Source organism: Peromyscus eremicus, chromosome X (assembly GCF_949786415.1).
Source record: "Peromyscus eremicus chromosome X, PerEre_H2_v1, whole genome shotgun sequence".
In the NCBI taxonomy this organism is placed as follows: domain Eukaryota; kingdom Metazoa; phylum Chordata; class Mammalia; order Rodentia; family Cricetidae; genus Peromyscus; species Peromyscus eremicus.
In genome coordinates this window covers 125,860,045-125,932,133 of record NC_081439.1, presented here as the reverse complement: position 1 = coordinate 125,932,133, position 72,089 = coordinate 125,860,045, and the positions used below count along the sequence as shown (strand labels likewise).

The window sequence follows — 72,089 nt, the reverse complement described above, 5'->3', positions numbered from 1 at the left end:
GTTTAGAATCCTCTGGGACTGGAGAAGTTACAGATGGTTGGGAGCCACCATGTAGATGCTGGGAATCAAGCCTCTGTCCCCTGCAAAAGCAACAAGTGCTCTTAGCCTCTGGCCCCTCTCTCCAGCCCAAAAGAAGTTCCTTGGTAAGGACATAGCCATTTTGCTGTTCAGCCTCTCAGCTCTTTTTTTTCCTTTTTATTATTGTTATTAAGAAATTTTCTATTCATTTTACATACCAACCACAGATTCCCCTGTCCTCCCGCCCTCCAGCCTTTCCCCTCAACCCACCCACCCCCATTCCCACCTCCTCCAAGGCAAGGTCTCCCATGAGGAGTCAGCAGAGCCTGGTACATTCAGTTGAGGCAGGTCCAAGCCCCTCCTCCCTGCACCAAGGCTGTGCAAAGTGTCTCACCATAGGCACTAGACTCCAAAAAGCTGGCTCATGCACTAGGGACAAGTCCTATTCCCACTGCCTGGGGCCCCCCTAAACAGTTCAAGCTAAACAACTGTTTCGCCTATCCAGAGGGCCTAGTCCAGTACCCTGGGGGCTCCTCAGCTATTGGTTCACAGTTCATGTGTTTCCACTAGTTTGGCTAGTCATCTCTGTATTTTTTCCCATCATGGTCTGAATGTCCCTTGCTCATAGAATCCCTCCTCTCTCTCATTGATTGAACTCCTGGAGCTTGGCCTGGCACCTGGCCATGGATCTCTGCATCTGCTTCCATCAGTCACTGGATGAGGGCTCTATGATGACAGTTAGGGTATTCAGCCATCTGATCACCAGAGTACAGCTTCTCAGGTCTAATCACAGTATTCACTGCATGGAGTCCATGGTTCTCGATAAGGAAAATGTTAGTATTTGTAAAGATGAGAGAATAAATGATATTTCAAGCCAACCACAGTGACAAGTCTTGAATGAAATTTTTCTCTTTTCTTTGGTTCTAATGCAAGTCATGCTTTTTAAACTCCCTGATTCTCAGATAACAAGATCAAGATGCTTAGATCTTTCTATACAAACAAGTCAATAGGCAAATTGATAACAGCTACCAGCTGAGTTGTTCCCAGTTCTATAGTAAACAAAGGTATCTTTCTGTTTAGTGAATTCATAATGGTATATAGAGGCTAGAGAGATGGCTCAGCAGTTAAGAACACTTGCTGTTCTTGCAGAGGACACAGATTTGGTTCCCAGCACCCACATGAAGGCTCACAATCTTCTGTAACTCCAATTATAGGAGATCTGAAGTTCCCTTTTGGTTTCCATGGGCACCAGGTACATAAATGGTGAACAGACATATAGTTTTATTCTGAGCATGAAGGCATTGGTTTGTTTTGGCTATGAACTCAGCCTGAACTTAGTCTACTGGTTTAAATGCTAATCTCCTTCTGGGGGATTCTCACAGACACAGCCATAATCACATTTCAGCAGCTATCCAAGCATCCCTGTGCCCCTACAACACATAAAATTAGCCATTATAACTCATTTTCATTTATTCTCACAAAACATTTGTTTATATGAGCTGAGGCCTTCCTTGAAGACTCCTGCCACTGCCAGAGAATGGAGTACTTCTTTTTCTTTCTTATTTTCTATTTCACAACATGCTGTATTTTTTTAAAAAAAAAATCTTTTGACAAATATTTATAAAGAGAAACTTTTATATGACTCATGTATCTAATAAACTAAACAATAAACTGTTTCCTTTGGAGAGTAAAAAATTAAACACAGACAAACCACTGATTCTATTCGTTATGGAATCGCTTTGGGCAACCATGAATATCCAGCTAAGTTCCTTTTCTTATATCTCGGGGTGTGTGTGTGTGTGTGTGTGTGTGTGTGTGTGTGTGTGTGTGTGTGTATTTGGAGGAAGATTAAAAGGGAGATTGCAGAACTGTAATTTCATATTCATTTGTTATTATTTTGATACACTTAACAACTCCTTGTTGCCAGGATGTTTCACTCATCTCAACTACTTTCAAGAATGCACTATAGGAAAAAGTACAAGCAACTCCAAATTGCCACTTCCTTGAGTACCCAAATGTACTAGTTAGTATCATGACAGACACCTTAAGGTGTGATAGAAACTGTGGAATTTTTTTCAGTAGAAAAGTGCTCAGAAGTACATTTTAGGTGTACTTCAGGATACACCAAATTGACCAAAATACTTATTTCAGTAAAAGCAATTCATAGACTCATATGACTAAATTGCAGTTGTGTGGTCATATAGTTGCATAACTGTTGACAGAAATGTGTTCAGAGAGTAAAAACAATCCTTTGTTTGATTTAAATTTTCTTTTCAACTCAGAAAATAAGATCACTTTATAAAAAAAAAGACCACAAAGAAACACATTCAAAGAATGTGCTTCTACTGCCATCTGGTGGATTTCAGGTAAAAAAAAAATTAGCACTCAAAGGCCACAAAGGACTTTCTTTTTTCAGTGTAAGCTCAGTAAGGATTCTTGGAAACCTGTTTCCAGAAATATTTTACTCAGTCATATTAGCATGCCCTCATCTTTAGATGAGTCAGCTATTACTTAGAAAGTTACAATACAGCACCTTCCTAGTATATTTTTCCTTTAACATTTAATAGATAGTATTCTTCCATTTAATTTTGAACAGCACTATGGATTCACGATTTATTTTCTTAAACTAATGTACTATAATTTTTGATGTTCAAATTACTCCTGTCTATTATGAATTGTTAATATCATTCTTTGATCAATTTCTTACTTTCCCGTATAGCAAAACATGCAAGTTTATCTTATGTTTGTTTTTTCTCTGAAATCAGTTATTTCTTCTAATAAATCTGAGTTATGTGTTATATGTAGATGTAGCCATAAGTTTCTCCAGTCCTATCCAGCCCCACGGTCCTGCAGCCGCTTATAAAATAATCATCCAGAAGCTTAATATTAGTTACGAAATATATGGCCTATGGCTCAGGCTTCTTGCTAGCTAGCTCATATAACTTAACCCTACCCATTACTATTATCTATGTATCACCATGTGTTCTGTGGCTTTACCTGTGCCCCATTACATGTTGCTCCTTGGACAGCTAGTTGGTGTCTCCTCTCACTCTCCTTTCTCCTCTCACTGTCTCTCTTGGATTTTCCCACCTGGCTCCATCCTGCCCTACCATAGGCCAATGCAGCTTTATTTATTAGCCAATGGGAGCAACACATATTCACAGCATACAGAAAGACATCCCACAGCGTCCAGGTGTTAGGTTTATCCCCTGCTACTGTGGCTTAAGTGTTTCTATATCCTTTTAATAAATGGACAGAGGTAAAGGGAAGATACACATACAATTTCACCCTGAATTGACAAGTAGCTTGATTCAGAGGAATACTCTAGCATGAAAAACTAGAAATTGGAAGTTTTCATAACTGGTTTTTTTTTTTTTTTCATAACTGGTTTTTTTTTGTGGCATAATCAGAGTACTACTAAGGTGCCTAACACTTGAGATCAGGAAAGGCAAATCTTACTTTGTTACATTTCTTCTCTTTTAGGATATTTATGATATACAAAGCATGAGAAAAGAGAGGCTAGCACAAAAACATTGGTCACTTCAAGGGGTTCAACAGACTAAAATTCTGAAACTGACAAGGCAGGTAGCTGGATGTCAAGGGAAAAATGTTAAAAAGAGATTAGACCCACACAGAACCAAGCCTAACCCTTGTAGCCAGTTTTCTTCAAGAGGTATTTGTGGTTAAGTTGTGCAGAACATAAGGCTGAGAAACCAAATCAAAAGCATCAGAAAATCAAAGAAAGTTTGTGGAAGGCTGAAAGTCCTAGAAGGAAAAATTTCATTTTGTTCATGATGTTCCATCATGACGGATCAAGTAGGTGGATCCCTAGCAAACAACAGTGATTCTTCTTTACAAGTCCTAGAGGGATGGATGCTACAAGTGGGAATGAACCAGAAACAAGCTAAAACATCAAATCCTATAGTTGAAGAGCTACTCAGGGAAGTTAGAACCTCATTCCTATTCCCATATACTATTCCTACCCACCTTCTTCATTTCATCATTTTCCTTCTATTTTAGTTTAATCTTCCTGAGTTCTGGGAATCCAATTGAAGAGAGGAGGGATTCTGCAGGCAAGGAACATTGAGATCATGATGGGAGGACATGCAGAGATGACCGGCCACACTAGTGGAAGCCCATGAACTGTGGACTGGTGGCTGTGGAGTCCCCATGGGACTGGCCTGGCACCTGGCCATGGATCTCTGCATCTGCCTTTATCAGTCACTGGACAAAGGCTCTATGATGACGGTTAGGTTATTCACTAGTCCAGTCACCAGAGTAGACCAGTCCAGGCACCCTCTAGACCACTGCCAGCACTCCAAGGTGGGGTCATCTTTGTGGATTCCTGGGAGCCTCCCTGGCACTCTGCTTCTTCCTATTCCCATGATGTCCTCATCTATCATTGTAACTCCCTCCCTGTCCTCCCACTCTGTCCCTGTTCCAGCTCGACCCTCCCATTTCCCTATTTACTCATGCCCCACACCTCTCCCTCTGCCAACCCCCGACTCCCAATTCACTCACGTACATCTCATCCACTTCTCCTTCACTGGGCCATCCATGTGTCCCTCTTAGAGTCTTTCCCTGTTAGCTAGCCTCTGTGGAGTTGTGCGTTGCAGTCTGGCCATCCCTCCCCTCATATCTAGTATCCACTTATGAGTGAGTACATACTATGTTTGTCCTTCTGAGTCTGGGTTACCTCACTCAGGATGATATTTTCTAGTTCCATCCATTTGCCTGCAAATTTCATGATGTCATTGTTGTTTTACTGCTGAGTAGTACTCCATTGTGTATATGTGCCACATTTTCTTTTTTTATTTTATTTTATAATTTAATTTAATTTTACATATCAGCCACAGATTCCCTTGTTCTCCCCCCTCCTGCCTCCCCGACACCTTCCCCCCAGCCCAACTCCATTCTCATCTTGCCACATTTTCTTTATCCATTCTTCATTTGAGGGGCATGTCGGTTGTTTCCAGGTTCTGGCTATTACAAATAATGCTGATATGAACATAGTTGAGCATGTGTCATTGTGGTAAGATTGAGAATTCCTTGGGTATATGCCCAAGAGTGGTATAACTGGATATTGAAGAAGAGTTATTCTCAATTTTCTGAGAAACCACCATTGATTTCCAGAGTGGCTGTACAAGTTTGCGTTCCCACCAACAGTGGAGGAGTGTTCCCCTTGCTCCACATCCTCTTCAACATAAGCTGTCTTCAGTGTTTTTGATCTTAGCCATTCTGACAGGTGTGAGATGGTATCTCAGAGCTGTTTTGATTTGCATTTCCCTGATGACTAAGGATGTTGAGCAATTCTTTAAATGTCTTTCAGCCATTTGAGATTCTTCTGTTGAGAATTGTCTGTTAAGCTCTGTAGCCCATTTTTAAATTGGATTATTCAGTAATTCTGAAGTCTAGCTTTTTGAGTTCTTTATATATTTTGGAGATCAGCCCTTGGTCAGATGTGGGGTTGGTGAAGATCTTTTCACATTCTGTAGGCTGTCATTTTGTCTTATTGACCATGTCCTTTACTGTACAAAAGCTTCTCAGTTTCAGGAGGTCCCATTTATTAATTGTTGCTCTCAGTGTCTGTGCTACTGGTGTTATATTTAGGAAGTGGTTTCCTATGCTGATGCATTCAAGACTACTTCCTACTTTCTCCTTTATCAAGTTCAGTGTAACTAGATTTATGTTGAGGTCTTTGATCCACTTGGACTTGAGTTTTGTGCATGGTGATAGATTGGATCAATTTGCAATCTTCTCCATGTTGACATCCAGATATGCCAGCACCATTTGTTGAAGATGCTATTTTCATGATACTGTTTTGGCTTCTTTGTCAAAAATCATATGTTCACAAGTATGTGGATTGATGTTAGGGTCTTCAATTCGATTCCATTGGTCCACATGTCGGTTTTTATGCTAGTACCAAGCTGTTTTTATTACTATACCTCTATAGTAGAACTTGAGGTCAGGGATCGTGATGCCTCCAGAGGCTGCTTTATTATACAGGATTCTTTTAGCTATCCTAGGTTTTTTGTTTTTCCATATAAAATTAAGTATTATTCTTTCCAAGTCTGTGAAGAATTGTGTTGGGATTTTGATGGGGATTGCATTGAATCTGTAGATTACTTTTGGTAAAATTACCACTTTTACTATGTTAATCCTGCCTATCCATGAGCATGGGAGATCTTTCCATTTTCTGATATCTTCTTCAATTTCATTCTTCAAAGACTTAAAGTTCTTATCATACAGCTCTTTCACTTGCTTAGTTAGAGTTACCTCAAGGTATTTTATATTATTTGTGGCTATTGTAAAGGGTGATTTTTCTCTGATTTCATTCTCAGTCCATTTATCATTGTATATAGGAGGGCTACTGATTTTTTGAGTTAATCTTGTATCCTGCCACCTTACTGAAGGAGCTTATCAGCTGTAGGAGTTTCCTGGTAAAATTTTAGGGGTCACTTATGTATACTATCATATCCTCTGCAAACAGTAAAAGTTTGACTTCTTACTTTCCAATTTGTATCCCCTTGATCTCCTTTTGTTGTCTTATTGCTCTAGCTAGAACTTCAAGTACTATGTTGAATAAGTATGGAGAGAGTGGATAGCCTTGTCTTGTTCCTGACTTTAGTGGAATCACTTTGAATTTCTGTTTCTCTCCATTTAAATTGATGTTGGCTGTCGGCTTGCTGTAAATTGCCTTTATTATATTTAGGTATATTCCTTGTATTTCTGATCTCTCTAGAACCTTTATCATGAAGGGGTTTTTGGATTTTCCCAAAGGCTTTTTCAGCATCCAATGAGATGATCATGTGTTTTTTTTTCCTTCAGTTTGTTTATATGGTGTATTACATTGACAGAATTTTGTATGTTGAACCATCCTTGCATCCCTGGTATGAAGCCTACTTGGTCATGGTGGATAATTTTTTTGATGTGTTCTTGGATTTGGTTAGACAATATTTTATTCAGTATTTTTGCATCAGTGTTCATGGGGGAGATTGGTCTGTAATTCTCTTTCTTTGTTGCATCCTTGTGTGGTTTGTAGCCTCATAAAAAAAAAGAGTTTGGTATTGGTATGGAGTACCTATCCAGAAAATCATCCATTTCTTTCAGATTTTCTAATTTTGTGGAGTACAGGTTTTTGAAGTATGACCTGATGATTCTCTGGATTTCCTCATTGTCTGTTATTATATCTCCCTTTTCATTTCTGATTTTGTTAATTTGGATGCTCTCTCTCTGCTTTTTGGTTAATTTGGATAAGGGCTTGTCTATCTTGTTTATTTTTTTCAAAGAACCAACTCTTTGTTTCATTGATTCTTTGTTTTGTTCTCTTTGTTTCTATTTTATTGATTTCAGCCCTCAATTTGATTATTTCCTGGTGTCTGTTTCTCCTGGGTGAGTTTGCTTCTTCTTGTTCTAGAGCTTTTAGGTGTGCTGTTAAGTCACTAGTGTGAGATTTCTCCAACTTCTTTATGTGGGTATTTAGTGCTATGAATTTCCCTCTTAGCACTCGTTTCATAGTGTCCCATAAGTTTGGGTATGTTGTACCTTGGTTTTTGTTGAATTCTAGGAAATCATTAATTTCTTTCTTTATTTCTTCCTTGACCCATTGGTGGTTCAATTGGGCATTATTCAGTTTCCATGGGATTGTAGGCTTTCTATAATTTTTGTTATTGTTGAAATGTAACTTTAGGCCATGTTAGTCCAATAAGATACAGGAGGTTATTTCAATTTTTTTCTATCCATTGAGATTTGCTTTGTGACCAAGCATGTGGTCAGTTTTTGAGAAGGCTCCATGGAGTGCTGAAAAGAAGGTATATTCTTTTTGTGTTAGGGTGGAATATTCTGTAGATATCTATTAAGTCTATTTGAGTCATAATGTCTGTTAGTTCCCTAATTTCTCTGTTAAGTTCTGTCTGGCAGACCTGTCCTTTGGGGATAGTGGGGTGTTGAAGTCTCCCACTACTAGTGTATGAGGATTTGATGTATGATTTAAGCTTTAGTAATGTTTCTTGTACAAATGTAGGTGCCCTTGTATTGGGGGCATAAATATTCAGAATTGAGACTTCATCTTGTCGGAGTTTCCCTGTGATAAATATGTAATGTTCTTCCCAATCTCTTTCGATTGATTTTAGTTTGAAGTCTATTTTACTAGATATTAGGATAACTACATCAGCTTGCTTCTTATTTGATTGGAAAGTCTTTTCCCAGCCTTTTATTCTGAGGTAGTATCTGTCTTTGAAGTTGAGGTATGTTTCTTGTATGCAACAGAAGAATAGATCTTGTTTTCGTATCCAATCTGTTATCCTGTGTCTTTTTATAGGTGAATTGAGACCATTGATGTTGATGGATATTAACACCAGTGGTTGTTAATTCCTGTTATTTTTTGGTGGTAGTGTTGTATATTTCCCTTCTTTGGTATTTGTTCATGTGGGACTATCTCTTGCCTGTGTTTTCGAGGGTGTATCTGACTTCCTTAGGTTGGATTTTTCCTTCTAGTGCTTTCTGTAGGGCTGGATTTGTGGAAAGATATTGTTTAAATCTGGTTTTATCATGGAATATTTTGTTTACTCCATCTATGTTGATTGAGAATTTTGCTGGGTATAATAGTCTGGGTTGGCATCCATGGTCTCTTAGTGTCTGCATAATGTCTGTCCAGGACCTTCTGGCTTTTAGGGTCTCCATTGATAAGTCAGGTGTTATTCTCACAGGTCTGCCTTTATATGTTACTTGGCCTTTTTCCTTGCAGCTCTTAATATTTTTTTATTCTGTATGTTTAGTGGTTTGATTATTATGTGGTAAGGGGACTTTTTTTTAATCCAGTCTATTTGGTGTTCTGTAACCTTGTTGTCTTTATAGGTATTTCCTTCTTTAGGTTGGGAAAGTTTTCTTTTATGATTTTGTTGAATATATTTTCTGTTCCTTTGAGTTGGTATTCTTCTCCTTGTTCTATCCCTATTATTCTTAGGTTTGGTCTTTTCATGGTGTCCCAAATTTCCTGGACATTTTGGGTCATGACTTTGTTGGCTTTAGTGTTTTCTTTGCCTGATGAATCTATTTCTTCTAATGTATTTTCAGTGCCAGAGATCCATCTCTTGCATTCTGTTGGTTATGCTTGCACCTGTAGTTCTTGTTTATTCAGATTTTCTATTTCCAGCATTCCCTCAGTTTGTGTCTTCTGTATTGTCTCGATTTCAGTTTTCAAATCTTGAACTGTTTCCCTCACTTGTTTAATTGTTTTCTCTTGGCTTTCCAGGGATTTACTGATTTCTTCCCATTTTTTGTTTGACTTTTCCTCGAATTATTTAAGGGAATTTTTCATTTCCTCTTTAAGTATCTCTATCATCTTCTTAAGGTCCTTTTTAAGGTCGATTTCTTATGTTTTTTCTGTGTTGGGATGTTCAGGTCTTCTGATGTAGGTTCTGATGGAGCCATGTTGGTTTTTATGTTGTTGACTACATTTTTGCACTGGTGTCTCCCCATCTCTTTCTCCATTTGGTACAAGTGGTGTCTGTGTCTGGGAGAGCCTCTCTTGGTCTGATGGATACTCTTCATCCAGTGGGAGCTCTTGGTCTAATTGGTGCTGATGGATTGTTTGTTTCAGGGAGCAGCTCTTTTTCCAATTGGCACTGGCAGGCTCTGTCTCAGGGAACACTTGCAGTCTCAGAGGGTGGGTGGGTTTTGGGGGAGGTGGGGCTTGTAGGTCACAGGGTCTGATGGGGGATGGTAGTAGTCTGACCTGTCTGCAGGAGGTCTGCCTGCCTACTGGCCTGTAACTGGGATTGCAATGGGTGGTGGTGTAGGGGCACAGGATTGTGCCCCTGGGCCCAAAGCCTAGGGGCTGGGGTGTTCAGGTATGAGGATAAAGACTCACCTCTTAGTCCAATTGGGTGTGGCAGGCTCTGTCTCATACTTTGGCTTTATATTTGACTTTTCCTATTAGCATACAAGTATGCTGCTATTTCTCTAGTAGAGAGAAATAGAGACTTAACTTTAAGGGGATTCCTGAACCTGGTAAAACATACTTTCTGTTCTGAAATAAGAGATGGATCTTTTCTCTGACAATGTTTTGGAAATAAATTTACCTGATTAGGATGTTCTGCATCAGTGGCTCTCAAGCCTTAGTGTGCATTAGTATCCTGTGAAGAGCTTGGTAAAATACAGAGCTTCAAATTCAGTAGATTTGGAGTAGGTCCCCTTGAATTTGCATTTCTAATATATCCCCAAGTGATACTGATGTAATTCCTCTGAGAACCTTATTTGAAAACCACTGTTTTTTTTTTTTACATTAACCCGTCAAGTCTGAAAACAATCTGCATTAAGTATGCATTTGTCAATCAATTTTATATGTGGGAATGGTTTTCTTTTTAGACTTATGAAATACATTACCTTAAAACACACATGCACACACATCTTTTGATCTCACTGTATCCACCAGCTACTGCTTGATTTCTTTGTTCCTTTTGAAAGAAATTGTCTCAAAGAAGTGCCTATAGCAACAGTCTCCAATTCCTCTAGTCTTACTTAACCACACTACAATAAGGCTTTCACTCCAACTACTCCATCACGACTGCTCTCAGCAAAGTCTACAATGACCTCCATATTAAGAGATCTACCTTCAAGTCTCCACTCTCATCTAATAGACCCTTTAGTGGCATTTGACAGGAAATCACATCCTTCTCCTTTCTTCTCCTGGCTTTCAGAACACAATATATTTCTGGTTTTCCTCCCAATTCATTTGAGTCTATCTTCTTTGTTGGCTCCCCTTTGTTCCCACATCCATATTGGTCCTTAGTACTGTAACTTTCCCAGTTACTCAGCTGCATGACTTGAAATATCATTTTAAGCAGAAATTCATCAAATTTATATCTACAGCCTAACCCAATGTATATGCCTAGTTACTACCTCAATATATGTAGTTGCATACATAATAGACATAGCAAATCCAGCATCACCAATCCATTTTAAAAATTATAACCACTAGGCCAGTGTGATGGCTCAGTGGGCAAAAGTGTTTGCCACTAAGCTTGATGATCTGAGTTAGATTTCTGGATCCCCAGACTAACTTCTACAAATTGTCCTCTGACCACTATTCAAGTGCTAGCATGCACAGTCACACATTTGTTCATTGACACATACTCACATACACACAATAAATAATTTAAAATTTTAAATCATAATTATTAATTCACTTCTTTCATAATAATGAGTTTGGGTGTGACATTTCCACACATGTGTATATAGTGTTTTTATGAAATCCATCTTTACACTTTTCTTTTGCCCTGCATTTTAAACCCCTGTCCTTTTTTTCTTTCTCAGTAATCTCTCTTACTACTTTCAGATAACCTTTATTCAAAATAACATTTAGCTTCTACATATGAAGGAAAATGTACTTGGTTTTATGTGTCACTTATTTTACTTAATGTGATGACCTCTAGTTTTCTTGGAAATCAAATTAATTCATTCTTATTATAGTTGAAAATATAACCTATTGTGCATATATATCAGGTTTTCTTTATTCATTCATCCACTGTTGGACACCTAGGTTGATTCCATAACTAAGCAATTGTGAATAGTGCTTAGTTAAACATAGGTATGCAGACGTCTCTACTATGTGCTAACTTTGAATCCTTGCAGTACATACCTAAGAAGAATATAACTGAATCATATGGTAGTCCTGTTGTTATCCTGAGACACCTACATACTCGTTTCCATAGTGGTGACTAAAATTTCCATTCCCACCATCAGTAAATAATGGCACTGTTCCACTCCCCAACATTTAATAATGTGTGTCTGTGTGCAAGAGCATACTTATATGTGTGTTGAGAATAACCATTGGTGCAGTTTTGAACTGCATTTTCCTAATTGATAAAAACAAAACAAAACAAAAAACAGAGCATTTTTATATTTCTTCCTTTGATTAGTATCTGTACAGTTCACTTGCCTATTCACTAATCCTTGTTATTTTCCTGTTGGTGTTTTAAAAACTTCTTTTATATATTCTTAGTCTTTTGAAAGATGGATAGCTACCAGAAGGCTTTTTCTTTCTGAAAAGGGCCTCACTTTGTAGCCTTGGCTGGCCTGGAACTCACTATAAGGACCAAACTAGCCTAAAACTCACAGAGATTTACCTGTCTTTGCCTCTGCCTATGAATGCATGGACTAAAAGCATATACCAGCAGGCCTGGCCTAGCAGAAGGCTGTTGATTTGATGTACTTTTTTGTCAATTCTTACTTTAATTTTCTGAGCTTTGCAATTCTATTCTGGAAACTATTGCATTGGTAATATGTTAATGTGTTTCTGTCTCCATTTAGTAGTTTCAAAGTTTTAGATATTACATTGAGATATTTTATATATTTTAAATTAATTTTTGTAGAGGATTAAAGATAAGGATCTATTGTCAGTGTTCCACACCTGAATATCTACTTTCCCCAGCACTATTTGTCAAAGAAACTTCTTTATCTCCAATGTGTGTTTTGGGCACCTTTGTCAAGTATCAGAAGGCTGTAGCTAAGGGGGTTTATTTCTGGGTCCTCTACTCTAGTCCATTGGTTTACACATCTTTTTTGTGCCAAGACCGTGCTGTTTTTCTGATGATTCTGTAGTACAGTTTGAAGTCAAGTATTATGATGTGTCTAGCATTTTTCTTTTTGCTCAGAATTGCTATGCCTTTTTTGGTGTCTTGAGTTTCCATACTTTGTTCTCTGTCTCATTTAAACTCATTTGATGGGGAACACAAGAAGCAAGGAGCTAAGGTAACAGCAGAGAGAAATCCTAGAAACACCAGTAGTGCCTTTCTCAATTTCACTTTGAAGCCCTCTTTCTGCTCTACTTTTACATTTTCCTTATAATTTAACTCATTCAAACACAACATATAACTTACTTATGTCAATTGTTTCATCTCTCTCTTACATTTCCACACCAATACAATGTAAGTTCTTTAAAGATGGTGCTCTTTAAGTTGTCTCATAATATATCCCAAGCTTTTGTTCTGTCTGAAGTCATTGTTACTACTGCTCACCTTAAAATTCTGTCTGCTAGTGCTCCCAAACTGCACCTTCCATTCAGGTTTCCATGCACTTAGTATACACTGTGTTCTGAGAAAAAATGGAAATAGTGATGTCTTCATAAGACTCCAATCTAATTTATGAAGATAATCTGATGAACTGGCATTTTGATCACCCATAAATTACCAGGATTCTGCCTTCAGGGTCAGAAAGTAAGCCAAAGGCCTTCTAGGGCCCATGCCTGAGGGGATGAATCTATAGAAATGTACACCCATATACATCTGAATCAGAGGTTTTCATATACATCTGAATCAGAGGATTTGCTTAGACTTTTTATTAAGGTATATTAATGCCTAATAATTAGTTTATGAAATTTTGCATGCACATCTAAGTATTTATCACATTCACAAAAAAACCTTCTCCCATACTCACCACTCCTATTGATGCCCTTCCTCTTTCTTACTAGTTTCTCTTCTACCTTCTTTTTTATGTGTGATCTAGTGAGTTTAATTGAGTTATTTACAAGACCAGAATGAGAGGTTATTTGGAGAAGTATGAACAACTTACCATTAGCAACATCACCAAAGAAAATACTTCCTTCTCCCCTAACAACAATTAATGGCCAATAGTTTCTCAGAGATGGATGGGACCTCATGAGCCCCTTCTTGTCCCCTATGCCCACAAGTATAAATTCTTATATTTTCTAGTTCAAAATGTTCATCTAATACTTCTAATTTTAATGGTTAACATCCATTTTACAACATATTAATTATTTTAAAGCTTGTTTGAAATATGATATTTTGTTTAAAGAGTCATAAGCTAATTTGTAAGTTAAATAGTGTAAAAATTGTTCTGTGTGCTGCCATACAATGAGCATGCATCAAGCTGTACTGGGGAAAGGACTTCACATTTCTGATTATCCAACTTCTCATGTGGTATTTTCCCCCTTCCAGTGAACCAACTGGTCATTTGACTGAACTGTTTAGATAAACCACTGTGGAAGAACATTTAGGAAAGGCATTTCTCTAGCTGCAGATAACATTGTAGCCTATATAAAAGTGAAAATGAGCAAGAATCTTCAGGCTATATTTAGCTTTCTCTTGTCTAAAACATTATTTGGAAAGGCATATAGGCATCAGTCAGCCCTAGCCTCTTCTCCAAGTTTGATACTAAACTGAGACAGAGAAAGCAAAATATTCAAGGAGTCATTTTAGCTTTTCCTGAAAACTGCTAAATGAAATATTTTAGTGTTGCTTTTGTTTCTATACTCTCTAAGACTGTACTTTGAAATAATTATGTATTAATAAGTTCCAAATACAGAAAAAAATGAAAAAATCCAGTTGTTCCTAATGTTTACACTAAAAAAAAATCTACAGTACAATATAAAAACTGTAAAACTGTTACCAAAAAAGTGTATATGGAGTCATAGTATATTTGACCATGTGTAGATTTATCAAACCATCTTTGCAATTCAGATACAGACTTCTTCTGCCACTAAAACAACTATCCTCTTCATCACCCTCTATTTCAGCACACAAACTATTTTGAACTGTGATGTCTCAGAGAGGGCTCTCTTACCATGACACAAATATACTTAAACCTTTAGTAACTTTCCTACATCATTTTCACAGATCCAAAATTCCTGACAACTTGTCGGACCAGTGTTTTGAGCCTGGGCTCCCAGCTATTTCATTGCTTTAGTGCCATATTAAGAATAAAAAAGATGTAGAAGACCCCTTTTGGAGATATTTAACATTCAAACACATTTTAGTTTATTTATTCTATTCTTGTCCTGGCTGAAGTACATATTTGTTAAAACCTCCTTAGTAAGCTTGTTCTAATGGCCTAGTTCAATAAGATAATGCAGTCTGGATTCAGAACTCTGAGGAACAGTATTTGATGATTTTCTTTCTCTAGTTTGCAAGAATTATGGTGTCTTAAGTGTTTAATTCATACCTTCCCATTATTGTGGGGACATTTCCCATGTTATCTCTTCTAATATGACTTTTTTCTTTTTCCAACCTTCCATTCTTCTCTTTTCCATCTGCTCTTTTTATGCTAAGATTTGTTTCCCATAATTATTCATTCCCAGAGACATTTAAGATAATTGTAGAAGTTTAGCTAGCTATCTCACAATTTTAAGGATATGAATATGAGATTCACTTTACATAAACTAAATGTTATATAGTTTTATAATATGCTATTTTCTCTCTATACATTCCATTCCATTAAACAATTCATTATTTTTAAATATTGAAAAGAAGAATGCTGGCAAGGGAGCAAACTGAAGTAATATCAGTCCAAAAGTTATGCTGAAAACATCTGGAATTATTGATAAAATATTAATACTCAAAAAAATTAATACACAACCTAGCTTGAAAGGGAAGGACATTTTCAGGGACAGCGAAGGAAGAAAGAATTCATAGACAGAACTAGGGTAACCATCTGTTTAGAATGGAAAATTCCATACCAGGGAAACTCCTCCATTCTGGGCATCTACAATGACTGGCAATGACCTTTGTCCAGACCACTGACTAACAAAAAGCTGCTATGAAATAGACTTACAGCTGAGAACTGGACACAAATTCACTCATTTGTACCTCATATCACTTCAAAGAATACTGTACCGTTTTTATCTTTACATTTTGTTTATTTTGAAGTATTTATCCACAGAAAGTTGAAAAGATAATGCAGAGAATAACTACAAACTCTACATCCAGTTTTCTCTCAATGGTTACATGTTACGTATTACACTACAATACTATGATGATTAATCATGTCAACTTTTTAGAATTACCATGTAAATAATAAATCTCTTTCATGTCTGCAAAAAGGCTATCTAGACTAGGTTAATTGAGGTGGGAAGAACCATGCTAAATATGGGCAGCAGCATTCCATGAGTTACAGTCCTGGGCTGAATAAAAAGGAAAAAGTGAGCTGAGCATAAGCATTTATCACTTTTTGCTTTCTGACAATGAATACATGGGACCAAATACCTAATGTTCCTGACATATGTCTTTGCTTCTATGATGGACTACAAGCCAAAATAAACTCAACTTTCCTAAGTTGCTTTGTCAGGTAGTTTGTTGTAATAGTAAGACAAGTAACTAATACAGACACCAAAATCATTCATTTTGATTCTACTACAGTCTTGGGGGGGCATTTTTTTTTACCTGGGTAGGTTCATGTAAACACCATAATAATGAATATGGAAAATATTCTATCACAGATATCATCTTCCATTTGTTTCTTATAAAATATATTTGGCAACACCCTCTAGCATTCTGCTAAAAATAAATATGATATATACATCATTGTAGCTTGAGTTTTCCTGCCTGGCCCACACCACAGTCAGGGCAAATCTCTCTTACCCGCCAGCCCCACAGCCTCTCAGACCCGACCAAGTAAACACAGAGACTTATATTAGTTACAAACTGTATGGCCGTGGCAGGCTTCTTGCTAACTGTTCTTATAGCTTAAATTAATCCATTTCCATTAATCTATGCCTTGCCACATGGCTCGTGGCTTACTGGCATCTTCATATGCTGTTTCTCATCGTGGTGGCTGGCAGTGTCTCTCTGACTCAGCCTTCCACTTCCTAGCTTTATTCTCCTCCTTGCCCCGCCTATACTTCCTGCCTAGCCAACGGCCAATCAGTGTTTTATTGATTAATTAGCAACACATTTGCCATACATCCCACAGCACTTCCCCTTTTTTTTTTTTTTTCAAAAAGGAAGGTTTTAACCTTAACAAAGTAAAATTACATATAATTTGGGAATTTGGGCGTAGCTTCTCTTACTACTTCCTGCTGGAAGGGGGCACTGTATCTTATGGGGAAACAAAGAAAATTTTAGAATTATGGAATAGTTCATGAGGGTGTATCGTCTGAGCCAGATGCCTTCAAACCATTCTAGATGTTGTATCATCTGGGCCATGGTGTCTCGGAGACCTTTCAGGGGGTCTTGGCTGGTCAAACCTGATGTATCTTAATCTTGAACAAATCTATAGCCTCTGGCTTTCTGTGGGAACAAAAGCAGAGTCTCTTTTCCAAAGTAACATATCCTTATATCCAAATTTTGAAGTCAAGATACCTTTAAAATATACATTTTGGCAAAACTCAACAGCTTTTACAATCAAATGTTTTTCTGCAGTTAAAAATCCCAAAGACAACACAATCCAGATTCTCTGTGTAATATCCATTTTTACATGGCTTATTTTTTATACTACCTTTACTGTCTCTTTAAAGACTTTATTTTTAAAAATTATTTCTTTATATAACTGTATATATTCCTTTTTCTTTCTCTTTCAAGCCTACGTACATTTTTACACACATTGTAAACTATTACACCTGAATCTGTCTTATTGTGAATCTATTGCTTTAAACTGCAGCAGCTGTGGCTGCTGGCTCTGCCCACCTCAGCTTCCCATCATGGCTACATTTACCACAAGCTCTGGGAGCTATCGTGGGTCTATGCTTTTATCCAAGCAGCATGTAGTCCAGAAACCTCTTTTTTTTGTTTTGTACTGTCAAAGTCTAAATCCACCATGCAGCTTAATGTGCCACTTGCAGAGGCCTCATTCCCGCCAGTAGCTCCAACTGGCAGCTGCCGCTCATTTGAGAGAGACAATTAGGAACTGTTTTTAGCTCTGTTTTAGAATCTTTTTTTTTTTTTTTTCAGTTTTTAGGTGGAAACTCTTGCCACCACGTTGGACGCCATTTGTAGCTTGAGTTTTCCTGCCTGGCCCACACCACAGTCAGGGCAAATCTCTCTTACCCGCCAGCCCCACAGCCTCTCAGACCCGACCAAGTAAACACAGAGACTTATATTAGTTACAAACTGTATGGCCGTGGCAGGCTTCTTGCTAACTGTTCTTATAGCTTAAATTAATCCATTTCCATTAATCTATGCCTTGCCACATGGCTCGTGGCTTACTGGCATCTTCATATGCTGTTTCTCATCGTGGTGGCTGGCAGTGTCTCTCTGACTCAGCCTTCCACTTCCTAGCTTTATTCTCCTCCTTGCCCCGCCTATACTTCCTGCCTAGCCAACGGCCAATCAGTGTTTTATTGATTAATTAGCAACACATTTGCCATACATCCCACAGCACATCATTTCCTTGCTATTGACCTTACAGGGAATACTTCAAAAGTTCTTCCATTGTTTGTTTGTTTTTAATTTAGTTTACTTTGGTATGTTTAAGGAAGTTTCTATTTTTATTTTAGTATAATTTCTTTATATTAAACAAAGTTAAGTGGGATAACCACTGGAGTAGCAGAAGTATGGCTTGAGAACCTGAAGCTGAAATGAGGGGTATCAATGAGAAAAAATTACCCTCCTCCACCATCATTACCAGGAGAAGCCAGAAGTCTTCTACAGAATGCAGTGCAGTATCCTAAGGACACACAGACAGGAATTCCACAGTCCTTCAGAGCCTGGGTCACATAAAGCCTTGTGCAGAAAGTTCAATCCTTATCTGGTCTGGACTCAGTCCAAGGAAGTACAGTAGAAAGTAGAAGTTAGTTCACAGAAACTCTTCTCATATAGGAGAACACACTGACTTCACTTGTCTGAATTACTGATGTGACAGTTCAAGAGGAGAAAAACCATATCATAATGATGAATAAATTCAATTGGCATAATGCCTTCTGTTTAATGTTATTTTATATTTTATTATGTTTTGCTTTTATTATTTATTATCATTATTTATTAAAATATTTGCTGTTTTATCTTATTTTTTTTGGTTGTTTTCAAATGTATCTTACCAGAAAAGTCTTCTATGAGTGTCCCCTCCTTTCCTTGCTATGGGATGGTCTTTCTACATGCTGTGAATATGTGTGGCTACCATTGGTTAATAAAGAAGCTGCCTTGGCCTATGGCAAGACAGGTTATAGCCAGGCAGGAAATCCAAGAGAGATAGAAGGAGAAGAAAGGCAGAGTGATAGGAGATGCCAGCCCGCTGCCCAAGGAGCAAGATGCCAACAGACTCCTAATGCCATGGCCACGTGGCAATATATAAATAGAAATGGGTTAATTGTATTTGTAAGAGCTAGTTTGTTAAAAGCCTGAACCATTGGCCAAACATTTATAATTAATATAAGCCTCTGAGTGATTATTTTATAAGTGACTGCAGGACCTACATTTCTTATACCTGCATTTCTACATCTACAGTCATTTCTCTAATACCTCTAATATCTGTAATCTACATATTTGCCTTCTTGTTCTCACTTTACCCTTTCTTTCTTTCTTTCCCCATTCTTTCCTCAGCTTACTACTTAAATCTTGGTACTCTTTGTTCTAAAAAAAAAAAAGGTAATACCAATCTACAAACTGAGACTGAACAATTGTTTCAGCAATTAAGAGCATTTATTGTTCTTGCAGAAGACCTGAGTTGAGTTCCCACCACCAACATGACAGTTCACAACTCTAGTTCCAAGGGCTTGGACATTCAATCCTAGCCTCCACAGGCACTAGGCATGTATAAGGTATGTATACATATATGCAGACAAACACTCATACCTATAAAATAAAAATTAAAAACTAAAAAGCCTCTACAAACCACATTATCTCCAATCAGTATCTAACACCACAATCTTGGGAACACAAGGCAACAACAGGACTAGTGGTAAATCATTTATGAGAACTGCAGCTGGCTTTACCATAAATAGAAATGGGGAATATAATTCCAAGTGAAGATAACACACCAAAGTTCTCATGTAAAAATGAAACACACAAAAAGTTTGGGTAAGGGAAAAAACAAAAATCAGAAAATATGTCTGTCCAAAATATACAAAACACAGATGTACAAAACTCAACTAATATCTGAGCCAAATATCTGAGATAAGAATCCACTACAACACCGACAAAAACATACCACTCAGTAATAGGAACCAAAGGCACTGAGATAGCAGAAATGCCATAGAAAGTATTCATAGAATCCTATTATTTAAAGGATTAATAATCATATAGAGGATTCAAATAAACAGATGGAGGAAGTAAGGGAAATGACAAAGACCTGGAAAATGGATGCTCAATAACTGGAAGGAGAAACTCAAAAACACAGAGAAAAAAGTTAACAAGAAACTCAAAACTTTGAAAAAGATTTAATCCACAGACTGTTGATATTTCCCAGACTTCCATATGTTTTTGGAAAAAAAATCACACAATTTTTCTCCATCAATCAATGTCTTAGTTAGGCTTTCTTTGCTGTAGAGACACTATGACCATGGCAACTCTTTTAAAGGAAAACATTTCATTGAGGTGGCAGCTTACAGTTTCAGAGGTTTAGTCCATTATCATTGTTGTAGTTTAGCAGCAGTGGGAAGGAAAGTCACACCTTACAAAAGAACTCACATGGGAGGTTTATTGAGGGAAGGGAAGGAAGAGGTGCAGACCTCAGCCTCTGGGAAGAGAATCAGCAGAGAAAAAGAAAAGGAAATGGAAGAAGCTTACCTTTTATAAAGGGATTTAGTGCATACACACAGGGAGTAGCCATAGATGATGATATATTCTGTCAGACCCTGAGCAGGACAATATAAATGCCTGCATACTAACAAGTGCCTGTGCACAGGGAGTGTTCTTAATGGCTGCAGTTGAGGAACCTGAGGGCAGGCCAGCCTAATACCTGAATGCTACCAATCATCATGGCAGGGAGCATGGTAGCTGGAGTATGGCAACATGAAGACAGACGTGGTGCTGGAGAATTCTACACTTTTATTCAAAGGCAACAGGGAGTGAACTGAGACACTGGGTGTGCCTTGAGCATATATGAGACCTCAAAGCCAACCACATTGTGACATACTTCCTCCTATAAGGCTACACCCACTAAAACAAAGCCACACCTCCTAACTGTACCACTCCCTTTGGGGGTCATTTTCTCCCAAGCCATCACAATCAATATATTTTATACATTCTAGCATTAAAATCTTTGTACACCTAGAAAATATCTAATTAATTTGTCTTATTTGACATACATTTATATAATGAATGTTTCATACATTTATATAATGAATTTTAGTCATTTTCACACCCTTTTTCTCTCTCATCCCCCTCCTTGTGTCTAGAACATTTCTCAGTAAGTCTACCTCCTTCTTTTATGTATTATTTTTGTTGTGGCTCACCAAGTTTAATTAATTTCTTGTGCCAGCATGGGTGGGAGGTTATTTACTAGGCAAGAGAAACATATCAGTGGCTACACCACTGAAAAAAAATGATACCCCTACAAGAATTGTTAATTGCCAATAGACAACCAGATATATATAGATGAAGTGGTGATAGATAACAGACAGATCTTTTTATATTGTTTTTGCAGTATCATAATCATAGTCGATTATGATATTTAAAGTATATTAGCTTTACAATGATGAAGCTGAACTCTGCATTTACCCAGATCTTCCAGTAAAGTCTCACTATCCTGGGACACAAGTGGAAGATCTTTGTTTCTGACCATTTGGTAATTTTTGGTTTCAAGTCTCAATTTGTGCAGTTAGGGAGACTGTTAATTCTCAATGTAATACAGTTGCACTAATCAGGTTAAGCTCAGCACCACTTCTCATTTAGCTAATGTCTTTTCACTTGGAATAGACACAGTAACAGCATGAGCTAAATGAATGTGCTGTTACTGTATCTTACCTCTATGAAATCCTCAGCCTCAAGACAGCTATTTCCTGTATACTCACACCTTATATACCTTTCTGTGCCCTGCCATTTTCCTTTCTCTCTCCACTCAGTTACATCACTTCCTCTTTCTGCCCAGCTCTATCACTTCCTGTCTATACAGACCTCCAGACCTCTATGGTTAACTAGTGCTCAGATTAAAGGTGTGTGCCACCACGCCTGGCTCTGTTCCCAGTGTGGCCTTGAGCTCACAGAGATCCAGATGAATCCCTGCTTTCTGAATGCTAGGATTAAAGGTGTGGGCTACCATTGCCTGACCTCTATATTTAATATAGTGGCTGGCTTTGTCTTCTGATGCCCATGCAAGCTTTATTTGTTAGAGCACAAATAAAAGATCACCACAATTCATGGAGTTCATTCATGATTCAAAACAGAAATGCTAGACCAGAAATGAAAAGTTGAGCAAGTCAGGGTTATCAAAAATTAAAAGCCAAAGAGCCTCTCAGAAAATTGGAAATGGAACAAGGTTGTTCAGACTGCTATATCCAACCCTCGTGCCTAATGCAGTACTAAATCATTTCTCGAATGTGATCAAACCTTGCAAGAGATAGATGGAGAAATCAAAAGTATATCATTATTGCTCAAACATTAACATTCATTTAGCTCAATGAATTGTCAAATCTCCCATCATCTTTCTGGAGACTTCAAATTCACTGTTAGGCCTGGTCATGATTCCCTACAGAAAATTGATAGAGACTCCAACATAAAAACATGTACAAGCAACTAGATGAATCATTTTCTCTAGAATAAGTTAGTACTGTATATGACCATTAATATCATGACAAAAGTTTAATATATATATATATATATATATATATATATATATATATATATATCTTATAAATTTTGATATAAAATTCATACCTTAAGGAAAGTTTTAAGGAGTCAGAATAGAACCAAATAATTATGAGATCATGGCAATAGGAAAGTGCCTTAATTTTGGTTTTCTTCTGTCCCATATCAGATGGCTCTTCTGACATGATACAGAGATTTTGCATTTTCCTTTTAACAAGCATGCTTGGGTTTAGAGAAGAAGAGAGCCATTCTCCAACTCAAAAGCCAGCTTTAATTTTGAATTGAACTGAGACTACATAAAGACCATTTGTGTTAAGTGTCTTTAGAGAACAGCAGAAACAAACATTTAGGAAGTCTTATGAAATTCTATATGTGATATACCAATAGACCAATTTACTCTTTTTCTTGGGACATTTTTTTCTGGATGATTTGTCCTTTTTCTTCAGTTGTCTCATTTGTCCAGTGTTCTTCAGATTACTGAGCCTTCATTCTCCTAAAAGACAAAAACAAAAACCCTCCCCCAAGACTAACTTTGGGGAAGTTCACTTTTGGCAAGTTATATTTAATTAAATGAAAAGCATTTGTTAGTTGTATAAGTTAATTTAAATTGAATGGTCATGCTGGTTGATGAACTATCACCTCTTCTAATTAAGAAGTCTCTCTTGATCAAATCAAACCTTTATCAATTTTGATGGTATCCATAGCTTTTCTTCTCCTGTAGAAACAGAAGCAAAACCCCGTCCCCAACATAATACATATCCTGGTTTCCATTCTGAGGTCAGCATATCCTTAAAGTATGTAGGCTGATTTGTAGTTTTTTTCTATTATCCAGTGTCTCTCCACAGCTATTGTTCCTTTCTCATTAGCATTGAGAAAATTCAAAGTTAATAGAGCATTATGTAGTCTATTTCTAGGGGGTTTTGTTACCCCTTTCTGTTTATTTAGCATATCCTTAGAGTTCAATTTGATCTTTCTATGACTGCTTGGCCTGTAAGATTATGTGGTATACCTGTAATAAGCTTTATATTGTAATAAGCCAAAAAACTGTTTCATTTTACCAGAGACATATGCTGGAGCATTGCCAGTTTTAATTGGTACAGGTATACCCATGATGGCCATAATGCCATTCTAGCAAATGAGTGATTACAGAATCAGCCTTTTCAGAACTCAGAGCAGTTGCCCATTGAAATCCTAAATAGGTATCAATAGTGTGGTGTACATATTTCAGTTTTCCAAATTCTGCAAGATGAAACACATCCATCTGCCAGATTTCATTCCTCTGAGTACCCTTTGGGTCACATTCTGCTAGTAGTGGAGTTTGATTATAAAAAGAACAAGTAGGATATTTCCTTATAATTTCCTTGGCTTGTTGCCAAGTTATAGAAAAATCCTTTTTAAACCCTTACTATTGACATAATGTTTTTTATGAAATTCTGAGGCCTATAGCACATTTCCTATCAGTGTTTTTTCAATCTCGCCATTACCTTGTAATAGAGGGCCTGACAGACACATATGGGGTTGGATGTGAGTTACATATAAGGGATGATTATTACTATTCCTGATTATATCTTATAACTTAATAAATAACGAAGTTAATTCTGACTCATCAGGGATAAATTCTGCTGTTTCAATATGTAAAACCATTCTTTCAGCATACTGAGAGTAAGTAACTATGTTGAGAGTTTCCAAAAAAATCCATTAATACCACCAGAATAGCATATAATTCTGATTTTTTAACTGAATTATAAGGACTTTGAAACACTTTAAATTTTCTGATTTGTAACCTGCCTTTCCTTGTTTGTGTCTATATAAAATGTAGGGGCTCCAGATATTGGTGTTTCCTGTACAATGCAAGGCAGGAACCAGTTAGCTCTCTTTATAGGTTTAATTCTATCACTTTGGGGGTATTTGTTGTTATTTTCTCTCAAAAAATTACTGCAAGCTCTTTGCCAAGGTTCACTTTCTGCCCATAATTTGCCAATTTCATCAATAGTTAAAGGTACTACAATTTCTGCTGGGTCTATTCCTACTAATTGACAAAGTCTCAATTTTCTTTTTAAAATCAACTCAGATCTTTTCCATGTAAGCTTTTAATTTTTTTACTCGTTTTATTTGGTAGAAATACCCATTCCAATATAATATCTTCCTTCTGCTTTAAAATGCCTGTAGGAGAATGTTTAGAGGGTAAAATAACCAAAATGCAATCAAGCTTTGGATTCACACAATCCACATGTCATTCCTGTACTTTCTTTTCCCGCAAAGCCAATTCCCTCTCTTCTTCAGCTGATAATTCTTTCTAAATTATCTGCAATTGATTCACCTAGTAAAATATCATCCATGTAATGATAAATTATAGATTTAGGAAATTGCTTACATATTATTTCGAATGGCTTTCATACAAAACATTGGCACAGTGTTGGGCTATTTTAACATTCCCTGTGGTATATCCCTCCATTGCTATCTCTTAACTGGCTGAGAATTATTATAAGTAGGCACCATGAATGCAAATCTTGATCAGTCTTTTTCTTGTAAGAGTATTGAAAAGAAACTGTCTTTTAAACTGATAAAACTATAAGAGGCCATCCTTTAGGTAACAGAGTAGGCAAAGGAATTCTAGATTGTAAAGAGCCCATTGGCTGAATTACCTTGTTAATTGTTCTTAGTTCTGTTACCATTCTCCACTTATCAGATTTCTTTTTAATAACATATACAGGATCAACCAAGAGCTGGTTGATTCTTCAATATGCTGAGCATTTAAGTGCTCTTATACCAGGTCTTTCAAGGCCTGAAGTTTCTCCATTGTTAAAGGCCATTGCTGAACCCATACAGGCTTGTCTGTTAACCATTTTACAGGTAGTGCTATTGGTGTCTTTAAAAGATCAGCAGCTGTTTTGCCCTGTTTTTGTATAATCTGAATGTCTGGTGACTGTTCTTTATAATACCTTCTAATATTTTTCTTAGAAACTTATGTTAGTTTATGGTTTGTTTCTGAGGTTGGAAGAATGTTAATCTGGGTATTCCATTGTAATAAATCATGGCCCCATAAATTTATAGCCCTATAGTCACATGTGGCTTTAATTTTCCTCTCTGTCCTTCTGGCCCTATACATTTGACCCATCTTGTGCTCTGTTTCATTTGAGATAATGTTCCAGTCCCTAACAGCTGAACATTTACTTCCTAAAGAGGTCAATTTTGATGCCAATATTCTTGTGCAATTATTGTTATGTCTGAACCTGTGTCTACAACACCCTCAATGAGAATGTCATTTATTCATATTTTTAATTTTGGTCTTTGTTCATTTATAGAAGTTTGCCAAAAAAAATTTCTTTATGGTTTCTCCTGAATTTTCGGCTCTTTCTGCTATAGTTCACCCCAAGCAGTATTTTTTTTTTTTTACAATAGGCATTTGGTTATTTAATTGCTCTGGAAAGGGGTTTCTTCTATGATGGCAGGACTGAACTGAATTTGCCATGGGGGCCTGCAAGAGGCCCCTCATGGAGTTTCCCGACAGCAAATGCAAAGGATTACTTTGTTCCTTGTTGATCTATATTTGTTAGTCCAATGTTTACCTTTACCACACCTTCTACATATTTGTTAGTCCAATGTTTGCCTTTACCACACCTTCTGCATAATTCAGAAGCGAAGGCTGTTCTGTTGCCATTGTTCCTTGAAGAAACATTGTTTCCTGGAATGCCCTGTTTACAGTACCTTTTTAGGTGACCTTGTTTACTGTAATTAAAGCATCTAACATTTTTCTTCAAACCTCTGGAAATTGCCTCTCCTATCCAAGTATCATCATGGTCATGAGATTCAAGATTAATTGTATCTTGGATACATTCCTCCAAGGGTGCTGACCTTGCCTTTAACAGCCTCATAACCCTTTTGCATGCTGCATTAGCATTCTTGAAAGCCAGAGATTCAATTATTAGTTGTCTAGCTTCTGAATTTGGTATCATTCTATTTACTGCTGAAGATAGCTTTTGTAAGAAATATGTGAAGGTTTCCTTTGGGCCCTGTATAACTTTTGTAAATGACTCAAGTTTTCTTTCATATTTCAATTCTGTCCCAAGCACTCATGGCCATCATGCAGCATAGAATTAGTGTATGGTCATCATATGAAGATTGTCTTTGTATATCAGCATAATTGCCTTCTCCAAGAAGTTAATCTTAGGAAATTTCCATACCTCTAGCCCTACATCATTGTACTATAGTCTTAGCCTCCTCTTTCTACCAGGTTCTCCATTGTAACTGTGGACCAGCCTCTAGGACAGCTGTAACCAAATCTTTCCAGTCTTGAGGGATAATTCTATTACAAGTTGACCATGAGTTTAACATCTGCTTTACAAATGGAGAATGCCTACCATATGAAGCTATACCTTATTTAAATCTCCTCAAATCAAAAATTTCCACAGGAGTCCAGTTAGCTCATATACAGCCTTGAGCATTTGGCAGTTGCTGTTTGAAAACCTTAGGCTGTTTCTCTGTAACCATATAATTCAATAGGTTCACCTTTAAATTCTTCTGTCTGTGCCTGAATATCTCTATGATCTGTTTTAACAAGTTTTTCCAAAATTTTTATCTTGGCACTCAAATTAACTAACCTTTCTAATGATAAAACAAAAATGATCAACTAATATTCATAATGGACATTATGTAAATCCCATCAACATTAATTATCCTCTCATTTAATTGTTCCATTTTCAGACTGCCTAATTTGTTATCAGAGACAAAATTACCTCCATTGTAAAAACGTTTCCCATTTTTTAATGTAGGAAAAAAAATCTCTCAACTATTTTTTCCCTTTAAGATATCTTAATTGACTCACCAAGTCTGTTGACTTCACAGAATAATAGAAGCCTGAGAGAGTTTCAAGGCAGCTACCTAGTGTGGTAGAAGTCCAATATGGGGATCCTGACAGAGCCCACAACCCACCAGGAGAGAAGCCAAAGAGACTGCAGACCATGTGGGATGGAGACTCCAGTCATGTGCAGCCTAGGCCTGAGCCCCAGAAAAGTGGCTTTTTCATGAATTCATGCCACAAACGTTAGGCTGCCAGATGTAAGATGAATTGCTAAACCGTCTTATTAATAAAAAACCCAGAGCCAGATATTGGGGTGAAAACTGAGAAATCAAAGGAATAAGACAAGTCACAGCCAACCTCCCCTCACCAATTCCTCAGCCTCCAGAGAGAGCTACTTCTTGTATACCCATGCCTTTCTGTCCTTGCCCTCTTACTTCCTCTTTCTGCTCAGCTCTTTATCTGTCTGTACAGACCTACAGACCTCTATGGTTAACTAGTGCTCGGATTAAAGGTGTGTGCCACCATGCCTGGCTCTGCTCCCAGTGTAACCTTGAACTCACAGAGATCCGGATGAATCTCTGCCTCTCAAATGCTAGGATTAAGGTGTGTGCTACCATTGCCTGACCTCTATGTTTAATACAGTGGCTGGCTTTTTCCTCTGATCCTCATATAAGCTTTATTGGGGTTCACAAATAAAACATCCCCACAATCTTTCAAATTTTTATTTTGTGTATGTGTGAATGTACAATGGTATGTGTTTTGGGGGTGTCTTAGTTATGATTTCTATTGCTGTGAAGAGACACCATTACCACAGCAACTCTTCTAAGGAAAACACTGAATTGAGGTGGTGGATTACAGTTTCAGAGGTTTAGTCCATTAGCATCATGGCGGGGAGCATGGCAGCACGCAGGTACACATAGTACTAGATATATCTTGATCAGAAGGCAACAGAAGGAAGTAGACTGTGACAATGAGAGGTGTCTTGAGCATGGGAAATCTCAAAGCCTGCCTCTACAGTGACACACTTCCCCCAACAATATCATACCTATTCCAACAAAACCACACCTCCAATAGTGTCATTCCTTATGAGCTTATGGGAGCCAATTACATTCATATTACCACAGGGGTTGTAGATGAATACATCCTATGCACATGCAGAGGCCAGCAAAGAATTTTCATGTGTCCTATCACTCTTGGCCTTATTCCCTTGAGACAGGGTCTCTCACTGAACTTGGAGCTAGACTGACAGCCAGCAGGCTCTAGTGATCCTTGTCTCCAAGCTCCCCTCCCCAATAGTACTGAAGTTAGCATGTGCAGCCAACCCAATCTAACCCAGGTTCTTGTGCTTTTATAGTAAGCACTTGAACCATTGAGTCATTTTCCTGGCCCCAGAAGAGTCATTTTTTTTAAACAAAAAGAATCCAGATTTTGATTTGATGCACAAAATACAACTTTAATTTGATTTGAAACTATGACAAAAAATTTGTCTTTCTAAAGTTAATAGGATTTGGATGACTTAGAAAAGTCTCCTTTCTGGCAGGTCTGAATTCTCAATTAGAAAGTAATGCTGTAAAAGAAAAAAAATAAGTAGAATTAAGCAACTTAAAATCACACACACACACACACACACACACACACACACGCATTATATATATCATATTCTATTATGAAAGTAAATAGCAGGAACAAAATTTTCAAACTATAAACTGGGTATGCTGGTCAACATATACTTTAGGCATCTGATAGAAATATGGATCATATCTTGCACTTTTAGCTATTTGTTATACTACCTGCTCATCAAATATGCATAACGCAAAATTATAAGGGGTTTAAAAAGGGACCTCATAATCATACACCATGAACTCACTGAGCCTCACTTAAAGGCTTTAAGATACATCAACCTTTCCTTGGATAAGTGTTATGCTTGAGACACATTAGTAACTGTGGCCATGATTATTTATCAAGTAGCATGTAGCCTTAGAGTCAAAACAGGAAGAATCCATTTCTTTATTCACTCAGAACAGATGAACTGTTCTTTAGCAAATAATGCAGTACATAAACAACTGGCTACTTTTCTTCACTACTTTATTGTATTCTAGATATCCCTAGCTGTGAAACAGTTTCAGGTGATAAACTTTCTGAAAAACTTTTCTGTGTGCAAAAGTAAGTGTCAGTCAAATGGGCTAATGATTGACATATAAAGTTAGTAGTAACAATCTATATCCTGTCAATTACCTCTGGACTCCTGCTCTTTTCTATCTCCTCTCTCTTCTTTTGGTGCTTTCCTTGCTCTAGGCTTCCTCTTCAGTTTTGTCTTCTGTTTCTTCAAAACCTTTAACACTCTGTTCATCTTCCTTCTTAAAGGATTAAACCATCTGCTATAATTTGAAAAGTTCAAACAAAGCTTTACTTTTCTTTTTTTTATATATTATTTATTGCATTCTTAACCGAACATTAACATTTTGAGCTTTACAGACAACACAAACAACTGTGATGTGGCCATTATGCTTTTAATGGAGATATAAAACCAATGCAAAAGAATGTTTTATATATCATTAGCATAGTGATTAACTTAAATTACATTTTAATAATGTAAAATACAGTGTGTTAGACCTCAAAAGAGAAACTACAAAGTTGCCTGCAACCTAAGATGTTGGAAAGGCTCCTTAAATTGTTTTTACCCATCAACTTTATAATACTCAGTGGCATCTGGGGGACCATAAGAAAATATGAGACTCTTTTCAGCTGTTACTCAAAACTTTAGTAAAGCTGTATGATAATGTCACTATGGGGCCATAAAATATTCCCACAAGTACTTCCAATAGCATAGGCAGTTCAGAGGCTTAATAGTTCAAAGCATAGAAAGCAGCTAAGTTATCTTGGAGAATTGTGAAACAGAAATCCTGTTACTCTCCTACAGAGAAACTCTCTAAAATGTAGGCATAACTCAAGGATGGCAGTTCTATGAAGTTTCAATAAACACTCCAAGGCACAAGTGTTGGGCACAGCCTGTTAATCAAGATGTCACTGCACCATACTTTTGGAGTTTCAGGATGCTGTGCTTGAAGTGACAGGACATTGACTTTATTCCCTAGTTAAGAGCACCAGGTTTCAAGCTCAGCTTCCATTTACACAGGATGCACCAATAAATCCTTAAGGTGATGAGGGGTCAGGTACTATGTTCCTAACACATCTTGCCTTTCTGTTTTTGATGGACTGGGGCTCTTTAAATACAAGGTTTGTAAGACTTCAGGGGCTCTGATTGCCCTAAAAGTAGTCTTGAAGCAATACAGTCCTTTTCAAAGAGCTCACTCGATACTTAATTTCTTTCAAATGAAAAATGTTAGGAATGGCATGTAAGCAAAATATCTGATGATTAATATCAAAAATTATAATATAACTAAGACATTTAATAAGGGCAAAATATACTGTATTGGCAAGGTTAATTATTTGTGTGAAATATTCTATATATCAACTGAACAAAAAAAATTCAAACCACTAGAAGCCCATAGGAAGAGAAACAGCTAAAAGACAATCAAAAGTCAGGAAAGTTTACTGGTTTTAGAACACATTAGCACACTTGATATAGAAATATTTCACTTTTAAAACTAGTGTTTGCTGTGGAAGCTGCTAAAGGCCAGTATACCAAGATGCTGTTTCTAGTATGGGAGTTAGTTAAGTTAGTGCTTCTGTAAGAAGGAACTGAATGAATCTCTTAGCATTCTTTCATACACTAGCTCATAATTTGATGATTTCTGTTTACTAGGTCAAAACTAAGCAGGAAAGGAATTAAGTTGACTAATCAGGCCTGGAATGAAGCTTTACTTTTCAACAGTAGTGAGATAGCAACACTATTCACCCAGATTACTAAACTTTCCTGTCTGATTTGTTTTATCTCATTCTGAAAAATGTATTGCACTTGGCTCCTTCAAATTTATCACTATAAACATTACTAACATTCTGTCTGTAGTCCTTGTGATCATATGAACCCCCACAATCAGAACAGGGCATTGCAACTGCTCTGTAGCATGAATGGTACCTACTCAACAACCACTTTATATATTTTCTGTCAAGGCACCTTTCCTTTCACTCCTACTCCAGAGAGAATCCCTGTTGTCTGACCTTCAAAATCAACAGTAATGGTTTATATCGCATTACTATTTACAATTTTCAAAGCACTTTCACTTACTTTTGCTGTCATTTGGTATTCAATCCCATACTCTCTTGTGTCTGTGTAGTGATCAAGTAGAGGAGGACCCGTGAAGACATTATGTGGCAAAATCTTGCCCAGGTACCTCATATAGTTTATCTTACTTAATTCACACAAATGTCATAGAAAGTGCTGCATTTCCTATTTTGAAATGGTTAAACTAGGACTTATACCAGGTCTCACCGTACTGAAGCACTAGTTAATACATGCTAACCTCAGGCGTGTTGTGTCACTAATGCCTTCATATGCATGAATGACCTTAATTATTTATAAATTTACTTTTATTTATTTTTTAAATATTTTTATTTTATAATTTAATTTTACATATCAGCCACAGACTCCCCTGTCCTCCCTCCTCCCACTCCCCAGCCTTCCCCCAATTCACCCCCCATTCCCACCTCCTCCAAGTCAAGGTATCATCCCCTGGGGAATCAGCTCAGTCTGGTAGATTCAGTTGAGGCAGGTCCAGTCCCCTCCTCCCTACACCAAGGCTGAGCAAAATGTCTCAGCATAGGCCCTAGGCTCCAAAAAGCAAGGACAGATCCTGTTCCCACTGCCTGGGGGCCTCCTAAATATTTCAAGCCAATCAACTGTCTCACTTATCCAGAGGGCCTGATCCAGTTCCATGGGGGCTCCTCAGCTATTGGTTCACAGTTCATGTTTCCACTAGTTTGGCTATTTGTCCCTGTGCTTTTTCCAATCATGTTCTCAATATCTCTTGCTCATATAATCCCTCCTCTCTCGCACTGATTGGACTCCTGGAGCTCCACCTGGGGCTTGGCCATGGATCTCTACATCTGCTTCCATCAGACACTGGATGAGAGTTCTATCATGACAGTTAGGGTGTTCAGCCATCTGATCACCAGATTAGGTCAGCTTGGGCTTTCTCTCGACCATTGCCAGTAGTCTATTGTGGAGGTATCTTTGTGGATTTCTGGAGACCTCTCTAGCACTCTGCTTCTTCCTATTCCCATGGTGTCTTCATTTATCATGGTATCTCTTTCCTTGTTCTCCCACTCTGTTCCTGATCCAGCTGGGATCTCCCACTCCCCTAAGCTCTCTTTCCCCTGACCCTTGACTCAGCAAAGAAAAACAATGACATCATGAGGTTTGCTGGCAAATGGGTGAAACTAGAAAAAAATTATCCTGAGTGAGGTAACCCAGACTCAGCAAGACAAACATGCTATGTATTCACTCATAAGTGGATACTAGATATAAAGCAAAGGATTACCAGACTGCAACTCACAACTCCAGGGAGGCCACCTAGTAAAGAGAACCCTAAGAAAGACACAGGGATCGCCCAATGACAGAGAAATGGATGAGATCTACATGAGCATACTTTCATTTTTTAATTAAAATATAATTATAGTATTTCTCCTTTCCTTTTCCTTCCTCCAACCTTTCCCATGTACACTCCCTCTCTCAAATCTATGATCTTTTAATCATTACTGTTACATGTGTAGATGCACATATATATACATATATATATTCATAAATACATAAGTAAACCTGCATAGTCCATAAAATAGTACCTGTATCTAAGACCTCATTTAATTTTCTCAATGAAATACATGGGCACTAGTTCTATTATTTCCATTTTTCAGATAAAGAAACTGAGACAGACACCAACACCAATAAGAAAAGTAACTGGCCTGAGGTTGCCAAATTACTTAATGAGCCAGGATTCAAATTCAGACCTAGAAAATCAAAAGTAAAGTCTTCCTACATCTGTGTTAATCTCCTCCTTTCTCCTTTCTGGGCACGCAATTCCTTTAGGATGGAACATTACCTTATAAATATTAGTTGATTTTTATCACGAAATGTTATTTATTGTTTATAGGGCTTTCAGTTTCTAAAGAACTAAGCACACATGAAATAGGAGGAAAGGGGAATGTTCATGGCAAAGGTTATGCAGGGGACAGAATATTTGTGGAATAGAATATTTGTTTAACTATGTAAAGATGTGTTGTATTTGTTTGTGTTGCAGAGTAATTTTTAAATATGTAAAGATGTGTTGCATTTGTTTACGCTTCATTTGTTTAACTATGTAAAGATGTGTTGCTGTTTCCACCTTGCCCACCTAAGGCACCTAACTGGTCTAATAAAAAGCTGAACAGCCAATAGCTATGCAGGAGAGAGATTGATGGAGCTAGAAGGGAGAGAGGAAAGGGGACCCAGGCAGCCAGGGACCAGCCAGCCAGACACAAAGGAAGCAAGCAAGCAGGATGGACAGTACATAAATGAGGTAAAAGAGCCTCAGGGCAGCACATAGATTAACAGAAATGGGTTAATTTAAGTTTAAAAAAAAAGCTAGCTAAGAAACAAGCCTAAGCTAAGGCCAAGCATTTATAATTAATAAGTCTCCATGTCATGATTTGGGAGGTGGTCTTCCAGGAATCTTGCTACAGGAAAATACAAAGATAGAGATAAGATCTGCCTACAAGACTGTGAAGAGAAAATAACAGAATCGCCATCTCTTTAGCTCAATGCTAAGCAGCATAAGAAAGGGAACACCCAACAGTGCTACTTCAATGTCCAGAGCAACTGGGTTCTGGGCATATGGGAAGCTGAGATAGATAAGCCTGCCTTTGAAAGGATACCTTTGAAGGTAATACTCACTTTTCTCCCATAAAACTACATTACTTGGTTATGAGTGAGCTCCAATAGGTAAGACAGATGTGAGGGAAAGAAACACCTTTTTCTCAATTAATCATAAAATTGTCTCCAGGTATAAAATGAAATAGTGAGTGAAGGCCAAAAATATATTTGTATGATTTACATATTATCTCTTTATGTTATATTGTTAACTACAGTTTAGAAAAGAGGCGAGAACTAAAACTACATAGTTCTTAGTCTACTGAGGCCAGATGTGTATCAGAACACATTTTTTTTAAATTTCACAAAGGTAACATGATGTGATTCACTGATTACTGTTTGACACTCCCAAGGAGCCTGGGGTAGTATTTCATAATAAAATACATTAACGTTTCTGCAATAAAATATATACGTATTCACTCTAAGCAGTAAGAAGACTAGAAAAAATCAGATCAGATTAGATCAGCATTTTTGCTTTAAATGACTTAGAAAAAAATATTTAGGTTTATAGAATTTCTGGACATCCAGAATTATAGCTAAGAAGTTAAGGCTTATATAAGCTTCCTGATTCTGTAACCTTAATATATCTTACTTTTTATCATAAAATGACCAGATGTCCTTTATTCATGAGGTTTATTTTAAATTTAGTGGTATACATTTCACTTTTACTATCAAAGAATAATATGGCATAATAATCTTTGAAAACTACTGTGGGCTCAAGAGATGGTTCAGTCTGTAAAATACATACCACACAAAAACAGAGAGCTGAGTTTTGATCCCCAGAACCCACAGAAAGAGTCAAGCATGAAATCCTAACAATATTGTTGCCTAAACAAAACCTACACAATGGCAACACCATATGATATTTCAAAGTTGATAGAGGAAATCTTGCAAGGCAGGTTCCACCCCTAGATTAAAAAAAAAAAGCTACAGCCTATTAATTGTTACTAAGAGAAGGAGATCAGGGGAAAGCCCTGATAGGTCATCCAGTCCCAAATGGTCATCCCTAAACACACACACACACACACACACACACACACACACACACACACACACACACACAAACATGTGTGTGTGTATGACACTAAATGCACTCAGTAAGTTGTATTTGTGTATGTGTGAGTGTGTGTATGTGCATGTATAACTCGTAACAACAGTAATGAAGAAGAGGTCATAAAGTTGGGTAGAAGTGGGGGGAACATGGGAGAGATTGGAGAGGGAGGGGTAGAAATGACATAAAAACAATATTCATGTATGAAATTCTCAAAAAAATAAGAATATTTTAAAGCCAAATATGGTCTCTTATATCTGTAGCACTAATGGGGGGAGGGGAAACAGGTGGATTCCCAGAGACAACAACATTCAATGAGAGACTTTAAAAAGATAAGGTGATGAGTGATCAAGACATTGATCTCTGGCCTTCACAAATACACACTCATATGCACATGTGTGTACATATACATGAACATGTACCCATGAAAACACAGAGAGAGAGAGAGGAAAGAGAGAATACTAACTCAACTAAATTTCAAAAGACTTGGTTTTCAGTCCATCCTTATAATTAACTGTCATACTATGGTTAAATAGAAAGACAGGATGTGATTAGAGCTCCATATCCTAGAGTCTGACTAGAACCTCTTGCCACCTAAGAAGCAAGAATTCTAGCATAATTAACATTTGTTGTAAAGGCTGCTGACAAAAGTTAATATTCATTCCATATATAGGTGTTTTATGTTAAAGTAGAAATGACCCAGGCTTAAGGTCTGAATGTATAACACCTTGAGTATAGGTCATTACTTTGCCAAGCATTGTCTGGGATTCTCAAAAGAAAACTAACTTTGATTACCTTCCTGTATCTGTGTGCTAGACTTTTACCTTATTAACTTTCATCATATCAGGTACCCCTTAGGAACCATCCAGTGATATGATAGTAACTTTAAACCCCACTATAACAACACTATATATGACTACTGTAAAAATTTGCCTTGTTGGTACAAGATGTGTTTCCATACCTTTAATCCCAACACTCTAGGGGAATAGGCACTAGGTCTCTGTGAGTTTAGGGCCAGCCTGGTCTACAAAGCTGTCAAGATACAGGCCAACCAGGGCTACAGAGTAATGCCTTGTCTCAAAAAAATAAAAAACAGAACAACAACAAAAAATTGTCTTTAAGAAAGACATGCTGTCAGGTGTCTTATTTATAAGCACCACTGCTATGGGATGTTATGTACGGCAAATGTGTTGCTAATTAGTCAATAAATAAAACACTGATTGGCCATTGGCTAGGCAGGAAGTATAGGCGGGACAAGGAGGAGAATAAAGCTGGGAAGTGGAAGGCTGAGTCAGAGAGACACTGCCAGCCGCCAGGATGACAAACAGCATGTGAAGATGCCGGTAAGCCACGAGCCATGTGGCAAGGCATAGATTAATGGAAATGTATTAATTTAAGCTGTAAGAACAGTTAGCTAGAAGCCTGCCATGGCCATACAGTTTGTAACCAATATAAGTCTCTGTGTTTACTTGGTCGGGTCTGAGTGGCTGTGGGACTGGCAGGTGAGAGAGATTTGTCCTGACTGTGGGCCAGGCAGGAAAACTCTAGCTACAAATGGCGTCCAACATGGTGGCAGGAGTTTCCACCTAAAAACTGAGAAAAAAAGATTCTAAAATGGAGCTAAAAACAGCTTCCTAATCGTCTCTCTCAAATGAGCGGCAGCTGCCAGTTTGAGCTACTTGTGGATTCCTAGCGTGCGTGCTCGACCTGCAGTATGGTGGGAATGAGTCCTCTGCAAGTGGCACATTAAGCTACGTGGTGGATTTAGCCTTTGCAAGTACAAAATAAAAAAAGAGGTTTTGGGTCTACATGCTGCTTGGATAAAAGCGTAGACCCACGATAGCTCCCAAGAGCTGGCAGTAAACGTAGCCATGTTGGGAAGCTGAGGTGGGCGGAGCCAGCAGCCACAGCCGCTGCAGTTTAAAGCAATAGATTCACAATAAGACAGATTCAGATGTAATAGTTTACAATGTGTGTAAAATATACGTAGGCTTGAAAGAGACAAAAAAGGTGGTATATACAGTTATAGAAACAAATACATAGTTTTAAAAAATAAAGTCTTTAAAGAGACAGTAAAATTAATATAAAAAATAAGCCACATGAAGATGAATATTACACAGAGAATCTGGATTGTGTTGTCTTTGGGATTCTTAACTGCAGAGAGATATTTGATTGTAAAGGAAGTTGAGTTAAACCAATATGCATATTTTAAAGATATCTTGACTTCAAAATTTGGATATAAGGATATGTTGCTTTGGAAAAGAGTCTCTTTTGTTTCCACAGAAAGCCAGAGGCTATGGATTTGCTCAAGATTAAGATACATCAAGTTTGACCAGCCAAAACCCCCTGAAAGGTCTCTGATGACACCATGGCCCAGATGATCCAACATCCACAATGGTTTCAAGGCAACTGGCTCAGACGATACAGCCTCACGGACTACTCCATAATCCTAAAAATTTCTTTGTTTCCCCATAAGATACAGTGCCCCCCTCCAGCAGAAAGTAGTAAGAGAAGCTACGCCCAAATTCCCAAATTATATGTAATTTTACTTTGTTAAGTTTAAAACCTTCCATTTTGAAAAAAAAAAGGGGGGGAAGTGCTGTGGGATGTTATGTATGACAAATGTGTTGCTAATTAGTCAATAAATAAAACACTGATTGGCCATTGGCTAGGCAGGAAGTGTAGGCGGGACAAGGAGGAGAATAAAGCTGGGAAGTGGAAGGCTGAGTCAGAGAGACACTGCCAGCCGCCACGATACCAAACAGCATGTGAAGATACCGGTAAGCCACGAGCCATGTGGCAAGGTATAGATTAATGGAAATGGATTAATTTAAGCTGTAAGAACAGTTAGCAAGAAGCCTGCCACGGCCATACAGTTTGTAACCAATATAAGTCTCTGTGTTTACTTGGTCGGGTCTGAGTGGCTGTGGGACTGGCAGGTGAGAGAGATTTGTCCTGACTGTGGGCCAGGCAGAAAAACTCTAGCTACACACCACTTTTTCTCCTTGTCCTGGTGCTTAAATTTGTATTAAAATATCTTTAATAAAACCTATAATTCTGATTCATAAACTATCTAGTTCTGAAATTATTTTCCACATCGAAGCCACATATCCTGGTTTGGCCTGAGTCATGGTCCCTGAATCTTTAGGTGAACTCTTCAGGCTGGTGAGGGTAGTAGTATGGAGTAAGTCTCCTGTACCTACACCCCCCAAATACTGACAATACAACTTACATTCACTTCTGATGTAAAAAGTTAGATACTCATTATTAAAAATGCTCAAAAGAGAAATTAGGGGAAAAATGATTTGTCCCATATGTTAAAGGTGGTTTTATTCTCATATATAATGTCTAATTTTATGGATAGTGTACTTAGAAAGCACAGGTCAACTTTTTGCATACCTTTATTGCATATTTTCTGTTATGAAAAAACATGTATATATATCATAGAACTAAAGACAAATAAGACATAGGATCTGTGCTAAAGGACTGTGCCTTTTCAAAGGAAGGGCAGATTCACAGGCTGATAATGACAACAAATTGAAGTCAGTCACTGTAGAGGTAGACAGACAATGGCAGAAAACAAGCAAAAAGAAGCCTGACCCAGTGTGAGCAAAAGGTTTGGGCTAAGTATTCTAGGACAGGTGACATCTAATCTGAGGCCTACTGCCGGCCTGGAAATGATCCAGATAAGAATAGTGGTGGTGGGGAGATACATAACAACAAGTCAGTGCTTGCATGGTGACATGCCATATAGTCTCTACATCAAGTAGAGTGGTGTGACTGGGATCACTAAGTAGGACCACAAGTCTTAGGTAGTATGATGGTTAATAGCTTGGTTGTCAACTCGACTGGATTTGCAGTTGACTAAGAGACAAGCCTCTGAACAAATCTGTGAGAGTATTTCTTGGAAGAATTAACTGAGTGGTAAAGACTGTCTCCCACAGTAGACAGTACCTTCTAGAAGTGATAAAGATATAAAAAGGTCTGAGGAAAATGCAGTGTTACTTCTCCCTGCTTGCCTTTGCTCTTTGTTGGCTGAGTAAATTGTGGCTGCCATTAATGCTGTCACATTTTACTGACATCAGAACTCAGCTTCTTTACCCTTTTGATGCCGACTAAAAAACAGCAGTTCTCTAGAAGTCCTCTAAGCCACTCAGACTGAGCAACTATCAGGTTCTCAGCTACTCCAGCATGCAGAAAGCCATTCAATTCTCCAGACTGAAACACGTAAGACAATTAAGTAAACTCCATTTGTAACACATATGCTATTGGTTCTGTTTCTCTAATAAATTCTAACTAACAAAGGAAGCTGTGGGCATTAGCAAGGTCAGTTTCCATTGAGGATAGACTCCTTTTCTCATAATATACTTTAGACCTCACGTTACAGTTACATTTTCCTAGTAATAAACCAATTATAAGAAGGGGAAGCAGGGGCTAAAAAGGTGTCCCAGTGGTTAACAGTGTGCCCTGTTCTTCCAAAAGACCTTAGTTCAGTTACCAGAACTTATAACACTAGCTCCAGAGAATCTAACACTGCCTTCTAGCCTCCATCGGTATCTGGATACTTGTAACATAAACTAACATGGACACATATTTGGTTGATATATTGTGTACCCCAATAAACTTGTCTGGGGGTCAGAGAACAGAACAGCCATAATATTAAACATAGAGGTTAGGCAGTGGTAGCAAAGGCCTTTAATCTAGCATTCCAAAGGCAGAGATCCATCTGGATCTCTATGAGTTCAAAGCCACACTGGAAACAGCCAGGCATGGTGACTCATGCCTTTAATTCCAGGAAGTGATGGCAGAAAGCAGAAAGGTATATAAGGCGTGAAAACCAGGAACTAAAGCTGATTAAGCTTTTAGGCTTTTGAGCAGCAGTTCAGCTGAGATCCATTTGGATGAAGACACAGAGGCTTCCAGTCTGAGGAAACAGAATCAGCTGAGGAACTGGTGAGGTAAGGTGGCTGTGGCTTGTTCTGATTCTCTGATCTTCCAGCATTCACCCTAATACGTGGCCCTGGGTTCGATTTTATTAATAAGAACTTTTAAGATTCGTGCTACACACATACACATAAATAAAAATAACCTTAAAGAAAAAAGAAATGAAAGCATCATAATTGCACTTTAAGACTTAAAGCATCAACTTTTCTTTGAAGAAGAGCTGGCACCAGCAGTTTTGTCTGGTGTGGTGGGCTGTGAGTTCTGCTGCACGGCGCTGAGCAGACATCATGGCTGAGCTGGGAAACCATGTCATGGTGCCCCAGATCTCCAACCTGGACAAGAGGTGAGTGTCTAGGCTCAGACCCAGAGAGGCCTACCCCAAGATCCCATCCCTGGGCACCAGCCATTCCAGGGAAGACCTGCCCAACTTGGCCCCAGGTTCTGGCCATTGGGCAAGATCCCCTCCACCCCCACCCCCACAGGGAAGGTTCCCCTTCTCCAAGACCCCTGACAGACCCTGCAATCTCCACGCAGTGCCCCTACGCCCATCCGCCGAGACCCCAGCCACTTCCTGAGACTTAGAGACCAGCCCCCAGCTCCCTTCCTGCCCTGGATCTCCCATCTGGACAAGAGACCTCCCATCTGGACAAGAGCTCCCATCCTGCCCCGGACGTCCCATCTGGACGAGAGAGAGAGGCTTCCTGAATCTGTCAGCTCTGTCTGGACCAAGAGTGCTGATAAGACCAAGAACGAATCCACAAGGAGATGGGCAGACATCAAGGCAGAAGTACATACAACAAAAGGAAGAGCAATACAGCATCACCAAAACCTAGCCCTCCTCCAACAGCTAGACCTGAACATCACAAAATGGAAGAAGCAGAAGAAAGCAACCTTATGAATAACATCATGAAGAGGGTAGAGGCTTATATAGAAGAAATCACAAATGAAATTGAGGAAAAGACAAACAAAAAATGGGAAGAACGCTATAAAAAAACTAGACAAAAGGACAAATAAAGCAGAAGAAAACAATAAATCCCTGAAAGAAAATCATGAAAAAGCAATGAAACAGATGAAGGAAACAGTCCAAGGCCTGAAAAGGGAAATACAAAAAATGAAGAAGACACAAACAGAGGGAATGCTGAAAATAGAAAATCTGAGTAAACGAATAGGAACTTCAGATGCAAGTATAACCAACAGAATGCAAGAGAGGGAAGAGAGGATCTCTGGCATTGAAGGTACAGTAGAAGAAATAGATTCATCAGTCAAAGAAAACACTAAAGCCAACAAAGTCATAGCCCAAAATGTCCAAGAACTTTGGGACACCATGAAAAGACCAAACCTACGAATAATAGGGAGGGAGGAAGGAGAAGAATACCAACTCAAAGGCACAGAAAATATATTCAACATGATCATAGAAGAAAACTTTCCCAACTTAAAGAAGGAAATGCCTATGAAGATACAAGAAGCCTATAGAACACCAAACAGACTAGACCCCTCAAAAAAGTCCCCTCGCCACATAATAATTAAACAAAACTAAACGTACAGAATAAAGAAAGAATATTAAGAGCATCAAAAGAAAAAGGCCAAGTGATTTATAAAGGCAAACCCATCAGAATAACACCCAATTTCTGAATGGAGACTTTGAAAGCCAGAAGGACCTGGACAGATGTAATGCAGACACTAAGAGACCATGGATGCCAGCCTAGAATAATATACCCAGCAAAACTTCCAATCATCATAGACGAAGTGAACAAGACATTCCAAGACAAAGCCAGATTTAAACAATACTTATCCACAAACCCAGCCCTACAGAAAGCACTAGAAGGAAAATTCCAACCTAAGGAAGTCAGATACACCCTCGAAAAAACAGGCAATAGATAATGCCACAGCAGTAAACATCAAAGAAGAGAAGTACACACACATTACCACCAAAAAATAACAGGAATGAACAATCCCTGATCATTAATATCCCTTAATATCAATGGACTTAATTCACCTATAAAAAGACACAGGCTTACAGAATGGATATGAAAGCAGGACCCATCTTTCTGCAGCATACAAAAAAAAAAAAACACCTGAAATTCAAATATAGACACTATCTAAGAATAAAAGGCTGGGAAAAGAATTTCCAATCAAATGGTCTTAAGAAGCAAGCGGGTGTAGCCATCCTAATATCCAGCAAAACAGATTTCAAACAAAAATCAATCAAAAGAGATCAAGAAGAGCATTACATACTCATCACAGGAAAGATCCACCAAGATGAAGTTTCAATTCTGAACATTTATGCCCCAAACACAAGGGCACCTACATATGTAAAAGAAACATTACTAAATCTTAAACCACAAATAAAACTGCACACATTAATAGTGGGAGACTTCAACATTCCACTTTCACCACTGGACAGATCTCCCAAAACAAAACTTAACAGAGAAATAAAGGACTTAATTGATGTTATGACTTAAATGGACTTAATCGATATCTACAGAACATTCCATCCTAACAAAAAAGAATATACCTTCTTCTCTGCACCCCATAGAACCTTCTCTAAAATCAACCACATACTTGGCCACAGAGCAAATCTCAACAGATACAAAACAACTGGAATAGCTTCCTGCGTTCTATCAGACCACCATGGTTCAAAGTTAGATTTCAACAACAACAAAAACTACAAAAAACCTACAATCTCATGGAAACTGAATAATGCTCAACTGAATCACCAATGGGTTAAGTAAGAAATAAAGGAAGAAATTACAGACTTCCTAGAGATCAACGGAAATGAAGACACCACATACCCAAACTTATGGGACACCATGAAAGCAGTGCTAAGAGGGAAATTCATAGCACTAAATGCCCACATAAAGAAGTTGGAGGAATCTCACATAAGTGACTTAATAGCACACCTGAAAGCTCTAGAACAAGAAGAAACAAAGTCTCCCAGGAAGAATAGATGCCAGGAAATTATCAAATTGAGAGCTGAAATCAATAAAATAGAAACAAAGAGAACAATACAAAAAAATTAATGAAAACAAAGAGTTGGTTCTTTGAGAAAATCAACAAGATAGACAAGCCCTTATCCAAACTAACCAAAAGACAGAGAGAGAACATCCAAATTAACAAAATCAGAAATGAAAAGAGGGACATAACAACAGACATTGAGGAAATCCAGAGAATCATCAGGTCATACTTCAAAAACCTCTACTCCACAAAACTGGAAAATCTAAAATAAATGGATAACTTTCTGGATAGGTACCACATACCTAAGTTAAATGAAGACCAGATAAACTATTTAAATAGTCCAATAACCCCTAAGGAAATAGAAAGTCATGAAAAGTCTCCCAACCAAAAAAAGCCCAGGACCAGATGGTTTCACCAAAGAATTCTACCAGATTTTCAAAGAAGAGTTAATACCAATACTCTTTAAATTGTTCCACACAATAGAAACAGAAGGAACATTACCGAACTCCTTCTATGAGGCTACAGTTACCCTGATTCCTAAACCAAACAAGGATACAACAAAGAAAGACAACTACAGACCAATCTCCCTCATGAACATTGATGCAAAAATACTCAATAAAATACTGGCAAACAGATTCCAAGAGCACATCAAAACAATTATCCACCATGATCAAGTAGGCTTCATCCCAAGGATGCAAGGGTGGTTCAACATACTAAAGTCCGTCAATGTAATACACCATATAAACAAACTCAAAGAAAAAAACCACATGACCATCTCACTAGATGCAGAAAAGGCATTTGATAAAATCCAACACCCCTTCATGATAAAGGTCTTGGAGTGATCAGGAATACAGGGAACATACCTAAACATAATAAAGGCAATTTACACCAAGCCAACAGCCAACATCAAATTAAATGGAGAGAAATTCAAAGCAATTCCACTAAAATCAGGAACAAGGCAAGGCTGTCCGCTCTCCCCATACTTATTCAATATAGTACTTGAAGCTCTAGCCAGAGCAATAAGACAACATAAGGAGATTAAAGGGACATGCAGATGACATGATAGTACACCTGAGTGACCCCAAAGATTCAACCAGGAACTGATACAGCTTATAAACACCTTCAGCAACATAGCAGGATACAAGATCAACTCAAAAAAAATCAGTAGCCCTCCTATATACAATTGACAAAGAGGCTGAGAAGGAAATCAGAGATACATCACCCTTTACAATAGTCACAAATGATATAAAATACCTTGGTGTAACACTAACCAAGCAAGGGAAGGACCTATATGACAAGAACTTCAAGTCCCTGAAAAAAAGAAATTGAAGATGATGTCAGAAAATGGAAAGATCTCCCATGGATAGGCAGGACTAACATAGTAAAAATGGCAATTTTACCAAAAGCAATCTACAGATTCAATGCAATCCCCATCAAAATACCAACACAATTCTTCACAGACCTGGAAAGAATAACACTCAACTTCATATGGAAAAACAAAAAACCCAGGATATCCAAAAGAATCCTGTACAATAAAACAACCTCTGGAGGCATCACGATCCCTGACTTCAAGCTCTACTATAGAGATACAGTAATAAAAACAGCTTGGTACTGGCATAAAAACTGACATGTGGACCAATGGAATCAAATTGAAGACCGTGACATTAATCCGCACACCTATGATCATATAATTTTTGACAAAGGAGCTAAAATTCTACAATGGAAAAAAGAAAGCATCTTCAACAAATGGTGCTGGCATAACTGGATATCAACATGTAGAAGGCTGCAGAGGTACATATCTGTCACCATGCACAAAACTTAAGTCCAAGTGGATCAAAGACCTCAATATAAATCCAGCTACTCCGAACCTGATAGAAGAGAAAGTAGGAAGTAGTCTTGAATGCATTGGCATAGGAAATCACTTCCTAAATATAAAACCAGTAGCACAGACACTGAGAGAAACAATCAGTCAATGGGACCTCTTGAAAATGAAGCTTTTGTAGAGCAAAGGATACGGTCAACAAGGCAAAGTGACACCCTACAGAATGGGAAAAGGTCTTCAACAACCCCACATCTGACAGAGAACTGATATCCAGAATATATAAAGAACTCAAGAAATTAGACATCAAAATGCCCAACAGTCCAATTAAGAAATGGGCTATAGAACTAAACAGAGAAATCTCAACAGAGGAAACTCAAATGGCTGAAAGACATTTAAGGAATTGCTCAACATCCTTAATCATCACGGAAATGCAAATCAAAATGACTCTGAGATACCACCTTACACCTGTCAGAATGGCTAAGATCAAAAACACTGAAGACAGCTTATGCTGGAGAGGATGTGGAGTTAGGGGAACTCTCCTCTACTGCTGGTGGGAATGCAAGCTTGTACAACCACTTTGGATATCAATATGGCGCTTTCTTAGAAAATTGGGAATCCATTTTCCCCAAGATCCAGCTATACCACTCTTGGGCATATATCCAAGGAATGCTCAATCATATGACAAGGGCACTTGCACAGCTATGTTCATATCAGCATTGTTTGTAATAGCCAGAACATGGAAACAACCTAGATGCCCTTCAACTGAAGAATGGATAAATAAAATGTGCTACATATACACAATGGAATACTACTCAGCAGAGAAAAACAATGACATCATGAAGTTTGCAGGCAAATGGAAGGATCTAGAAAAAATCATCCTGAGTGAGGTAACCCAGACTCAGAAAGACAAACATGGTATGTACTCACTCATAGGCAGATACTAGATGTAAAACAAAGATGACTAGACTGCTACTCACAACTCCAGGGAGGCTACCTAGAAAACAGGACCCCAAGAAAGACACAGGGATCACCCAATGACAGAGAAATGGATGAGATCTACATGAACAACCTGGACGTGATGAACCTGGGGGTAATGAAGGGCAAGGGTTGAGGGAAAGAGATCTTAGGAGAGCAGGAGATCCCAAGAACAGAGAGGGAGAACAAGGAATAAGAGACCATGATAAATGAAGACCACATGAGAATAGGAAGAAGCAAAGTGCTAGAGAGGTCTACAGAAATCCACAAAGATACCTCCACAATAGACTAGTGGCAATGGTCGAGAGACAGCAGACTGACCTACTCTGGTGATAGGATGGCCAAACACTCTAATTGTCATGCTAGAAACCCCATCCAATGACTGAGGGAACCGGATGCAGAGATCCATGGCCAGGCCCCAGTTGGAGCTCCAGGAGTCCAATTGGTAAGAAAAAGGAAGGTTTATATGAGCGAGAATTGTTGAGACCAAGGTTGGGAAAAGCACAGGGACAAATAGCCAAATGAATGGAAACACATGAACTATGAACCAATAGCTGAGGAGCCCCCAACTGGATCAGGCCCTCTGGATAAGTGAGACAGTTGATTAGCTTGATCTGTTTGGGAGGCATCCAGGCAGTGGGACCGGGACTTGTCCTCAGTGCATGTGCTGGCTGTTTGGAACCTGGGGCTTATACAGGGATACTTGGCTCAGCCTGGGAGGAGGGGACTGACCTGCCTGGACTGAATCTACCAAGCTGAACTCAATCCTCAGGGGAGTCTATGCTATAGAGGAGATGGGAATGGGAGGTGGGCTGGGGGGAAGCTGGGGGGGGGGCGGGAGTGGGGAGAACAAGGGAACAAGGGACTCCATGGCTGATATGTAAAATTAAATTAAATTATAAAAAAAGACTTAAAGCATCATATGAAAAAATAAAGGTAGAAGGGCTTTCTTGAGACTCATTGCCTAAAACAATGCACAGTACTGCACTCTCCCTTAAGAGGTAGTCCAACTATGTCTGTTGAACACCTGATCAGGAAAACACCTCTTAGGAAAGCTGAAATACTTGAATACATGTAAAGGTCATGTGAGCAATAATTATCCCTTCAATGGGATAATATACTTACACATCTGTGCTAGTTAGTTGTCTATTTTTTTTTATTTTTGTTTTGTCAGCATAACACAGCTAGGATCATCTGAATTATCTTTAATTAAGAAAATGCCTCCATCAAATTGCCTATAGATAAGCTATGGGAAATTTTCTTGATTAATGATTGATGTGGGATGACCTAGTCCACTGTGGGTTGTACTACCCCTTGACAGGTGGTCCTGGGTGGTATAAAAAATCAAGCTGAGTGTTCCACAAGGAATAAGCCAGTATACTGTGGGATGTCTTTCTGTATACTGTGAATATGTGTTGCTCTGATTGGTTGATAAATAAAGCTGCATTGGCCTATGACAAGGCAGCTGAGAGGCAGGTGAAAAATCCAAGCAGATATACAGAGAGAATGAAGGAGAGGAAGAGAAAGATGCCCACCATCGCCAAAAGAGCAGCAAGATGCCAGGAGACTGGTAATGACATGGCCATGTGGCAACTTATAGATTAATAGAAAGGGGTTAAGTTATAAGAGCTAGCTAGCAAGAAGCCTGCCATAGGCCACACAATTGGTAATTAACATTAAGCCTCTGAATGATTATTTTATAAGCCTTGGGATCAGGCATGGCTGGAGAAACTTGAGGCTATGGTGAGACCCAAGAAACTTCTGGCTACATTTGGCACTCAACATGGTAGCAAGAATTTCCACCCAAAACCTGAGAAAGCTTTAAAAAAAGATTCTAAAACAGAGCTAAAAACAGCTTCCTAGGGGGCTGGAGAGATGGCTCAGGGGTTAAGAGCACTGACTGCTCTTCCAGAGGTCCTGAGTTCAATTCCCAGCAACCACATGGTGCCTCACAACCATCTGTAATGAGATCTGGTGCCCTCTTCTGGCCTGCAGGCATACATGCAGACAAAACACTGTATACATAATAAATAAATAAATCTTTAAAAAAAAAAAAAACAGCTTCCTAGTTGTGTCTCTCAGGCAAGCTAAGCTGTGAGCTACAGTATGGCAGGTTCAAGGTATATGGGCTTAACCTACAGCATGTAGGATTCCTGCTGGGTACACAGAGGTATCTCCAAGCTGTGCAGCACACTTGCATGGTGGATTTAGCTTTTGCTAGTACAGACAAAAAAAATGTTTCTGGGCTACATGCTGCTGGATGGAGGCATAGACCCACTGCTTCCCAGACTCAGTGATGAGCATGGATCCCAGAGCTGGCAGTAAAGGCACCTCCACCATTGTGGAAAGCTGAGATAGGTAGAGTCAGCAGCCAAGGCTGCTGCTTCTGTCCTAGCCACACTGCAGTTTAAAGCAACAGATTCACAATAAGACAGATTCAGATTGAATAAACCTCTAAACAGTTTACAATGTGTGTAAAAATGTACATAGGCTTGGAAGAAAGAGGAAAATAAATACAGACAGTTATATAAAGAAATAGTTTTCAAAAATAAAATCTTTAAAGAGACAGTAAAAATAATATAAAAATTAAGCCACGTAAAGATGAAAATCACACAGAGAGTCTAGATTATACTGTCTTTGGGATTTTTAACTGGAGAGAGACATTTGATTATAAAGGCTGCTGAGTTAAACCAATATATATATTTTAAGGGTATCTTGACTTCAAAATTTGGATCTAAGGATATGTTCATTTGGAAAGGAGGCTCTGCTTTTGTTTCCACAGGAAGCAAGAGGCAATGGAATTGTTCCAGGTTAAGATGGGTCAGATTTGATCAAGTGAGGCCTCCTGAGCCTTACCAGATGGTACCTATTGACAAAGGTCAGAGCCAGTCTTCCCAGGACTTGACCATAACTCTTAATTTTCTCAGGATCCCCATAAGATTGCCAGCATGCCAAACCAGCAGGAAGTAGTATACAAAGCTACTCCCAAATTCCCAAAATATTTTTATAAATGTTTATTTTTATTTAAAGAGGGCTGATTATAAATACAATCTCTTTCTAAAAAAGAAAAGGGGATATTATAGATATGATAGAATAAAAGGGTAGATTATTGAATCTACTTTTTTTTTTTTTTTTTTTTTTTTTTTTGCTTTTTCGAGACAGGGTTTCTCTGTATAGCTTTGCGCCTTTCCTGGAACTCGCTCTGTAAACCAGGCTGACCTCGAACTCACAAAGATCTGCCTGGCTCTGCCTCCCGAGTGCTGGGATTAAAGGCGTGCGCCACCACCGCCCGGCTGAATCTACTTTTAAAGAGCAACAATTTGCTTAAAATTTTTTACATTGCTATGAATTTTAGTTTATTGATAGAAATTTAAAGTTAATTTTGTTATACTGTATGTATATTGTTACTCTTGTTTAAGGTATTATGTTTGCATAGCTCATTTGAAATTGTAATGTATAATTAAGAAACACAGATTAATAATTAGTCATCCATTATAATCAAACTTATAGTCATGTTAGTTAAGTTTTCTAGGTATATATATTTCAATTGGGTAGGTAATCTTCAAACACTACAAAGACCTACCAAACATGGCATTTAAAATGTTTTAAAAACTTAAACTTTCTGGACAATAAGACACATGTGCTCCTAGCCTCACCCATTTACTTCAAAGATGATGGACACTAAAGAAACTCCATATGGAGTTTGTTTTCCTTATGGCAAAAGTTAGCCATTTGGGCAAGAAACTGTTCTTGCCTGGACTGCTTGACAAAAAATGTTATATCAACTGGAGGTGCAGGACGCATGTAAAAAGGACCACTGAATTTTGCCAAAACAAGGTGACATGGCCCTTCAGGTTCCTGCTTTGCAGAGAAGACTGCCAGATATTCTATAGGACACAGGGAGAAATGACTAAAAAATTCTAGGCCTATAGATTAAAGATGGATGCCCAAACATTGCAGAGGGACTTTGGGTTACTCTCCAGGCAGCTAGATGTCTCTATGATTTCTAGAACTTTGGAAGATGCTTACAATGCACTTCCTATTTACTTAGGTAATATTATATCCTTCTGGGGTCTTTGACATAGTTGAAGACTAGATAATTATAATTTTTCTTGGTTATGATAAAAGATAAATTAGATATGAAACTTTAGACTCATAAATATAGGACAGATGATAGAATATTTTCTTTAATTTTGTCAAATACAAATAGACTAGATATTATAACTATAATTCTTGCTTTATAACTGTTCTATTATATGTAATTTTACTATGGTAAAGTTAAATCCTTCCTTTCAATTAGACATAAAAGGGAAAGTGCTATGGAATGGTCTTTCTGTATGCTGTGAATATGTGTTGCTATGATTGGTTAATGAAGAAGCTGCTCTGGCTTATGGTGAGAAAGGTTATAGCCAGGAGGGAAATCCAAGATAGAGACAGGAAGAAGAAAAGCAGAGGGAGAGAGATACCAGCCACTACCTAAGGGACAGCAAGATGCCAGCAGTCTGGTAGTGCTACAGTCATGTGGCAACATATAGATTAATAGAAATGGGTTGATTTAAAACGAAAGAGCTAGCTGGCAAGTGGCTGAAGTCATAGGCCATACAGTTTGTAAATAATACAAGCCCAAGCCTCTGTGTGTTTACTTGGGTCTGAGTGGCTGTGGTACCATGGATGGAGCTGGGCAGGACCCAAGAAATTTCTGGGGTTTACCCCAGTAAGCACATTCTTCCATGGCCTCTGCTTCAGTTCTTGACTCCATGTTTCTTCCTAAGTTGCTTCCCTGACTTCTATCAGTGATGAACTGTGACTTGGACATGTAAGCCAAATAAACTCTTTCCCCCCCAAGCTGCTTTTGGTCATGGTGTTTTATTACAGCTAATAGAAAGCTAATGAAAACAACATACTCAGACACAAAAAGTCTCAACAGAGAAAAGAAATCTAAAATACTAACCAACATTCAGTCTGACCACCATGGATTAAAGTTAGCTATCAACATTAGAAACAGAAAGTATACAAACTTTATGAAAACTACTGAATGAAAACTGGGTCAAGACAAATTGAGAAGGAAATTAGAAACATTTAGAATTGAATGATTATGAAAATACAACATAACCAAACCTATGGGACACAATGAAGGCAATTTCATAGCACTGAGTGTCTATATAAAAAAATCTTTGGATAGACCTCATATTAACAAATTAATGGCACACCTGAAAGTTCTAGAATAAAAAGAATAAATTGCATCCAAAAAGAGTACATGGCAAGAAATAATCAAACTTGGGCTGAAATTAATAAAATAGAAACAAACAACAATAACACCAAAAATGAAACAAAGAATTGATTATTTGCAAAAATCAATGAGCTTTATAAACTTAATCAATGAGCTTGATAAACTTAATCTAATGGTAGTGATTCAAGTATTCCTCACCCTACCCCACCCCTGCTCTTAGAGCTCTCCTCCTCTGCTTCTTTCTGTCTCCATCCACCTGATCTTTTCCTTCTTCATATAAGTTAGTCTTAAGCCTATTGGTGGCACTTAAACCTAATGAAGCTACTGATCCCAATTAATGAGGCTAAAAATACATGTTACACAACCTTGAGGGTGCAGTGAATTTCAAAATACATCTTACATGCAAGTTTAATTAAGATACTTAGTAGCAAATTCTTGGAAAGCTTTTCACTTATGTTCTCTCCTCCCTTTTGCATTTATGCAACTAATTCAAGCAGGCTCAAGTTTCTGTGTATTTGGATTATATCAAATCTGACCTCAAGTCTAGCAGAAGCAAACTGGAAACTGAGTACTAATTATTCCAAAGACAAAGTTCAGTCTCCTCTGCTTACAAACAAGAAGCTGTTAAAGGGCATACACTAAGGAGATCTCCTTCCCGATATAAGGAATTCTGTGGAAAGGCCCCTCCCCATCTAATTCATATCTTGCCTTCCCTTCAAAACCCAATTCAAATGGCACCCCTCCACAGAGACTGTATCTCTACTTACTTTAATTCCACTTGTGTTTTGTCTGAAATACTGAATGTGATGATAATTGTGTTCCCCAAATTATTGTTCACCCTAATAAACCTATCTGGGGTCAGAGAACAGAACAGCCACTAGATATAGAGGCCAGAAAATGGTGGCACACATGCCTTTAATCCTATCACTTGGGAGGCAGAAATCCATCCGGATCTCTATGAGTTTAAAGCCACACTGGAAACATCCAGGCATGGTGACTCATGCCTTTAATCCCAAGAGTTGAGCCTTTAATCCCAGGAAGTGAGCCTTTAATCCCAGGAAGTGATGGCAGAAAGCAGAAAGGTATATAAGGCGTGAGGACCAGGAAGGAGCCTGATTAAGCTTTCAGGCTTTTGAGAAGCAGTTCAGCTGAAAGCCATTTGGATATGAGAACACAGAGGCTTCCAGTCTAAGGAAACAAGATCAGCTGAGAAGTTGGCCAGGTGAAGTTAGCTGTGGCTTGTTCTGCTTCTCTGATCTTCCAGCATTCACCCCAATAACCGGCCTCAGGTTTGATTTTATTAATGAGACCGTTTAAGATTCGTGCTACAACTGAGGACTGGAGTTCCTATCTCCACACCCACATAACAAGCCGTGTATCCTCTGAAACACCCCCAACACCAGCTTTGAGGTGGGCAAAGACAGGAAGATTTGTGGGGCTTGATGGCTTCCAGGCTAGCCAAGAAAACAAGGCCGCAGCTCTCCCTGAGGAAATAAAGACAGTTAATGGTTGCCCACCCATGCTCAAGAAAGCAAATCTAGTTCAATGCTGTGGGCCACAAAGAACAGCGTGTACACACACACACACACACACACACACACACACACACACACGTGTATACACTCACACAGACACATACTCACAAATATAAATAAATATGTAATTTTTATTTTAAAAAATAGGGTCTATGTCTTCAACATCTCTGTATACGCCACATTACACAGTGAAGCTAGTACTGAATAAATATGTTCTGCTGCAGAAATCATGAACATCAAAAGAATGAAGTACATCTATTTGGTTCTGGAGAATGATGATAATCTCCACCAACACTGTTTTCACTTCCTCCACCTGTTCTCATTTTTCATTGCTCCAATTATTGCCAGTTGCTAGTTCTTTAGGTGACATATAAATAAGAGATAGTGTTCAAATTAAATAGGCAAGAGAATATCAAAATCTTGTTTGTTTTGGTTTGCAACTGAAGACCAAGAGAGTCATTATAAAAGTTTTTCCCCCATAAGGAACACTCTAATGGCTCATGTATAAGACAGAATGCCATAAGAAGAGCACAAGGCTGCCTCCCAATGCTGAAATGGCAAAGGATTCTTTCAACAGAGGCACAGATCATGTTAATGCAGATCTGTACTTTGTTTTTAGTTCCTGTGATTTACACAAACAATTGTGTCTGGCTTCTTTTACTTTTCAAAGATGTAACTTTAAAACTTAACTGTGTGTGGATATGTGTGTGTGAGAGGTGAGTATAGCCAGAGTTGTCAGACACCTCCAGAGCTAGAATTGCAGGTGGTTGGAAGCATGCCTTTGAAAGAAGAGCACTACACATTTTTAACTGCTGAGTCCTCTCTCCACTCCCTATTTTCCTTTTTAAATAGCTATATATGGATTTTACTACTACTACATCTATTTTCATTTTATGGAGTCATTTATTTTGACTAATTTAATATCTTATGTCCTTTATTCTTTGAAATGGAGATGGGAAGTGAGGTAAGAGGATTATTCTTATGAGGTATCTTGCCCCTCAAAGGAAGAGTTTTGCAACCTTTGGCTTCCATTTATCTCCTTATCTGCTCTTTGATTCTAAAATCAGCCTTCCAGGAGAAACTGACAGTGTCCCATCTACTCTCAACCACTGGTCCTCGAAGAAACAGAGGTAAACACCTAGGTTAAAGTGCCATTTGTTCTGGGGCCATGGTAGGCAGCTTAGAATGACAAAAGGAACGTACCCCTCATACAAAATAGTAGCATAATAGCATGGGAAACCAGAACATCTGTATTTCAAGTTCTTATTCACAGTGGCTGAGTCTCTAAAACAGTTTATATTACATAAAACATAAAATATGTTCTCATCAGGGGATAATGTTTGGATTTCATTTTAAAGAAAAGAATCCAATGGATGTAAATGTCCTTATAAAATTAGTTGGTAAATGTATAATAGAAGATCCAAGTGAAATTATACTAATCTTATTATCCAGACACTTTCTAAATTATAAGGTCTAATTCTAGCCATCAAATTCTAACAAAGCTTTCACATTTATTCATAAGTTTTTTTTATGTGAAAGCAAGCTTTAAAGGGATGAACGGAGGAAAAAAAACAAAACAAAACAAAAAAACAAACCTCCATTCCTACTCCCAATCACCTAAAGAAAAGAAAAAAAGAAAACCATGAGAAAGGCTAATGAGGAACTAGAAAGATTGCCCAGTGGTTAAGAGCACTGGCTGCTCTTCCAGAGGACATGAGTTTAACTCCAAGCAACACAAAAGGTGGCTTACAACCATCCATATAGCTCCAGTCCTAGGAGATTTGATGCTCTCCTCTGGCCTCCTTGGGCACCAAGCATGTACGTGGAACAGACATGCATGCAGAAAAAATACCCACACAAATAAATAAATTTTTTGAAAAAGATGACACGACTATACTTAAAGAAAGAGAGTGGGGAATAGAAACCATACACTCAAGTAAGAGTTCTTGTATACAAGCACAGGATCTGGGTTTGGTTATTAGAAGTAACATTTAAAAAAAGGCAGACTGACCTTGTACACCTGTAACCTCAGTCTGTCTCAAATGAATAAGGCAGAAAGTGATAGACCAGAACATCTAAAATACTCTGGCCTCCTCACAAGCATAGGCACATGCACCCTCATATACATGAGAATATACTATACACACAGAAATTTATCCACTCAAAATTTGAAGCTAAATGAAATCTGAGAAAAAGAATTGGCTTGGATGCAAGTGGGAATAATTAAAATGTTGTGACTTAACAGAAGAATTCGAAATGATCTATTAAAGTTACACCTTGTCACACAGGCTTATTATCACAGATATGCAGAGGCTAAGGAAGGAAAATCAAAAGTACAAGGCCAACCTGAACTACATAGTAAGTTCAAAGTCAGAGTGGACAACTCAATGAGACTCTGACTGGAAATTAAGAGTGAAGACTGGAGACATAGCTTTATGGTACAGCACTTCCCTTAGCAATGAAGCACTTTCTTATCACACACAGTCTTACATTCAATCCTCAGTACTACAAACACACATACATACACATACATACACACACACACACACACACACACACACACACACACGTCTGCTAAAGTGATAACTGAAACCTTGATGATCCCTATGGAAAAATAAATGAAGTGTAAAAACATCACAAATGCTTAATATGCAACCAAAACTTTTCCCAGAAAACTGAAGGAAGCACTTGTTCTCAGTCATGCCTGTGCTGATCCTGTACTTGAATCTGAATGTGGGATTTCTCTAAATGCTATGCTCCCAACTCTCTAACATTTTTTTTCCAATTCTGGGAACTGAAACCTTGGGCCTCATGCAAAAGAAGTACTATGCCATTGTATCCCCCACCTCACTTTTTATACTCATTCTGGTTGCTGTGTACCTTCACACCCATTCTGCTTCAGTGGGTGGGGATCTACAAAAAAATGAACAAATTTGGAAACATCAAGTGCTAGTTTTCTATTGGTATTTTGTATAAGTCTCTAAGAAAAAATCTGACATAACTTATGTTAAAGACAGACCAATGTTTTAAGACCAAGGATAGAAGACCCCTGGCAGCCTACAACTTCCAGAAATCACTCTCATTTGCACTTAATAGCTACCCCAACTCCACATATCTCCAGCTTGCGGACTTCTTTTTCCTTCCAGTTAGGATTTTGTTTGATGATAAAATAAACAAAGCCTATTAAACAGGACATTTTATATTTGTGAAAAAATATCATGTCTTTAAAAGAAAATTTTCTAATTTTATTTTTAGTTTTTTCCCAAAAAATTATCCCTTCATATTTAAAGCAATGGAAGAAATGTGTCAACACACAAATATCCACACATAGTCAGCAATCAGCAAATAAAGGTTTATGTTTGCCTACCTCCTCTGGCAAAGAGAGCAGCAACACATAGGAAGAAATCCCAGGATTATCATGCTGGTCACAGCGAATCCAAATACCCGGAACATCTGTTTGGGCTCTGTTGGTTTAATTATATCTTGTTACTTTTATGCCTAGGCAAAAGAAGCAAATCTGAACTATTTTATAAAGTATTTATAAAAAACTATCAGTTTTATTAATAAAGTAAAGTGAACGGTGAACCTCCTTGTTATGCTTCAGGTAGGAGTTCTTGAAATGCAACTAAAAGCCACTTTCAAAATGTGCCCACCAACAATACCTTAACAAAATAATGAGGCTGTTTTTGTTGGCATATTATGTTTCACAATATTGGATTCTTTGTATGGCCCTAAATGTACTTGTTCTATGGCCATAAGTTCTACATCCTAAGAGTATCTGAAGAACAAATCAATCTATGAACAGTTAACTTGGTAAAGAAATGGCTTCTTCAGTGTTTACTTCCAAAATATAAAGGACTCAAACACAGAATCAAAAATCTGCAGGTGAATAAGCATACTTTAGCCTCATATGCATTGGGAAATGCTTTCTATTATGACTGGGGAATTTTAAGTTATGGATCAATTTTTTTCATTAAAAGAACCAAATGTTTCTTCACACATAATAGAAACAGTAAACTGATTAATGAATTATAAATACAACATGACATTAAAACTTCAATACTATATTCATGATCAGGCTTTAGTTTTCATCATTAATACTAGATGTACAACAGAGAGCTCTAAGTTGAAGAGGAGCCATATATAAACCTAAGATATTGTCTTTCATGGATCCTGTTATTTCTTAGTGCTCTATCACATCCAATACATTCATCATGGGACCAACAAATAATTTGTCCCCACTAGCAAGTGAAAGGACGAGAAAAAAAAAGATGGTGTTATTTCTTTAACTTCAGAAAGAAAGAAAAATCTTAAGAGAGTAATTTTGCTTTGGATTATTCTAAAAGAAACAGAACAAAGAAAAGCTACTAAAGACAGCTAACAGGAAACATTACATCTATTGCTACATGGCAAACTGATGAACACAAGGTAAATGGAAATAACTTGACACAGGAAGAGAAACTAATATCAAAAAATTAAGCTAAGGCAAGCCTAACTAGTGTTATTACGACTAACCAGATATGATAACCCAGGAGAAAGGCCTCAGATGCAGCCTTAGAAGCTCAGGAGTTGGTAGAGTGCTTGTTTAGTATGCATGAAGCCCTAGGTTTGACCTTTAGCACCACATAAATTAGGTGTGGTAGTGCATGCCTATAATATCACTGAAAACTCGAGGTCATCACCTGCTATATAGAAAGTTCAGGAGAATGCAGGAGACTCCTGTCTCAAAAAAAAAAAAGAAAAGAAAAAGTCAGATTTCTTTCTGATTTTCACCTGGCTTCCTATCTCCTACTCTTCTCTCCCCCAGAGGAAAAGCCAGAGAAATTCAAATTTATTCACCCCAAGACAGGTCATAGAAAGCAGTTCTTCCACCCAAAGCCAGCCATAAGCTCAAAACTATTACTCTGATCTTCCCCTGCCTTTCAATCCTGAAGATAAAGAAATTCTATTACCAGATGGGGACTGTGGCATATGACTATATTCTGAACATTTGAGGTTCTGAGATAGGAAAAAGAGAAGTTCAAGGTCATCTTCAACTATATAACAAATTTGAGGCAAGTATGAGCTTCATGAGACCACATTTCAAAAAACAAAAACAAGCAAACAAACAAAAGTGGTAGAAGAGAAGAGGGAGAGAACAAAAAGAAAGAAATCCCTGACTTACTAGGTCACAGGATCTCTATTTCAAAAGGGCCCGGAGGTGAATACCTGGGAGGAAGGAATGCTATACAGAGAGGACATTAAGAATCTGGACAGACCTTCTCAGATGTCCTCATTTAAATCACACTCTCTTTGTCCAATCATTTCTACATGTGTCTGTGCTTCAGGGAATCTATGTATATTAAATGTTACCTTGTATCACCAGCTCTTAATTCAAAAGCCTCAGTGTCACATAAAACTATGGTTAAATAAATTTGTGATGTTCTTCTCCTGTTAATCTTGCTTTTGGTATAGGAATACCATCTAAGACTCTTCACCATGAGTGAGAAGGGATAACTCCCTGTGATAGTAAATGTTAACTGGCAATTGACTTTGGATTCAGAAAAGCCTAAAAGATTTAGTGAAGCACACCTCTCAATGTATCTGTATTACAGATTAATGTAAGACAGATTAGTGAAGGCTCTCATGTAATTAATGAATGCTTAATCACTTTTGAGACTTACAGTTTACTAATGGCACTGGAAGGCAGTGAAAAGCAGAGGTAGGGCCCAAGTAGAACAACTACATCATGTCATGGCCTCTTGTATTCTCCACCTCTGATTCCTAGTTGGTCATGAAATGGCTCACTCTCCTTCCTCCATGACGTGTTCTAACTACAATGATGTTCTGCTGAAATACACAGAGCCAAGCAGCTGTAGACTGAACCCTCTGAAACAGTGAGTAAAATGAACCCTTCTTCAAGTTTGTGTCAGGCGTCTGTGTCATAGCAACAAGAAAGGAATGTACTATACTCTTTTTTACACCTTCCTAGTACCTTCTCTCAGGCAGAGAGTCAGAACTCATATAGCAGCTTAGAAGCATTGAAAGAAAAGGGAGAGTGACTAAACTTACTGAACAGGTTAGACTAATTCTGAATAGTTGTTTATCATCTAAGGACTAAACAGAAACTGCTAGGGAACTATCACAGAATTTCTACTGCTACCATTGGTCTTGGTTTGGGAATTCCTGGGAAATGTTAAGCTGGAAAATCTAAAGATGTACTTAAAACCTTGCAATCTATTTATTTCAGTGTTTTTCTATTTTTTTTCCAGTATTTAAAGCAAATAAATGAATGAGACATGATCTACTTACTATCTCTTAGTGGGGCGTAGCACCTCATTTTGGTCCCAGATGATGAAAAGCAGCACTTGAATCTTAAACATTCAGTCTTGCTAAGATACGGATGCTTATTACAAGCCACTACCTCCTGATTCTCCCTTATGATGCATGCTTTCAAAGATAGGAATCCAAGAAAGAATAGTTAGCATGATTAATAAACACTTTTCATAATCAAATAAATACAAAGCAAGAGAAAAAGAAAAACATTTAACACAGTACATTAAAAATATAAATAATGATGAATTCTAACATTAAAATGAGAAAATACAAGTTTAAATTATTAGTTATTTAATAGTACACTTAGTTAATTCTAATAGTTAAATACTAGTAGTTAAAACTGTACAAATACATAAATTGCTAATAAGGTATCTTTTTGAGACCAGGTCTCCAGTACCCAAAGTGACCTATATATCAAATTCTCTATCCCACCACAGATGGCCTTGAACTCCAGATCCTCCTGCCTCAATCTCCTGACTGCTAGGATTATAGATGTACACCACCATACCCAGTCTCCATGCAGTGCTAGAGCTCAAACTCACGGCTTTGTGCATGCTAGGCAGACATTTTATAAATAGAACTAAATCCCTTGTGTGGTAAGATAGTTTTAAAAATTGCCTGAGATACTTTAAGTAATGTATTCCATTGTCTAAAATTCATCATTTTCATATCTAAAATGCCTCAAAAACTCCAAATTGTGTTTATGAGAATAAAAATGAATTTTATGTGTTAGATAACTTTAAAAAAAGAACTATAAGCTATGAGGGGAATGGTAGTGACACAAATATAATACAGAAGGAACTAAATAGTGGTTAAGAATACTTTTTGTAATTCTGAAATCACGAAATTTACAGAAAAATAGAGGGAACTAGAAATTATTCTATTAAGTAACCCAAATTCAGAAAAACAAATGCTACATGTTCTTTCTCATACACACATCTTATCTTTTTTTTTTAAATTTTTATATCTGTGTGAATATGTGATGGGTATGAAACTAGAAAAGGAGATTTATGACGGGGTAAAAAGAGGTCTTAATGAGTGGGCAGAAGAAGGAAAACAAGTAAATAGAATATATGTCGGAGCTAGAGATAGCTTAGAGGTTAAAAGCATGCATGTACTATTACAGCTGCTTATATCTCTAGCTCCCGGGGAATCCACTTCCTTTTCTTTCATTGGGCATTTGCATACACATATATATAAACATACACCAACACATAGACACATGATCAAAAATAATAAAAATAAATGGATACAAACATGAATATTTATGACGAAGCAAAAGGTGGTTACTGAAGTGAGCTGAGGAATAAGACTGGAAAAGAAGATCAAAAAATAAACTAAGAATGAGAATGCTATACTAGAACCTATTCCTTTATATGCTACTTTTAAAAAGCTAATTAAAAAAAACATATATATAAAGGATCATTTCAGAATCACAAAAACTATTCTTAACTGACACATAATAATTGTATACATTTATGGGGCACAGTGACCTTGCAATAAATATATAAATATATATGTACATATGTACATAGTATGTGTGTGATGGTTATTCTGAAGTAACTGGTATATGTATCATCTTAAACATTTATCATTTGTTTGTGTTGGAAATACTCAAAATCCTTTCCATTAGGTATTCCATAATTAGTTTTCAAAAAACACAACATGTACAATTGATAAATATTAACCCTCTGTTTTCAAGTATGTAGATCATTCTACATCTAATGTTTCTTAGAAAGAAAGAGAGAGGGGGGGGAGGAAGGGAGGAAGGGAGGGAGGAAGGGAGGGAGGGAGGGAGGGAGGAAGAGGGAGGGTGGGAGGGAGGGGGAGGGAGGGTGGGAGGGAGGGGGAGGGAGGGTGGAAGGGAGGGAGGGAGGCCTGCCAGCCTAGAAATGTGGCTAGTTGATAAAATGCTTGCCTAATGTACATATTGCCCTCGGTTGGATCCCTAGCACCATATAAAACCAGACTTGGTGGCATGTGACTATAATTCTAGCATTTGGGAGATGAAGGCAGAAGGAACAGAAGTTTAATATCACTCTTGGCTACATAAAGAATTTGAGGGTTATCCTGGGCTATGTCAGTTCCTGTCAAAAATAATAAAAGGAAGGATTGGAGAGAATGACTCAGTGGTTAAGAGCACTGGCTTTTCTTCCAGAGGTCCTGAGTTCAATTCCCAGCAACCAAATGGTGGTTTACAACCATCTGTAATGAAGTCTGGCGCCCTCTTCTGGCATACAGGCATACATGCAGACAGAGCACTGTGTACATAATAAATAAATAAATCTTTAAAAAAGATTGTATACATTATAAATAAATAAAATCTTTTAAAAAATCAAAAGGAAGTAATGGAGGGAAGGAGGAGAGAATGAAGGGAGGAAGAACAAACAATTTGATTTGAGGAAAAAGTTTTTAAACAATTGATTTTGGTTTCTTGAGTTAGGTTAGGAAAATTAAAAAAAATAAATAAATAAATCTCATTTGGACCATTGTAAAGGCCACTTCACTTTTTGTATTACTCTAAACAACCTAGACAAGTGGACAAGTGTTTGACCATTTATTTCTGTTGTCAAAACTCTAAAGCTTAAACTGTCACTTACTGTTGTACTCAGTAAGCCCTTCTTTTAGCCTATTCAACATAACACCTTCCCAGGTTTATTTTCTTGTTCATTCAACTTGCCTATGGCAGTAGCTTTAATTTATTTTGCTATTCTCATAGGTAGCAGGTGTTAAAATAGCTATTTTATATTTGATGAAATCACTAGAGAAGCATACAGAGATTTTTTCCACCGAAGAGTTGAATGGTGCGATCTGGAATTAAACAATGGATTCAATTTTGTGTTTAGATAAGTATATCAGATTTTCTTAAAATAAATTCTACATAGGTTTTAGCAAAATATTTATCATGCCAATTTATGAGAAACTTCACTTTCAAAGGTGATCACATGCTGTACAAAATAAAATGTTTATTTGTGGTTAATAATTCTCAAGGATTATCATGTGCTTGATAAAAAAAAAAACACCATATACAGATCACAATATGATGTGACTTGAAACCTGGACTTTTTATCATTAACACTGATGGGAAAACATCTGGTTTACTCCATAACAACAGTGCCACTGCTTAATGCCACAGAAGACATCAATTTTACAGTAAATTATAAAAGCTTTAAGGAAAACTATTTTATGAAAAATTACAAACTTAAGCCTTAATCTGCCACATTCACCTTGCAATTATTGTCCCAGGTCATCCTCACAAATCCTGGGGTATTTTTCCTGATATCCAGAGAGATTGTCTTGCCTAAGGCCAAGGGCAGAGCCAGAGCTCAATTCAGGTCTGTTCCACTCCAATGTTGAGAAAAGTCTGCTTCCTGATTACTTAACTACTCTTTTTAAAACAAGGACATTAAGTTAACACATACATACACACACAAGTATATACATAAATCAACAACTTACTTGTTGGAAAGAAAAAGTTCAACAGAAATTCCCAGTTGGATCCATGTTCTGGAGCTTTACTGTGCCTTTGCAATTTCTCTTTCGGAGACACAGAATCTGAGAAGTGTAAATAAGTGAAATTATTAGTCCCAGTATATAGAAGCATTTATCATTTTCAATGAAGCTTTAATAGTAGCTAACCTTTGCTTAAACTAATTATGGAAATATAACAGATGTTGCATTTTAATCTTGTAACAGTGTAAATAGCACTGATAATCAGATTGTGATTCTGCTACAAAACAGAAAAAGTATTCAAATGAACAAATATTTAACATACAGGCTCACACATTCCATTGGCCTTCTGGACAATGACTTAAATAAGAAATTTGCCTAACAAAGAACTTAGTGTTTAAAGGTTTATCAGTGGAAAAATTAGGAACAAAAAAAGAAAAATCAGAAACATTATGTATCCCAACTAAATCAGAACCTACATAATGAAGTCTTGACAAGCATGCTGATGTCCTCACACACAAAGATACAGAAAGCATTTCTTATCCCTCTTTCACTCTATTACAGAGAATCCAATTTTAGTTTCATTTGCATAATTCTATTCCATATAAGAAAAAATATTTCTTAATAGTCTCTTTATGCCTCAGAATTCCTTTATATAGCTGAATTATTATCTAGGAAAACATTTATATTGTTCTTAATTCATTTTTATTTTAAAGAACATTACAATGATTATCATCTGCTTGTACTATTATTATTAGAGCTATATATTTGTTAATATGTAAAAAGTATTTTTGATAAATTCCTATTTTGTTGTTTGTTTTGTTTGGTGATTTTTTTTGGTGCTCCTAATTAATCCCAGGGCCTCACACATTGTACCACTGGGCTATTACTTTCCAGTAGAACCCTGAAGTATACTACTACTAATAGTACAGCTAAATGTCACTTTTCTTGTACTCTCATACCCTTTGTTATCATTAGCCAATTGGGTAGCCAAAATAAAACAATCTGATCTGGTGCTAGCAAGATGGGGCATTGGTAAAAGCACTTGCAAAACAAGCCTGACAACCTGAGTTTGATCCTTGGAAGGTAAGGTATAAAGGCAGGAAGAAAAGAACTGACTTGACTCTCTGAAGTTGTCCTCTGAACCTCCATATGCAGACTATGGTATGCACAAACATCCATTCACTCACATACACTCCCAATAGCAAAAACAGGGGCTAGTGAGGTGCTCAGTAATAAGAGCACTTTTTACTATTTCAGAGGACCAGAGTTCAGATTCCTGTACCCATGTTGGGACACTCACACCTGTCTGTTAACTCTAGCTCCAGGGTATCTGATATTCTCTTCTGGATTCTAAGACACCCCGATACAAACATGCACATACACACACACACACACACACACACACAAACAAAAATTAGTAAATTTTTTAAAACTTTTTGAGATATTGGAACAATTGATTAGTTGCATGCAAAAAGTAAAATAAGTTAATTTAATCTTCACACATACCATATATAAAAATTAATACAAATGGGCCAACAATCCAAACTTGAGAACTAAAACTTTAAAATTCTTAGAAGAAAACAGAAACAATATTCATGACCTTGGTTTTGGCAATGGCTACTTAGATATGACACTGAAGGACCAAACAACCAAAGAAAAAAACATAAATTAGAATTCACAGAAATTTAAATTTTTATATATCAAAGAACATTATGTTGGACATGGTATCCCATGCCTGTAATCCCAGCCTGTGAGGGACAGAAGCAGAAGGATCTTGACAAGTTTCAGCATAACCTGGGCTAGGTAGCAAGGCCATTTCAAATAAAACAAAGACATTATGGATATTATGAAGAAAGTGAAAAGACAATCTACAGAATTGGAGGAAATACTTGCAAATCATATTTTTGGACAATCATCCAATACATAGAACACAAAAAATTCTTATAATGTATTAAAATTTAAAAAATACATTTAAAATGGTAATCTTTTTAAAAGAAAATTTTTCCAAAGTTAAACAAACGTCACCAAACACATGAAAAGATGTTCAGCATCATTAGTCATTGGAGAAATGCAAGTCAAAATCCAAGAAAGATACCCACTTTATGGCTAACAGGATGCTATCATCACAAAGGGAGAGGAACGACAAATGTTCAACACTGCTGACAGAGACATAAATGATTCAGTCATGATAAATCTATCTATGGCTACTTCAGAAAATTCAATATGTAGTTCCATTCTAAGTTATTAATATAGCCACACAATAATTTATACATAAAGGCTCATAGAAACATTATTTGTAACAGAAAGGTAAGAAACAACACAAATTTGTTACACTTGATGTGTGTGTGTGCACACACACATCAAATGTAAAATGTGTGTATACACATATGTATAAATCCATACAATGAAATACTATTTAGCCCTAAAAAAGGACAGGCATTTTATAAAAGGTAGTGTGTGAGGTCAAGGGTTTTTTAAATTTATTTTACATACCAACCACAATTTCCCCTCGCTCCTCTCCTCCTGTCCCCTCCCCCTACTCCTGTCCACTTCTCAGAAAGGCCTCCCATGGGAGTCAACAACACATGACATATCAAGTCAAGGCAGGACTAAGTAAGCTCTTCCCCCCTGTATCAAGGCTGAGCAAGGTATCCCACCTCACACCCTCAATCCTACTTCAACCTCAATATGGGTCTCTCCCTCAATCCTCCTTACCCTCTCAAAAATTCCCTCACACATTTCAACACTGGACTCAAACCCTCAATCACCTCATACATGTTAATCACCTCCATCCCTGCCTCACCCCTGAATCCCCACCCCAGCAACCCAGCCCAACCTTACATGCTCCTGCAATCATTGTCCCCACCTCAGCCCCATTCCTGCCTCATCCCCTCTATCCCTGTCTCACTAACCCCCTTAGTCTCTAGCAATTCCCTTGGCCCTCTGTCTCACTCTGACACCTTTGGTCCCATTACTCCTGCCGACTAGTACCCCAATCACCCCCTTTTTGCCCTAATTCCTTCCCAGGCACAACCCATCACTCTGCCCCACACTTTTCTCACCTCCCTCACACTTCCCAAGCTCCTGTCATACCTTATCTAGCCTAGAATCAACACTCACCAGTGCTCACAAGATAGAACAGGATCACCAGAGTCCAGAGTAAAAGCAAAAACAGGCCCAAGTGCCTCTGGGCCCACATATTTTGCAAACACTGACGTACTGCAGAGCAGAAGCTAAACTGAGGGCCGGCCGCCATGTTGACCCCCTGGCGAGAACCTGAAGCTCCTGGATACACCCTGAGGGCAGGATTCTCTCTTCTGTACCGGCTATCAGCAACTGCTATCTTCCAACGTGCTCCATGGAGGAAAGTCCGGTTCTTGGATCTATTTCTCCCCTGCTTTGGCCTGAGATCCGAAGGCATTGTTCGGAATTGACCTGCCAGAAGTAACACCTCGCTGCTCGTGGGCTACCCAGAACCTCAACAATCAACTTCTCGTGGGATTTGAAATTCTCATGGAACTTGGAGCTCTCGTGACAGTCACTACAGTAGCAGGTCTCGCGATATCTGAGGCTCATTCCTTCCGCGTGATGTTTTCTGTAGTCTTCCGTAGACCTAGTCATTTTAACCCCGTGGGTGGATTTTAAGCACTTCCACTCCACTTATGCACATTATACATGTGTATAACTGCTTGCTGAATAAGTGAAGGAGTTTTGTAGCATGTATACCAGTAGTATTGCTGCTGATTGTATATCAAAAATAAATAACTGAAATTCAGGTTTCCAGTCAAGCTTCTAATTCCTCTTAACATTCCTAATTGTACTGCAGTTGTTACAGTCACTATAATTAGTCACTTGTAGTGGCCATTACCCAAAAGTTGATCTTTAAACAAAATTGTTATTATATAAAATTCAGTGAACCTAAGGATTCAGTTTCTCAATCAGTTGCCACACCTTCGACTCAGTATGGCAGATAGTGAAAAATCATATAGTAGGACCTTAAAAGTGGGATAAAGGGATATTTTCCTTCCAGTGACCATAAAATTGAGTTACAAATAAGCAAAAGTACATGAACAAAAATAATGAGAAATATTACACAATGCTTAAGAACACTTGTATTTTATTATCATCATTGTGATCTATGAATTTGACACCCTTCTCTTACAGATCTGAATGTGTCATATGCAAAATGGGGTGTTTCACATGGTCTATACCACTGTTTCTAGCTCTAGTATCTGGCCCATGGGCAAATCCCATTAACTCTTTTGCTTTAAGTCAAAGGTTCTTTTAGGTGATACTTCCATTACTATTACCTTAATTCATTTGGGTTTAGAAGAGATGTGAAAAATACTCCCCTCAATTACATTTCCATCTTTATCCTTATGGTATATACTCACTTTCTAGTAATTTTTTTTTCTATCATTCTCTGCAAAATTAGTATATGTTGCATTAAAGGAGAAATGGGAAAGTTTTCCTATTCAAACAGGCATTTAAATTTATCACACATTCCTACCCAACCATAATGCACGGGAATATTTTACAATGACCTTTATTTTAATTAAAGGTTCTGACAAGGTTATAATCTGCTTGCCATTTCTTTTATTTTTGTTTTGCTGTTTTCTTTTGCCTCAACATCTCTAAAAATAATTTAAACAGAACACAACTATCCCAAAATACTTACTAACAACTTCTGAAAGAACTGCTTGCAACTGGGAGGAGCCATGAAGTATCTGAGATTTTGCTCCCTACTTTCAAGTAGCAGTGTAGTTGAAGTTTCACAGATGCCAGCATAAGATGCAACACTATGTAGAAACTCAAAAGACCCATGAAAAACTGCCTCCCAACAACAACCTTATTCATGTTCTAGCACATATGAAAAATAAAATTGAATATATGAGCAGGTACCACCAAACTACTCTGAGGGCTCAGAAGACCAAGCTAGAGGATGGGAACTCAACTCTGACTACCTCACAAGTTAAGCAGTCTTAGACTTGGTTTCCCCCTGTACCAATTATGAGCTATCGACAGCCTGACTGTGAAGATATCTTCCACTTCTGGCATCCTATGACTTATTAGCATTTGGGAGATTTTTTAAACAATTAAGGCCTAATGGTTCTTATACAATGCAATATTCCCAAGCAGTCTACACCATAGATGTACACCATAATGCAAGAAACCCAGATTTGAGCATTTCCAAGTATGCACAACACTAATGCAAGATTAATACCACAAAAAAATCAGTGCACTATCCGTCTTGTCCATTTTCAAGTTCTATAACAAAATATTTTATACTGTAAAATTATAAATAAAAGATACTGGCTTGTTTTCCTCACATTAAAAAGCATGGCAGCAGCATCTGTGCAGTATCTAGTAATTATGCTTATCCTGCATCCTAACACTATGGGCCACATTACAGCTTGAAGGAAAGAAAGATGATAGATCTCTTATAAAGTTATGAATGCAGCCATAATCCAAATTATTCCAAAGGTTCCATCCCCAAATTCCATTAGTATATAACTTCTGTGATTATGACTTTAACACATGAAATATGGGGAGCATATTTGTACTGTTTTAGTCAGTGTCATATTGCTGTGAAGAGACACCATGACCATGACCACTCTTATAAAGGAAAACATTTAATTGGGGTGGCTCAGAGGTTTAGTTCATTATCATCGTGGTGGGACATGGCATGCAGGCAGACATAGTACTAAAGAAGGAGCTGAGAATTCTTACATCCAGATTGGCAGGCAGCAGGATGAGACAGTAACATTGGGCCAGGCTTGAGCATCTGAAACCTCAAAGTCCACTTCCAGGAACACATGTCCTTCAATATATATACCTATACCAACAAAATACTATACCTATATACAAACAAAAATACTATACCTACTCCAACAAAGCCATACTTCCTAATAATGACACTCCCTTGTGACCAAACATTCAAATACATAAGCCTATGGAGGCCATTCTTATTCAAACCACTAAAGTCAACTATCTCTGAAATCATGAATGAAAATAAATTTTTCCTTTTTTAAATTGATTTTCTCCAGTATATTGTCACAGTGATGGGAAGCTGACCAACACAATGGTATAAGGTAGAAGAGGAAAGCCAGTGAATATTTTTAAATTTATACTTGATAATTTATAAAATACTGCTATGATTTGTGTGATGGTTGGAATAAGAACAGCCCCCATAGGCTCATATATTTGAATGTTTGGTCACAAGGGAGTGTCACTATTAGGAAATGTGGCTTTGTGGGAGGAGATGTGGCCATATTGAAGGAAATATGTCACTGGAGGTGGGCTTTGAAGTTTCAGATGCTCAAGCCTAGCCCAGTACCACTTTTCTTCCTGATGCCTGCAGATCCTGATGTAGAACTCTCAACTACCTCTCTAGCACCATGTCTGCCTGCATGCTGCTATGCTTCCCACCATGCTGATAATGGACTAAACCTCTGAACTATAAGCAACTCTCCAATTGAATACTTTCTTATAAGAGATGCTTTGGTCATGGGGTCTCTTCACAGCAATAGAACAGTAACTATGACAATGGTTAATTGTGTTGATGAATCTGGTAAGACATTTGCAATGACAGAGAGCATGTGGTTCAACAAAACTGCTTACCTTATAGCAACCAGGAAACAGAGAAAGTGAAAAGAAGGGTCCAAGGACATATTTCACCCTTCCAGACAACATACCCAATGACCTACTTCTTTAACTAGGCCCCACCTCCTAAAGTTTGTACCAGCTTCCAGTAATGTCATCTTATTATGAGTCCATCAATGGATTAATCAATTCATGGCATCAGTTCCTTCATGATTCAAACAGTTCACAAAAGTCTCATATCAGAACACTAAGAGATTGGGGACTGAGCCTTCAACAGATGAGGTTTTAAAAGACATTCAAAACCTAAACCATAACAACATGGTATAAAATTAAATATGCACATATTCTGTGACTCAGAAATCCCATTTTTCAGATATCTACCACTTCTCCCATGTATGCAAGGAACTATGTACAAATATGTTTTGTTAAAATGAAAAATGCCTCAGTTGGTAAACGTAAATAAGCCATAGTTAATTATTAATGCATAATAGTAAACAGCAATCAAGATTAATCACTTTGGCTTTTCATTGGTTTCATACTTGTTTGCTGACAGATATAAAGTAACAATCTCAATTTCTAATTCTATTGAAACAATTCTTGTTTTCCTACGTTAAATATCCCCTACCTTTGAATAATGCTACACTTTAGAAATTGTTCTGAAGATCTATAAGTCAAAGGTTTAGTGTTAGCCTTTGGCACTATTAGAAAGCAATGAAATTCTTAGGAGGTGGGGAAGGAATTGAAGTCACTAGGGACATGTCCTGGAAGAAAGTGCTGGGACCATGGCCTCTTTCTTCCTTCTTCTTCCTCTTCCTCCTCCTCCTCTTCTTCTTCCTCTCTCTCTCTCTCTCTCTCTCTCTCTCTCTCTCTCTCTCTCTCTCTCTCTTTCTCTCTCACTCTCTTTCTCTCTCTCTCTCTCTTTCTTGGTTTGACTTGCCTTGGCTCTCATATGGTAAGCAGAACTTAACTGCCATGGACTCCCACCATGATGATGTAGCCACAGAGTTTAAAGCATCAGGACCAAGAGATTAAAGACTAAAACTTCTGAAGTTATGACCCAGAATAAACCTTCTTGTTTCTCCAGTGATGGTAATTATATTACAAATAATAAGTTTATAAAATAGTAGAAGCCAGTATTATGGAAATAAGCAAAATGAAAACATTTTTGCAAGTAGATCATTAGCTGACATTCTTTCCAGAACTCTTCTTTGGCCCATGTATTATGTTTATGGGAGAAATAGCATCATCTGTTTATGTCTTGCCCTTGTTCACACTGTACATTACATCCTGCAAAATAGCATCTCCAACTCTCAAATCCAGAGTGCTTTCTTGTAGGTGGTGTTATACTAGGTCTTCAAGAGTGATTGCATTGTTCTCTTAGGCCAACTTCTCCTAGGTGAGATAGTAACAGAAACTCAGAGGGACAAATGGGACTCTGTGTTACTGCAATTCTATCAAGGAGTGTGAATTTCTTTGATAGAGACAATTTTGTGTAAGATATATTAGCAGTGTTTAAGTTATTAAATAAGTATATAAATAGTAGAGCTAGGAGAGTCATAGAAAGTAGGAAGATAAATCCAAACTACAGTAAGAATATATTCAAGACCGTTGGACTCAAGGATCAATTAACAGGAGAGAAATCATGTCTGGTACTGTAAAACTAGCCATCTACACATGGATAGTGAGGCCATGGATCTTGGAGGATAATGTACTACTGTCACATTAGTAAACCAGTATAATTCCTAATTGTGTTCTAAATACATATTCTTACACCCAGAGATAACTGCAGCTCTCACCCGGCATCAATGAAGCTTCTTTTTGCAGCAGTAGCAGACCATTACAGAAAGCCACACCTAGTCAAAATATAGAGAACTAACCATGGAATTCCCAGCCCAGATTAATAGATCAATAATGTAGCCCCTAAACTAAGGCAACATCATAGAATCGAAAAGAATACAAACAAAAAACAAAAAAAAAGGTTTTAGAAACTCTTAAAGATATACTGAAGGTATTCCACATTATAAGACAGACATGAGACTTTGAAGGTATCACTTCTGAAATTGGGTAGTTTGGGATTTGTTTGAGCATCTAGTTGAAAAGAGACTTGTTTATAATGGTTTATCTCAATTGCCACTGTGATTAACTTGAGAAGTACCTAAGAGATTAGTAAAGTATGTCAAAAAATGCACCTATGAGGACATTCCTAGAAAAAAAATTATCTAAGAGGGAAAGACTCATCCTGAAAGAGGACAGCATCTGTGATGTGAGCTGCTAAACCCCTCATTACATGATGAACCAAATACTCTGAAATTAGAGCCAAAATAAGTCATTCCTCTTTCAAATTGTTTCTCTAAGATGATTTTCACAGGAACCAAAATTCTTCATTGTTATAAGACATCAAGAAGCTGGAGATCAGAAGTCAACTCTGTACTCTTTCTAGGTATTAGGTAACTACTCCAAGAATTTCTGGCTCAAGACTCACCATCAACACGGTTATGTTATATCCATTTTGTTGTTTCCCTTTCCATGTGGAATCACATCTCCCTTTAAGTATAATGTAATCATATTTTACTGGCTGTACTTAAACCCCACCTAAATCTGGTATGCAAGAGAATCTGAAAAATCAGTTTTTAGTTTTTAGTTTTCTAGATTCTATAATATATGAACACATGTGTGAAGAGGTTGGTCAGAGGCTGTGAAAAACAGTGTCACCTTCAATGTGCATACACCCACCCAACTCAGTTTAGCTTCATACTGATTAAGCCAACAGCAAGGCTCTTCCCAAGATGGATATTTCCTTTCTACTTCCAGAGGAAAAGTAATGATCATTAAGCTTTTTAGACTCTTTGATCCCCCAGACCATAGTTCTAGTATTGTCATTCTCCATTCTACTGGAGCTTATATTATCTGATTGCACTTTAGGGGCCTACTAAATACCCAAGATTCCCAATTTATGTGCCGTAGCACCAGAATATGAATTCCTTTTTTTTTATTTGATCACAATTCTTGGCCTTTGTCATTTTGTTTGTTTTGTTTGTTTTTAAGACACAGTCTCACCAAGTAGCCCAATCTGGAACTTACTAGGTGAGCCAGCCTGGCCTTGAATT

The 72,089-nt window shown here is 37.7% G+C and overlaps 1 protein-coding gene across 3 annotated transcripts; it reads right to left on the bottom strand.

Moving 5' to 3' along the window:
- Positions 1 to 28,720: 28,720 nt before the first annotated feature.
- Fmr1nb (FMR1 neighbor) lies at positions 28,721 to 65,864 on the bottom strand. 3 transcript variants are annotated; one of them, XM_059250591.1, is made up of 6 exons: positions 65,500 to 65,864; positions 62,386 to 62,481; positions 58,903 to 59,040; positions 55,979 to 56,075; positions 29,530 to 29,672; positions 28,721 to 28,861 (listed from the first exon to the last, which is right to left on the bottom strand). In XM_059250591.1, exons 1-6 carry the CDS (start codon positions 65,798 to 65,800, stop codon positions 28,845 to 28,847), a joined length of 792 nt encoding a protein of 263 aa, XP_059106574.1. In that variant the 5' UTR covers positions 65,801 to 65,864; the 3' UTR covers positions 28,721 to 28,844. The 3 variants fall into 3 exon arrangements, with proteins under 3 accessions (XP_059106574.1, XP_059106575.1, XP_059106576.1); XM_059250592.1 differs by having other exon boundaries at positions 29,530 to 29,669; XM_059250593.1 differs by having other exon boundaries at positions 29,530 to 29,651.
- Between the last annotated feature and the right edge of the window lie 6,225 nt (positions 65,865 to 72,089).

Bases quoted from the DNA above. Each gene is read 5' to 3' on its own strand.
- Fmr1nb (XM_059250591.1), bottom strand. From the start codon at position 65,800: ATGCCTTCGGATCTCAGGCCAAAGCAGGGGAGAAATAGATCCAAGAAC. The intron at 56,076-58,902 runs GTAAGTAGATCA...TTAAACCAACAG, and splicing joins CTACGCCCCACTAAGAGATA to AGCCCAAACAGATGTTCCGG. The intron at 29,673-55,978 runs GTAGGCAAACAT...TTCAAATTATAG, and splicing joins TGCTCTCTTTGCCAGAGGAG to CAGATGGTTTAATCCTTTAA.